The sequence below is a fragment of the Neomonachus schauinslandi genome, chromosome 5, assembly GCF_002201575.2.
Source record: "Neomonachus schauinslandi chromosome 5, ASM220157v2, whole genome shotgun sequence".
NCBI classification, from domain to species: Eukaryota; Metazoa; Chordata; class Mammalia; order Carnivora; family Phocidae; genus Neomonachus; species Neomonachus schauinslandi.
Genome location: NC_058407.1, coordinates 20,009,824 through 20,071,105, shown reverse-complemented (window position 1 = coordinate 20,071,105; position 61,282 = coordinate 20,009,824). Strand labels below are relative to the sequence as shown.

The following is a 61,282-nucleotide window of genomic DNA, read 5'->3' as shown; positions in this document are numbered from 1 at the left end:
GGGGGGGGGGGGGGGGGGGGGGGGGGGGGGGGGCATTTGGGTTTCAACCATTCAGTCCCCTTCTCAGCAAATGTTTCCAAGTCCTTGTTTTTCGTTTCAACACCTTGGTCTCTGAACCCTGAACCTTGAGCCCCCAGTGAGCGTTCTCTAGAGCTAATAAATGGCAGGGGCCCTGTCCTCAGCGTTGGAAGAATTGTTTTTGTTGTGTGTTTTCAAGGAGGACCTCTTTCTGGGCAGACAGATGGGGCCATTAGGCCAGTGACCCAAGACGTGCAAATTCATGTTCTCACAAAACCCCCTCCCCCTCCTCCCGGGCTCCGCAGGCAGCGTCGTCCTGCAGTGGTTAGCCAAAGGCCAGAGCACACCCACACTAGAACAGAGCTGTGCACAAGACCACACGTTAGAGGAACCAGCCTCTAACTGCCCAGCCTGGGAGGAGCCTTTAATCACGGGAGCGCTGCCAGACGTCCCTGGAGAAGAATCGAACCTTAGAGGCAAGTGCATCAGCCCCTTGGGGAAGTCAAGTCCCTGGCACGCCAACCAGAAAGTTACTGTCTGTGGGACCCTAGTGGTGACCTGGTGGCTTTGCGAGTGCCGGTCCAACCCTCCCTGACACCTCGCCATACTCTCCCCAACCCCTCCCCTAGGTCCCCTCCTCCGAGGCCCCGCCCTCACCCCCTCCCCCGGCTGTCGCACCCGCGGCCGGGCCGCTCTGGGGGCGGGGGCCCCGGGACCTGGGGCAGCCCGGCCTGACCTCGACCTCGCCCGAGCCGGCCCGACCGGCTAGTGCCACCCGGTCAGCGCAGGCCCTGGCCCGCGAGCCCCTCCCTCCACCTTCTCCCCGCCCTGGCGCCCGGCACGGGCCGCGCTCCCTCCCAGCGGCGGGGCCCGTAGGCGGCCATGGCGGCGGGCGCCGGGGGCAGGCCCGCGCCGCGCTGGCTGAAGGCGCTGACCGAGCCGCTGAGCGCGGCGCAGCTGCGGCGGCTGGAGGAGCACCGCTACAGCGCGGCGGGCGTCTCGCTGCTCGAGCCGCCGCTGCAGATCTACTGGACCTGGCTGCTCCAATGGATCCCGCTGTGGATGGCCCCCAACTCCATCACCCTCCTGGGCCTGGCCATCAACTTGCTCACCACGCTCGTGCTCATCTCCTACTGCCCCACGGCCACCGAGGAGGTAGGGCCCGCCGCCCGCCCGCGGCCCGCGCCTCGGCCCCCCAACCGCTGTCCCGGGATCCCCGCGTCCCTCCCACCCCAACCTCGCCCCAGTGCGCCGCTGTCCCGCCGCTGGAGGCGCCGGGGGAGCGGGGAGACCCCCGCGCGGCGACCGTCCTGGGGCGGGGGGGGCGGACACAGCCATTGCCCTGCGCCGCGTCCGCCCCGAGACTCCCCCGGCCGCCTGGAGGCTGACGCGCCGCTACCCCAGCCCCGCGTCCACACCGAGCCTCCCCGGGCGGCGGAGGGGTTGTCAAGGTCACTGCCTCAGCCCCGGGTCCACTCCAGCCAACCCCCGGGCCACTGAGAGCCGGGGGCCGCCTGCCCGGCCTCCACCCGGTCCGGCGCCAAGCTGTGAGATGGACAAGCCGTCGGTTACTTTGCACACTGGGGACTGAACGCCCCCAGTTTCCGCCCAGCCCGGCACCAGGGCTTGAGGTCGGGTTGGCCAAGCCCGAGTTATCCTTTGGACACTTATAATCGCGTGTTTCTCAAGGTTGTGCTGGTGATCCTGAAATTACTGGTAGCACTGATCAAAGAAAGTTACTTCCAAGAGGTAACTTCCTCTTTGCTTCATTGACATGCAAAAAACACTAAGGTATTAGCAAGGAGATAATCCTTATTATCATGACGCAGGGATCACAAAAGCCGACAGATTTTATTAGCAATGCGTATGTGTCCGAAATAAGAGTAAATAACGTGGGCTTTGGACAACTGTTCATCAGAAGCACCGCACCCCGTGGGCTCGGGACAGGATAGGAGGCCAAGGGGGTTCACTCGAATTTTTAGCTTTAATGTGGAGTACATGAGATAAATATCACATTGCACATTCTGTGACACTGCTTTCTTATCTTTGCCCTCCAAATAGTGAAATCCCTTTTATAATCATATTTGAGTATAGGTTCTGTGGGGAACTAATTCAAATTAAGGCTGAATAGCAGGAATACAATGGAAATATTTTATGCCTTCCATGCTGTGCATCCATTTAAAAAAATACTTAATGGAGCCGACGTTTTAAACCTATCTTGCCAATCGATGGTTGTATTTATTACATGAGTTCTTGGCAGATGTTTCCATTGTTATTCATTTCCATATTGTTTGCAAAAAGTAAGTTTCTTTAGTTTTTGGTTTTTGCAGCCTGTTTACAGAATTTCCTTGAGGCCTAGAGCTGTGTGCTAGAATGGAAGGAGCACTGGGTTTAGAAGTGGAAGGCTGGGGTTCTCCCTGCTGGTCAGTTTTCCCATGACTGAAATAGAAAATCATGCCTACCAAACCAATTTCACAAGGATATAGTGAGGATCAAATACTGTATTACCTGAAGAGAAATGTAGAAAATGGCAATTTGCCCAACAAATTTAAAATATTACTCAACACATTAAAAATACCACTGTTATTAAAAATGTCCTGACAATGTATAATAAAATTTAGTTTTTATTAGGCCTAAATTTGGCTAACAGCATTTGGGTGTTTCTGATACTTGGCAGTGGAACTGTGACCTTGTCGATATTATTAATTTAAGGACCATTTGTCGAGCACTTAAAAACCAGGACACACAACCAAGTCCAAGAGATTGTTTAGTTGTGTCAAGAGGGGCCTGATGGAAGAGGTAAAATTATGATTAATTTTTAGGCTCAGCCTCATTTAAAAAAAAAAAAAAGGTTGGGGAGGGCAGGAATCTCAGACACTTTAAAAAAAAAAAAAAGTGAAATCAGAAAATCAGAATGGCCCCAAAAGGAGGAATAAGAGTTAAAATAATAAGATGAAACTGAGAAGAGTTTCTGAAATGTATGTCATTAGATGCTCCTGCACATGCTTCTAAGTGGCTGAAGCAGTGAGGGGACAAGCCATTACAGGATTCACAGTGTCTGTTTGATAAAATCCCAGCAATCACAGGAAAGAAGTGTAGCAGTTCAAGCTACTTTGCTTTCAGGTCACAGAGCTAGTAAATGAGTGGACCTGACAGGATTCAGATCTAAGTCGATCTGACCCCAAAGCCTATGTGTGTATGTGTGTGTGTATACATATATATATATTTACAACACATCACCACCTTCTGGTCCAGTGTTCCTGCCTTTGTCTATGTTGTATGCAGGAAAAATTCCTTATGTTTTATATAAGATTTATCAGGTATGTAAAATGCTTTCACATCCGTTGTTGCCTTTGTGTTTTATCCACCCAAGGAGGTTGGCAAGTTTTTTCCGTTCCAGAATGCCCTTTCCACCATTTTAGTATTTCTTTTATCCATCCATCCTGAAGTAATAGTAGTATATACGTTTTTATTAAGAGGAAATTGAGACCCGTAGGGTTAAGTGATGTTAACCTGGATTGGAATGTGTTTTCTGATTCTTAGACTTAAGGATTCTTAGTGCCTTTTCAAACTTGACAGATTGCTTCCAGAAAGGGTTAGGAAAAATACGTAAGGTTTTGGATTTAGATGTTTAGGCTTATGTACCCATATGGGATGTAATCCTAATGCAATGCTGACTATATATCTATGTTAATAATAACACTTGATCTATTTTTTTTAAACTACTATGTTAACTTCTAGGACATAAATGGGGATGAAGGGAAGTTAATAGAAAAAATTAAATGATTTAAATTAAGTTCTACAATGGGTGTTCCTTTTTTTTTTCTTTTTTTTTTTTTCTACAATGGTGTTCTGAACTGCATGTCATGCTACCATTCTTTTAAGGAACTCTCCACTCCAGCCAAATTAACTACTTGCTATAGCAAGGATTTCTTTTTGTCCCTCTCTTTTCTCCTTCCCCTTCCTTCCCCCTGTCCTGCTTCCATCTCTCAATGCCCAGTTCTAACATGACTTCCTTATAAAATTTTTCTTCCTTCTCCAGAGTCAGTCCTCTAAAATCCAATAAAAATAACAATATCAACTAACATTTACTGGGTATTAACTATGTATCAGGCATTATTTTAAGGTGCTTTAGCCTATTGTCTCATTTAATTCTCTCAACAACTTTATGAAGGGTACTGTTATTATCCCCGTTTCATAGATTAGAAAACTGAAGAGAAATTAACCTCTTCCAGGGTTCATAGCTTTATTTTATTTTATTTTTTAAGATTTTATTTATTTATTAGAGAAAGTGAGAGACAGAGCAAGAGCAGAGGGGGAGGGACAAGCAGACTCCCTGTGGAGCATGGAGCTCTATGTGGGGCTCTATCCCAGGACCCTGAGATCATGACCTGAGCCAAAGGCAGACGCTTAACCGACTGAGCCACCCAGGAGTCCCAGGGTACATAGCTTTAAATGGAGACCAGGATTCCAAGCCAGAATGCTATGCTTCAGCCATGGGGCTTTGTAGGTCTCCTGTGGAACTTCTCCATTTCATTTTGGTTATGTGTGTCCTTACTGAGCAGGACAACCTTCCAGCTTTTAAGTTCAGACAGAGATTGCCCATTTGTACATTCTGCACTGCACAACGCCTTGCACAACACAGAGGCTTAGTAAATATTCACTAAATTATTGCTGGCATGAATGAAATGTCATCTTGGGAGATGATGTTTTTCCACCCTTATTCAGTTTAAGCTGGTCTTGGATTAAATACTTATCGGTTGTTTGTCCTGGGAATTTTAACAAGAGTAAGCAAGAGTTAGGGCTACTAGAGAAAAGAGGAACTGAATTGCCCCCTCCTCACCTGGATGAAGCATTTCTATCTGAATACTACTCTGCATGGAGTCGTTGGCCCCCATTCCTTCCTGCCTAATCCTAAAATAGAATCACAGCCGGGGCACCTGGGTGGCTCAGATGGTTAAGCATCTGCCTTCGGCTCAGGTCATAATCCCAGGGTCATGGGATCGAGCCCCGCGTCGGGCTCCCTGCTCGGCGGGGGGCCTGCTTCTCCCCCTCCCTCTATTTCTCCCCCTACTCATGTTCTCTCTCTCTCTCTGTATCTCTGTATCTGGAATGAATTAAAAAAAAAAATCTTTAAAAAAAAAAAAATAGAATCATAGCCTTCTACAGTTTGAAGGACTTCAGAGCTTATTTAATGCAATTCCTAAATCTGTATATAAGAAAACTCAGTGAGGGCGCCTGGGTGGCTCAGATGATTGAGCGTCTGCCTTCGGCTCAGGTCATGATCTCAGGGTCCTGGGATCGAGTCCCGCATCGGGCTCCCTGCTCCTTGGGAGCCTGTTTCTCCCTCTGCCTTTCTCTCTCGCTCTGTCTCTCATGAATAAAAAAAAAAAAAAAAAAATCTTTAAAGAAAACTCAGTGATTTGAATCTAGTTCTTTCTAGCCTAGTGACATCCTCAATGACACACCACTGTCATTGATTATAGCAAGTAAGTACCTAGCATAGGGTCAGGTCAGAGGGCATTAATATATTTATTTTGTTAATGATGATAGAAAGTTGAACCAAAAAGGAAGTTTTTCTAAGGAAGTCAGAAAGACCTTAAGAAATGGTTTGTTCCCTATTGAAATAATTCAGATTATAGTTGCCTTTGCACTGTAATTATTTGTTGGGGAATAATAAGAAAAGGCAATAATCTTTAGATTCCTACTCAGATTGTTTTCCTTGGGTTTGGTTTCTTCAAAATCTAGTATTTCCTTTTTACTTTTTATCTCCGTCTTTTTTTTCTTTTAACCAGCTCAGTAACTTATCAAGCATCATTTATTAAGGCAGGACTCTTGTAAGGGAGTGGCCTCTCTTAATAAAACAAAATATAAACTCCAACTCCTTTCCAGAGGTGAAAATTCTAGAAAGCCGGACAGGGAAGTCACTAAAATGAAGCAAGCAGGCACTCAGGCCTCAGGACTTAAAGAGGCAGATGCAGGACCCTGACCCTGAGGGTAAATGCAGCCTCAACTTCTGAAGCCTAGGTGGCTCACTGGCCTCACCACAGTCCCAGCTCTGGCTGGAAGGAGCTTCTGCAGGTAATTGCTTTGGGGCTTGTCCCTTTGATTCCTATGGTTTTCCTATACTTGATTATATAAGCTCTTCCTCCTTAGACTTGACCTGCGCCGAGGCTCTGACCACTTGGGTTTTGCAACTTAAAGAACAGAACAGATGTGAAAGCACCCAGTACAGTTGATGTTGATGATCCATCTGACCCAAGGATTCTCTTCATACCCCTCTCCCTTCTTGTTTCCCTGAGCACAGTGAGAGACTGGCCTTTTCAACAAGAACTCTAGTAAGTACTAAAGAAGGTTTACAAAAAAGAGGAAAAAAGGACTATTCCCCAAAATATAAAAAGAAAGTTACCTTTCCAAAGTAATTTCTAAAGTCAGGAGAGAGCCCTGTTGGTCCTGAATTGCTGGTCAAACTGCATTTGTATAAGCTGCCTACTTGTAACCTGCTTCATTTCCTGAAAATGGGTATGCTCTTCTCAAATGCTGGCTCCTAACCATAGCTGAAGCCTGAAGGTCTTAGTTGAAACCAGTAAGCCCCTAGGCCCCTTCCTGATTGGTGACTGAGAATTATCTTACCCTTCCTGACCACCAGCTGCTCTTGGAAACTTCTAGGCCTGGTGGGAACCCTCCCTCTGTAAACAAGGAAGTGCCCCATCAGCCACAGGCGCACAGTAAACAACCTCTTCATCATATCACAGGGCTAGAACGGTGTCAGATTCCTTGTCAACTAGAAACGCCGTGAATTTTCTTTTTAAAAAAATCCACTTTTTAACACCACATAGCAGTACATTTTTTCACATTTCATGACCCCTCTTCTAATTTTCTTTCTTCCTACCTCTTATAAATGCACTTTCTGTTTTTATGGAGAGAGAAGTCAATTGCTGTTTGGATAAATGAGATCTCCCTGTTAGCAGCTGACCCACTTGTTACTGGTTATATAATACCTTTTGCATATGTGTCAGCTCACACCCAAGGCCATTTAAAGCAAAGAGATAATTTTTTTAAGTATAAAAATTTATATAAATAGGCATTATATAGTTCCAGTATTTCCTAGATTTTAATTTGGGGAGATTTTTACTTTTGTGTATTACCTATATATACACTATTTTTTATTTACTATTTTTCTTTACATCAACTTTAAATATCTTCCTTTTTAAAGATGTGGACTCAGGGACACCTGGGTGGCTCAGTTGGTTAAGCGTCTGCCTTCGGCTCAGGTCATGATCCCAGGGTTCTGGGATTGAGTCCCACATCGGGTTCCCTGCTCAGCGGGCAGTCTGTTTCTCTCTCTCCCTCTGTTGCTCCCCCTGCTTGTGCTCTCTCTGACAAATAAATAAAAAAAAAAAAGACATGGACTATTTCTCAGCCTTAATATCTATAAAGTCATAGCTGTGATAGCTATGCTAGCTTTTTTTAATGCTAGTTCTTTTTTAAATATGTTAAAATATTTCCAAAATATATTAAAATAAAGACATAATTATTAAAATGAAAGTTGACCCATGAATCATCTAAAATTGTCTTTGTGGTATCAGTAATAACAACAACTAAAACTTACTGAGCTCCTTCCACATGCCGGGCACTTTTCTCAACACTTTCCCTGTAATACTTTGATTTTCAGATGAGACAGGAAGAGTGATTATTTTCATGTTTGATAAAGGGAGACTGAGGCATTGGAAGGTTAAGTAACTCATCCATACTCAGCTGGTGATGAAAGCAAGGATCTGGGTGCAGATAGAGTCCAGACTGCACACTTTATTTTTTTAAAGATTTTTTTTATTAATTCATGAGAGAGAGAAGCAGAGGGAAAAGCAGGGAGCCCAATGCAGGACTTGATCCCAGGACCCTGAGATCACAACCTGAGCTGAAGGCAGACCCTTAACCAACTGAGCCACCCAGGTGTCCCAGACTGCACACTTCTTTTTTTTTTTTTTTAAAGATTTTATTTATTTATTTGACAGAGACAGAGATAGCGAGAGCAGGAACACTAGCAGCGGGAGTGGGAGAGGGAGAAGCAGGCTTCCCCTTGAGCAGGGAGCCCGATGTGGGGCTCGATCTCAGGACCCTGGGATCATGACCTGAGCCGAAGGCAGACGCTTAACAACTGAGCCACCCAGGCACCCTAGACTGCACACTTCTAACCACTCCGCAGGAACAACCCAGGGCATGAATTCTTCTCTTTGGAAACCATTTTACCTGATAAGGAACAATTAGATCACCTAGTAATTTAGCTTCTGTGGTATGTACAGCAGATTTTAAAAACAAGATAGTATGCCTCATACCCTTGAGAGAATTATATTCTAATATGAAATATGGGACCTTGGAGACTATCTAGTCTAGCATTTTCATTTACAGAAGACCCAAGTATGTGTTCCAGAAAACTGAGTATTTTAAGGTCCACGCTTGTAAATGAAGTTTGTCCAGTGAGCAGAGATGTGCTCACTGATCACTTTCTAAGTCTTTTCTTCCTTTTCCTGATGCATGTGTGCTCATTCAGACCCACATATAAAAAAGAGGATAAATAATTGGTTTATATGTGAGTGTTCTCTCTGACCCAGAGTTATTTTTAATGAGAACAATTGCCATATGGTCTGGTTCAGAACTCTGGTTTCTCTAATTGTAAAATGAATAATAGCATCCTATAATTCAAGTAACCGAAAAAGTAAAATTTACCCAAAACTTACTTTTATACGGCTCTTTTTTAGTGGTGTAACTGAAAAGCAATTTAAATTTATTAGTGTTTTTTTTTTTAAACGACTAGGGGTTATGATTGATTCTTAGTAATAATTTTGTTTTCTAGAATAAACTTCCATAATAATTTTTCATGAAATAATGAAAGATTCATTATTAGTGAAGTTATTATGTGTGATATTACCACATAATTGAATACATGTCATCATTTAAAAGATTGATGTAGCTCTTGATGGTTGACCTGGAAAGCTTCCTATGACATATTCTTAAATTCTGATCCTAAAAGATACAGTAGATACTATGAACATTATATAATTTAAAACTTTAAATGTTAGGAATCTAATATTACCTGGAGAAGTTCTACTTTTTTGACTAGGTTCCTTCTATAGTAGTATTCTGATAAATTGCTTGTGACTTTATAATGCGTAATCTAAGCCTGACTGTTCATGCTTATGTTTAAATTTTTGAAAATAAGTCCACATGAAAAGATGAAATGAGTTGGGGTGGCTTTTGTAGATCCTCCTTCAACCTGGAGTCTGTTCTGTAATTACATCTGTTTTGAGCAGACTCCTGGAAGGAAGGGTCCTGTGGTTCCTGGCCAGTGGATCTCCAACCTGGAGATGGTTTTGCAGAGATAACAGGTTAGAAAAGAAGATGACAATTTTTTTTTTTTTTAGATTTTATTTATTTATTTGACAGAGAGAGAGACAGCAAGAGAGGAAACACAGCAGGGGGAGTGGGAGAGGGAGAAGCAGGCTTCCCGCCGAGCAGGGAGCCCAATGCGGGGCTCGATCCCAGGACCCCAGGATCACGACCTGAGCCGAAGGCAGATGCTTAACGAACTGAGCCACCTAGGTGCCCCAAGAAGATGACAATTTGCAGGCTTAATTTAATAGCTTTCAGGTGGGGGTGGAGGTGATGACATCAGGGAAAAGAAAAGATAGGTTTGGCCCCCGTGGCTCACAGCCATATTCTTAGGCTCACTACATTTGAAATTGGATTGTGTGAGCAGGAGAGTGCTTCTCAGCAGGTTTGAAGGAAAAGGTACTCTGTGAAGTAAGAATCCAGGTCTCTGCAGCCTGTGGCATGATGGATCCCTTATCGTAAGGCAGGGCAGGAGACCCGGGTCTGATTCCCAGGCCCAGTCTGGCCACTCGTCTCGATGGGATGTCATCACCCCTTCTTTAAGTTTTACTTTTGACTTTAATAAAAGGAACATAACTGTCCTGTCTCTGTGGATTGCCGTATCAAATAAAATAATGCTGAAAAATGCCCTTTGTTGTACTGTTTAAGATAATGTTACTACATTTCCAATCTGATTGCTGTGATTCTCTGTTGACCTTCTGATCCTGAAACAGGGATCTGGTCACTGACTCATGAGTAAACCTTGCATTTTCCAGGCCTCAACGTTCATTTGGGCTAAGAACTCCTCTCTCTTTTCCTTGTTCAAATTCCCCTGCACTCTTTACCTAATTAAGCTCTAAATCTTAACTCTTCCAGTATCCTAATAAAGTAGTTTTAAACTAGTGAACCAGTCTTCCTTTCCTTTTTCCAAATGAGGGGCAGAGTCCACCCTCAACTGTGGTGTCCAGGAGTGACCAAATTTATCTTAGTATGGATTTCCATTAACACCTTTTGATTTGCCTGCAGCCAGTCTCCCAAATCAGAGGTCAGAAATAAGGTTTTAACATGGACCTTGGCTCCAGTGTCTCAGTATAAGAAGGTTCTGTGCATAGAAGGGAGAAATGGAATACCTGTCAGGTAGATGATGTACTTTTAGAAGTCTGTCATGTAGGGGGAAGGTGCTTGGTGGAAATTAGATAAGTGACTTTAGTCATTCCAGAAATTTTAATAACTTCAATTTCCAATTTTACATAGATTTGAAATATAACTTTGCTCGCTTTTGGTTATCAGAATTAAAACAATATAATTTTTCATAGTAGGAAAAAATGGGTAAGAATTTACTAGTTTGAAAAGAGTCACTGGGATTGTTCTCTTCAAAACACTTTGGGATTCTTTCAAGAAAGATTCTAGGTGGTTTGTTTTGCTTTTTCCACTTTTATACTGTCATAATGATTTATCAATTCTGTTTTTTAGCTCCCTCTTAATTGTTTCATAGTTTGCAGATAAGCCTTTAAAAGCATGGTAATCAGAATTGAATGTGACATTTAAGTTTTTAATTTTTTATTAAGTTTTTAATTTTAATTCCAACATAGTTAACACACGGGGTTATATTAGTTTCAGGTATACAATATAATGGTTCAACAATTCTATACCTCACTCAGTACTCATCACAACAAGTGCACTCCTTCATCCCTGTCACCTATTTCACCCATCCCCCCAACCCCCTCCCCTCTGGTAACCCTCTGTTTGTTCTCCATAATTAAGAGTCCATTTTGGGGTTTATCTCTTTTTTTTCCCCCTTGTTCATTTATTTTGTTTCTTAAATTCCACATGAGTGAAATCATATGGTATTTGTTTTTCTCAGATTATTTCACTTAGCATTATACTCTGTAGCTCCATCCATGTTGTTGCAAATGGCAATTTCATTCTTTTTAGGGCTGAATAATATTCCCTTGTATATATGCCACAGCTTCTTTATTCATTCATCTACCAGTGGACACTTGGGCTGCTTCCATAATTTGGCTATTGTAAATAATGCTGCTATAAACATAGGGGTGCATATATACTTTAAAATTAGTGTTTTCATATTCTTTGGGTAAATACCCAGTAGTGTGATTACTGGGTCGTAGGGTAGTTCTATTTTTAATTTTCTGAGGAACCTCCAGACTGTTTTCCACAGTGGCTGCACCAGTTTGCATTCCTACCCACAGTGCACAACTGTTCCTTCTTCCCCACATCCTCACCAACACTTATGGTTTCTTTGACTGTGGTATTTTAATATGCATATTCATAACTCAGGTTGCTTCTATTCTTAAATTATTTCTTATACTGCTTGTCTTTTAACTGGAAGAGACTCAATAAGTCCTTTTAAGCAATTAGTAGCGTGGTCATTAATACTGGGCATCTAATGTTAACAAATGAAACTTTTATTAAAGTTAATTCAGAGTAAACTTCTATTTACTTAGAAAGATTGAGGAACGAGTTAGCAGGTTGATTGGATATTTGTAGAATTCCCCCATAAACCATACATAGATTGGTATTTTAAAAATTATATTTGCCACTGAAAGTATACAGAACGACTTAGTGAGAATAGCTAACCTTTACTGAGCACTTACTGTGTGTCGGGCTCTGTGTAAAAAACTAAGAATTTTTTCATCTGATAACAACTATAAGTATTCATATCTTACAGGTGAGTAACCACAGTTTAGAGAGGTTAAGTGATTTGCCCAGGCTCACTTGGCTATTAAATGACAGAGCCAAGGACTGAAACACAGATCTAACTTCAAAACCCTACTTCTTAATAATTTTGCTGTACTTCCTCTCTAAGACATAGAAATCTGGGTTGAGGGGCGCCTGGGTGGCTCAGTTGGTTGAGCGTCAGGTCATGATCCTGGAGTCTTGGGATCGAGTCCCGCATTGGGCTCCCTGCTCAGCAGGGAGTCTGCTTCTCCCTCTGACACTGCCCCCCCTCATGCTCTCTCTCTGTCTCATTCTTTCTCTCTCAAATAAATAAATAAAATCTTTAAAAAAAGAAAAGAAATCTGGGTTGACCATTCCTATCATCACATAGGTCCCTGAGGAAGAAGAGTATATTTACAAAGTGCTTAAAGAAAGAATGATCATTTTAAAATCTTTTTCTCTCTCGTTCAAATTGCATCATTTCTGTTCACCTGTCTTCAAGTTTACAGACTCTTTCCTCTGTCAGTATTATCCACACTTCTGTATATAATGTTTCAGTTTTCCTCTGGTTTCTGATTATGATGTGCCTTGGTGGGTTTTTTAAAAATATTTATTCTGTTTGGTGTTTGTTGAGCTTCTTGGATATGCGAGTGTATAAATTTCATCAAATTTGGAAATCTTTCAGCCATTATTTCTTACATTTTTCATGTCCAACCCTCTCTTCTCTCCCCTGAGACTCCAATAAAAATGTTAGACTGCTTCTGTTGTCCCACCCAGATCAATTATCGGTAGTCTTTTTTCTTTCTGTGCATCATTTTAGATAGTTTCCATCAGTAGTCTGCAAGTTCATTGATCTTTTTTGCGTTGTCCAATTTCATCTAGTATATTTTACATTTCAAATACTGTTTTTTAATATCTACGGGTTTCACCCGAGTCTTTTATGTTTTCCTTCACCTTATTGAACATATGAAGTGTATTTATAATAACTTTTAATGGCCTCATCTAATTCCATCTAATTCCATTTTTTCTGTCATTCCTGGGTCTGATTGTATTGATTGATTTTACTTCTAGTTGTTGATCATATTCTCCTGCCTCTTTGCATGACTGGTAATTTTTGATTAGATGCCAAACACTGTGAATTTTATATCTTTGGGTACTAGATTTTTTTTTTAATCCCTTTAAGATATTGTACTTTGTGTTGGTTATAGTTGAGTTAAATAGGATCAGTTGGGTTCTTTTTAGGCTGGACTTTATGTCTGTTAGGACTCTTCCAAGAGGCCTTTAGTCTCAGGCTAATTTCTCTCCACTGCTAAGGCAATACACTTGTGAGAACTCTACCCAATGTCCTAGGTATTACAAAGTCTTTCTGCTGTGCCTAGTGGGAACATGAAAAATTCCCAGCTTTGTGTGGCCTTCAAGAATTATGTGGCCTTTTGCTGTTCAGTGTTTCTTTCCCTGGCCTTGGTTAATAGTTTTATCTTATTCAGGCACAGGTCACTTCTCAGCCAAAGACTCAAAGGTACCCTTCTGTAGGTCTGTGTCCCTCTTTTCTCTGGTACTGTGCTCCACAAATCCCAGCTGCTTTGACCTTCCTGAATTCTGCTACGTTTCTCCTCAACAGAGCAAGATCATTGGGCTCTGTTCAGGCTCCACATTCCTATACTGTGGTCTGAAAACTGCCCGTAGGTACTAAGCTGGAGTAGTTACAGGGCTCACCTCATTTGTTTCCCCCTGTCAGGGATCACAGTGCTTCACTGCCTGCACTGTCTGAAAACTTGTTTCATTTATTTTACTGCTATGAGGGGGGGAAATAGATCCAGTCCCGATACTCCATCATGAATGGAAGAAGTCTGTGATTTGTCTTTAAGATCTTTTTTCATAGCAAAATCTTACTGAATAATTTCAAATCTAGTGCCATATTGTAAATAACATATTGAGAGAGCTGTGGATTAGGACTAAAATCAGGGTCCTAATCTTTGCTCATTTAATTTTGTGCTTCTCACAATATGGACTTCTTTGTCCCTCTACCCATAGGACTTAGAACAGTTCATTTGATTCTTCAATTTAGTTCTCATCTGCAAAAGGAGGGTTATGAATGTTTAATACGCGGAGGTGATATAAGGTGAGAACACAAGAAAATGTGTCAATTGGCTTAGGTTGAACTGTTTTCAAACGGAAGCTAGCTTGTTGTCATTTAATAGTATTATTTACATTTATTTTTAGGCACCATACTGGACATACCTTTTATGTGCACTGGGACTCTTTATCTACCAGTCACTGGATGCTATTGATGGGAAACAAGCCAGAAGAACAAATTCTTGTTCTCCTTTAGGGGAACTTTTTGACCATGGTTGTGACTCTCTTTCAACAGGTAAGTTAGTGAAGGTTTTTTCTCTCTCTCTTTTTTTATTTTTTATTTTTTGCTGATGGCTCAAAAACTAAAATGAACTGAGCTGTTTGAATGGTCAACTTTTTGGGTAGGTGTACATTTGGGAGCAAATTTGCACAGTGTATTTTGAAAGTATATTCAAAAATTAATTTTGTTTAGTGTACCTTATTGTAATGCCAAGATTACATACTTTAAAACTGTATTTCTAAACAATACATGGCAATTATTTCATTAATTATTTTTAATTCTTAATGGTTCTTAAACCTTGTTTCTTTCAGTATTTATGGCAGTTGGAGCTTCAGTTGCTGTGCGCTTAGGAACTCATCCTGACTGGTTGTTTTTCTGCTCTTTTATTGGGATGTTCATGTTTTATTGTGCTCATTGGCAGACTTATGTTTCAGGCGTGTTGAGGTTTGGAAAGTAAGTATGTTTTTTAAGTTGTACATTTTAAAATATAGTTCAGTTTATTTTCACAATCTTTTATATTTTATTTATCCATAAGAAAGACAAAGCTTCAATCAGGAATTTAAATTATCTTTTAAATTATTGGAGCATCCATAAATGCTACACCTTAATTTAAGTCTTATAGGTATTCTGCATGTTATAAATAGCTATGTATTTGATAATAATTTTATTTTTTCTCCCTTTCTCCACTTCAATAGCTTACTAACCCAAGCTTACATTATACAGGAGAAAGAAAAATAAGGGACCTGAATAATATAGAAAAAGAATATGCAGTACTTAAGTAAACAACATTTGACTTATATAATAAAATAATGAAATATGGAATCCTAAGGTCCTTTTTGGTCAAATCTTCATGTGCCCAAAAAGGGGCACCCATTACATCAGTCACCAACAACAGGTAATTTTGAGACTCTTCAGTTGTGGTAGGCAATTGGTGAGTGTAAAAGCACCTTGAAAATGTTAGAGCTAAACATTAGATGATATATATGCGTTTGATGCCTCTTAGACACCAGGAAACAGTGCATGAAGCAGGAGCTCAATATTCTTTCTGTTTCCCATTAGCTCCCTCTCTGCCTGATCCTTCAGGAACTATCTGCCATTGGTTCATTCTCAGCTCTGCCTTCCCACGTCTACTGATTCTTTTTGGCCCCTCTTTTATTGCTGCATAGGAGAAACAGCTCTGGAAAAAAAAACCAAAAATCCAAAACCTCTGATGATGATAAAAATGAGAGAAGCTCAAATCTGTGGATCATGTAACAGAGGGAAGGCCTTAGGCAACTCATCACATTGAAAATTATGGGTAATTGCAGCTACGTGCACTTGCATGTTTCAGGCACTATATTGAGTACTTTACATGCATTATCTCATTTATTCCTCACATTAATCTCCACTGTACAAATGAGGCAGAGATTCTGTAACTTTCTTACACTGCTAATAAGTATAGAGTGAGGGATAAAACTCAAATCTGTTTGATTCCAAACCCAATATTCTTAGTGACTGCTGTTTAGACCCATGAGATCAGCAATGTGTTAGATTCTGTAGGATACAAAATGCATTTTTTAAAAATCCCTGTTTTAGGGCGCCTGGGTGGCTCAGATGGTTAAGCGTCTGCCTTCGGCTCAGGTCATGATCCCAGGGTCCTGGGATCAAGTCCCGCATTGGGCTCCTTGCTCAGCAGGGAGCCTGCTTCTCCCTCTGCCTCTCTGTCTCTCTCTCTCTCTCTGTCTCTGATGAATAAATAAATAAAATCTTAAAAAAAAAAAATCCCTGTTTTAGGAGCTAGCTCCTATATAGTACACTGTATTAAAGGGATGAGATAATACTCCTGTGACATTGTTAATGCAGTCCATCACCAAGTGTAAAATGACTTGCTGTAGGTTTCCATAAGCACTGAAGAAATCCTAAGTAAGAAGGTAACTGTAGGCTGAATTAGTTTAAGAAAGCTTTTATGGAAAACGTGAGTCTTTAGCTGATTCCTTATCTACTGATCAAGAGCCCAAGGATCAAAAAGCCTGGCTAAAAATTCAAGGCAACTATGTGAAATTAAGAATCTGTATGTATTTATAAATTAAGATATGCTAAAATAGAAAAGTAGCTTTGCAAAATCTAATGCATTTTAATTGGCTGAACTTGCTATGGTAAACTAGAGTAGTATAATAATGCAGTGTTCTGCTTAATTATTAATGTTTTTACTATTTAATGACTAACATTTACCTTTTTGGCTTCTAACTTCATTAAAAATCTTTCTGAAATGAATTAGTTCACCCTGGCCTAGTTGTAAATTTTACACTCATTTGCTGTTGATTGAGAACCTAATGTGTGCCTAGAACTGGACATACAAAGATGAGTTACTTGTGGATGGACTATGCCAGACAAATTGGAGTAAAAGCACCCTAGGCAGAAGCATGAGGAAAGAAAGTTCTTAGAACATTAGGCAAATGACTATTGTGATTGAGTCCTCAGCATGTAGGGGCAGGAAGAGATCCTGAGTGCTGGGGGTGGGCAGCCATTTAAAATACTAACACTGTGGGGTGCTTGGGTGGCTCAGTCAGTTAGGCTTCCACGTCCAACTCTTGATTTCGGCTCAGGTCATGGTCTCGGGTTTGTGAGATTGAGCCCTGCATTGGCTCCATGCTGGCCGTGGAGCCTGCTTAAGATTCTCGCTCTCCCTCTGCCCCTCCCCCCCAAATTAATTAATTAATTAAATACTAACACTGGATGGCAGAGATCCTAAGTAGTATATTTTTTTCACTTTGTCAACAATATCATGGAGGTTGAGTAGGCTAGATTGATGGTTCAGCTTAACATTACAAGAAGGATCTACATGTAGGACATCAGCCACGCCTTTGGCAATGCTTACAAACTGTGTCAGTATCAATTATCTGTTGGCTTGGATGGATTTCCTGAAAATTTGTCACTTTTTGAGAGGCTAAATTTTTAAAAAAATTTTAATTCCAGTATGGTTAACATACAGTGTTATATTAGTTCAGGTATACAATATAGTGATTCAGCAGTTCTATACATTAGTCAGTGCTCATCATGATAAGTATACTTTTAATCCTCATCACCTATTTCACCCATCCCCCCACCCACCTTCCCTTTGGTAATCATCAGTTTATGCTCTTTAATTAAGAGTCTGTTTTTTTGTTTGTCTCTTTTTTACTTTGTTCGTTTGTTTTATGTCTTAAATTCCACAAAAGAGTGAAATTGTATGGTATCTTTCTCTGACTCATCTGTTTCACTTAGCAAAACCCTCTAGCTCTGTCCATGTTGTTGCAAATGGCAAGATTTTGTTCATTTTTATGGCTGAGTAATATTCCCGTGTTTGTGTGTGTGATATCTTCTTTGTTTATCTATTGAGAGGCTTAATTTTTATAGTATTTATATTATTGGAATACAGAAGAGAAATAGAAAAACTATTCTTTTTTACTTGTGGATGTTTTCATTGTAACATGTTTTATCTTTTGAAAATATGTGGATTTCAGTGCCAGTATGAATTTGTTACCTTGAATTAGATCATTTAAACTCTAAAACATTAATAAGTATTTTTAACTATAATTTCCTTTTTTTTTTTTTTTAATTTTTATTTATTTGACAGAGAGAGAGACAGCGAGAGAGGGAACACAAGCAGGGGGAGAGGGAGAGGGAGAAACAGGCTTCCCGCGGAGCAGGGAACCTGATGCGGGGCTCGATCCCAGGACCCTGGGATCATGACCTGAGCCAAAGGCAGACGCTTAACGACTGAGCCACCCAGGCACCCCTTAACTATAATTTTCAACTGTTAAAGATTTTTTTTAGTAAATCAGTGACACATTAATTAGTATTTTCCTTAGCATAATATAGGATTACAGTTAAAATCTATCTCTATATTAATGTTTGCCGCGTGAAATAAGGCATATCTTATTTATAGCATGTTTGCTCTCCTGTAGCAAGTACCTTGTGCAATTCTATAGAGCAATGTTTAAAGCTTAATTTTAAAACCTAAACCAAGTCCAATGTTTACTTGTATTATGTACTATTTTGTTACTTACATGTGGACATTTAGACTTGGTGATAATTTTCTTTTATTTCAAAAGCATGAAAATTTCCATATGGTATTAGGTTCATTTCTCAAAAAACTTTATGGTAAAGGACTAGTTTCTGCCCCTACCCTCAATCCATGGTGGACTAATAACATGTGGTTTAAAAATAAAAAACAAAAACCAACTTACAAAATACAGCCCTCAATATTTCATTTAATTCAACAAATACAAAATTACTCTGTCGAATTAGCATAAAAGTTTTGAAATGCTTACTCTCAATTTCTGAACCTATCTCATTGCAAACTGGTTACAAACCCTGGACCACACTTTGAATAACACTGTTGTAGATTGTCCTCCATGATAACAACTGGGGATTAAGGATATACTTGCACAATATCCCCAATATCCTTTAAAGGCTTTTTTTGGATCCAAAACTTGGACCCATTATTGAGTTCTCTAAGTTTTTGTAAATTGTTATACCGAATATTCTCTTATTTGTCTAATATATTTTTTAAGCTTCAACTGTTTCTTCACAGTTCAGATGTTTGAGTATTTGATAAGTGATTCTATTCTTTTTTATCTATCCTTTCAGCTTTTTTCTTCCAGACTCAAGAATTGTCATTTATTTAGTTTATCCTTAAAAGGCAGAGAGGGAGAATGAAGCTTTGAGTTTAATTTAAAATCTGTGGTATGAATTATGCATATGTGAAACCAAGGTTCCTAGCTCAATCCTCATTTGGGTCATTTAGTTCATTGAGAGAAAGCTTGTTCTGTTCCCTACCAGCTTTCCTAGTTGCTTCTGGTCACTAGTCATAACCTAGGAAAATTACAGATAATTTAATGTAATTCTACTCTTGTTACTGGAAAAAGAGCACAAAACTCTGATAATGACTTATAAGTGTAGTAGAAAGAGTGCTGGCTCTGAGTCATTTTCCTATGGCAATATTCAGCTGTTCCAGTATAGGCATGGAAAAATCATTTCAATTTCCCTCTCCAAAAAATAATTTATTGGAATAATTTATAGCTGATAAGACTCAGATGCTCAGTAAATATTAGTACTTTTCTTCCTTTTTTCTCTACAAAGTACTACATGTTATATTATTATGTTTACTTTTTTCAACTGACTTGCAGCCTGGAGGCCTTGGTTTGCCTGCAACTGATGTTATAAATACTGGTTATCATTTTTTATATTTTCCTTTTATTTGTGGGTTAATGTTCAGTTCACCTTCTCCTACTAACTGCCCCCAAAGTAACTTAGTCTGGAAGTATTTTCTTACCTGTCTGGTTTTATTTTGTCATGTAATTGCTACATATCTTATATTTGCAGAGCAGTAAGTATTCCTCTAGCATCTAAAGAGTCCAGGGCATCCAAGCAGAGATTTCAAGTAGATAGACAGATATAAAAATCTGGAGCTCAGCAGAAAAAAAAAAAAATGTGGATTTGGAGATAGGGATTTTGAGGTTCTTAGCCTATAAATGGTAGTCTAAGTATAGATATAATTGTTAAGAAAATCTAAAAGGAGAAAAGATAGAATTCTGGAAATAGTAGCATTTAAGACGTGGAAGAAGCAGCAGTCTAGGAACGAGCCTGAGAAGAGCTTCCAGCAAGGTAGGAGAATCAGGAGAGAGCATGGAATAAATAAGAACATAGCAAAACATTTTAAGAAAGAGGGAATGATCAGCATTTTAAGTATTGCAGAGAAGTTACCAAGGTACTAACTGAAATGTATCCCTTAGATTTGATAAATTGAAAGTTATGGTTTACCTTAAACAATTTTAGTAGAATGGGGCCGAAGACCAGAATACAGTGGATTAAGCAGCAAATATGAAGAGGAAGAAATTACAAATATGGACTACTTTTCAGTTAGCCTCTTTATGGAGCAAAGGAGAAGAGGAATCGATAGCTTCAGGGAATGTGGACTAGAGACTGATGTTGGTTGGTTTAGTTGGTTTTTTTAAAAAAGAAACTTAAGTATGTTCATATATTAGAGGAAAAATGTCTGTGGAAACCAAAAAACTGTATTGACTGTTAGTAACCTAATAAGGAAAGCTGTTTGAATTTTCCCTACTTTTTAAGCGAAATTCACTTGGGAGTATTTAAGAATTGTCTTAAGTCATCTGGTTGTTTTTATATTATTATCTTTCCTAATTACAAGAGTAATACATGATTGTTATTTAAAAATTCAAACTTTACAGAAGTACATAAAGTAGAAACTAAAATCCTTCTGTAATCTCAATGATAACTGCTCTCAGCAATTTTATACATGCTGTACAAGCTTTTTTCCCCTTGTGCATATCCTAATGTTTACCTATATGCGAGCACATGTTGTTCAGAGGGCTTTTCACTTAACGTGTAGATGGATAATTCAGTGATGGAACTAAAGGTATAAATAAGCTAAGCCTATAAAGACTCTTACATCTTTGATGTGTAACCTATAGTTAACTGACTTTCATATTCAGGAATTTTATTTACAAATACCTTTTCTATTCTTTGTCCTTTCTCTTTAGAGTGGATGTAACTGAAATTCAGTTAGCTTTAGTGATGATCTTTGTGTTGTCTACATTTGAAGGAGCAACAATGTGGGACTATACGGTAAATCTGAATATTTAAATTTATATTTAAGTACTTTACAAATATTTAGGAAAAAATGCATTGTTAATTTTCTTCAGAAATTCTTGGCATTACATTTAATGGTCATACCACTTCTTAATCTTTTTTCTTCATTTTATAATTTTACTATCCTATATACCTTATTTTGGCACTTTCCCTATGCATGAATATATTACCACATAGAAGAAAATGACCCCATTACCCTAATACAAAATTTTAACACACTAGTTGAACTACCTTTTCCAGGCTAAAATTTATCTCATAAAATAGATACATAAAAAAAGTAAATTCAGTAAAATATTTTATGTTTGAAACTTGTTCCTCAATATTAGGAAAGAAAAGTTAATAGTTTGCATTTTTTATAATCTATGAGGTAAAGTTGCCCATATTAAGGAGTGTTTTTATTTTCTGCTTGGTTGGCCTCAGTATTCTGATAAAAGTTAACTCTCAGGAGGCCAGTGTTACAAATCCATGCTTTGCATAGAAAGAGAATTTAGGAAGAAATAAATTATTCTGACTCTACAACCCAAGTCCATAACACCGGCTGACTCACAACCTCATGCCCATAGAATTAAGAATAATAAGGATAATATCAACAGCCAACAACTAACATTTACTGAACACCTTATGTTCCCACAATTTACCATCACGGTTTTATCCGACCCTCAGAACGATACTATGAAATAGATACTATCATTATTGTTCTATAAGTAAGTCTTAGAATAATTAAGTAATTTGTCCAAGGACACATAGCTAGTAAGTACTGGAATTAAGAAGACTGATTCCAGACTCTATGTTTTTAATCACTCAGATATATACCTCCAGTAAAAATAGTAAGAGATACAAAACTAAACATACTCTTACCATAGGATCCAGCGACTGTGCTCCTTGATATTTACCCAAATAAGCGGAAAACTTATGTCCACACAAAAACCTGAACTCGGATGTTTACAGCGGCTTTATTCATAATTGCCAAAACTTGGAAGCAACCAAGATGTCCTTCAGTAGGTGAATGGATAAATTATGGTACATTCAGGCAATGGAATATTACTCAGTGTTAAAAAGGAAGCACTATCAAGACATGAAAAGACATGGAGGGACCTTAAATGCATATTATGTAGTGAAAGAAACCAATCTGAAAAGGTGGCTATATATTGTATGATTCCAACTATATGACATTCTGGAAAAGGCAAAATAATGGAGGCAGTGAAAAGATCAGAAGTTTCCAGAGGTTATGGGGGAAGGAAGGATAATAGACAAAGCCCAGGAAATTTTTAGGGCAGTGAAATTATTCTGTATGATACTATAATGGTGGATACTTGTCATTATGCATTTGTCCAAACTCATAGAATGTAGATATCACCAAGAGTAAACTGTAATATAAACTATGGCTTTTGGGTGATAATGATGTATTGGTGTGGGTTCATATATTATAACAAATTTAACACTCTGGTGGGAAATGTTGATAGTGGGGGAGACATTGGGGATGGAAGTAGGGAGTATATGGGGACTCTGTATTTTCCATACCATTTTGTCATGAATCTAAAGTTGCTCTAAAGATTAAGTCTATTAAAAAATAGTAAAATTTCTCTGTGGCATTAGTTTCAGAATTGCCAATTATAGTTCATATCACTGGCTCAGACTTGGAGCAAATTTTTAAGTAGTGGTACATTTCCTGAGCCATTCATATTCCTTCTCATCCTGGAAGAATAATAGAATCAAAGATATGCTACTGTAGGCCTCTAAAATACACTAGAGGGATGTGATGTATGCTCAGCTGGTTCCTTTAAAAAGGTGAATGTTGACCTAGAGGCAGTTAGGTTATTAAGTCAGATGTGGTTGTCTTAAATTTAATTGAATTAATTATAATGGGGAAGAATTTAATTTAATCTTAAAATCATTTCATTCAGTGTTTTGGCAATACCATAGGAAGAAAGCACACCTGCGTATTCTTACCAAAAATAATACTTATTTAGATGTAGATTTTCTCTATTTGTTAATCTGTAGTTTCCACAAATGTTGGTACAATATTTCAAAGTCTGTTTTCAAAACACATTAGCCTATAGCTTTTGGCAATTTATTGTTACTGTTTTTTAAATCCTTTGCTGCCTTTGGAGGTTTTCTTGAACAGCAAATTGACCAACAGGTAAATATACTGCTAGAGATTTAATCCTGGATATTAACTGCACAAAATTCTTGCATGCACACACATTGTGATATTTGTCACATTCATGATGCAGATCATGGTGTCTAACTTTTCCTGTGATGCTGCCTTTTAGAGGTACTAAATTCAAGTGAACTATCCTTTTTCATGTTTAAGTCAGATGAGGGCTTGTGAGATTAAATATTTCATCACAGTTATGTAAGTAGACTTCCCTGAATTTGGTGGATTCATTTTTCACTTAATGAATAAAACCATTAAAAGAAAATTTACCGCTATAGGCTACATCCAGGAGTTAAGGTTTGATTATAAGAATAGCTTATCATACAGGGCCATATCATAATGTTTCTTTACTATTTAATAGGAAAAGAAATTCTATTTTCTTAATGATTTGTTTCTTTCCTCTACCCCTAAAGATACCCATTCTAGAAATAAAATTGAAGATCTTTCCAGTTCTTGGAGTAGTAGGTGGAGCAATATTTTCCTGTTCAAATTATTTCCATGTCATCCTCCATGGTGGTGTTGGCAAGAATGGATCCACAATAGCAGTAAGATACTAATTTCATCATCATTTAGTATTAATTTTATTACAAGTTTTATTATTATCAGATACAGAGATACTAAAAATATGCCAATGTTCCAAGAATGGGGAAGGGAACCAAATATCTTTCTTTTTAGGCACATAATACAAAAAGTATTTTAAAAAGTTTTTACTGGGGGTGCCTGGGTGGCTCAGTTGTTGGAGCATCCCAGCTGAGGTCTTGATCTCAGGGTGGTGAGTTCAAACCCCATGTTGGGCTCCACGCCCCAGAGCCTACTTAAAAGGAAAAAAAAAATTTTTTAAAACATTGTTGGAATGTCTTTTTAGAATCATTTGGGCTATAGCTTACTCTCTTGATTTCTTTGGTGCTGTGGTTCAAAATTTCTGTCCTTTAAGAGTAGATTTGAGAAAAAGCCAAAGTCATATGGAGCCAGGCTGAATAAAAGTAATAAACATGAAATATGGCATTTTTGGTAAAAAAAGCCTCGTTCTCTTAAATGACATTTTTTTTTTTTTTTTTAAGATTTTATTCATCCATTTGACAGAGAGACAGCGAGAGAGGGAACACAAGCAGGGGGAGTGGGAGAGGGAGAAGCAGGCTTCCCGCTGAGCAGGGAGCCCAACGTGGGGCTCGATCCCAGGACCCTGGGATCATGACCTGAGCCGAAGGCAGACGCTTAACGACTGAGCCACCCAGGCACCCCTCGTTCTCTTAAATGACATAAATTGGCTCTCAAGACAGTTTCAAAGGAATCCACGTAATTCATAAATTATCAGTCTTTCTGAATACATTTTATATACATAATTCTAAAACAAAGTGTAAAACTTATTTAGATACAGAAGCCCTGATATAGGTGGAAAAATTAGTCATTTTCTGAGGTGTTTTGTCAGTTGACCTCAGTACAGTACTATGCATGAGGTACTTAGGAACACTTGTTGCTTGACCATGGATGATAAACTAGAGTGCTACCTGGAACATGAATTTTAATAAAGAAATGAAGATTTAGTGAGGATCAGTGTCCACTTTAAAGAATATTTTATTAAGAAATAATTGATAATTGGGCGCCTGGGTGGCTCAGATGGTTAAGCGTCTGCCTTCGGCTCAGGTCATGATCCCAGGGTCCTGGGATCGAGTCCCACATCGGGCTCCCGGCTCAGCGGGGAGCCTGCTTCTCCCTCTGACCCTCTCCCCTCTCATGCTGTTTCTCTCTCGCTCGCTCTCTAAAAAATAAATAAAATCTTAAAAAAAAAAAAAATAATTGATAATTGTTTGAAGGAAGACAAAAAAATCAAACACTATGGCTAAGAAGTGATTGATTTTTAACTCTTAAACTGGTGATTTTCCAATGTTTTTAGCAGATTTTTTATTTAAGATTTTATTTACTTGAGAGAGAGAGAGCGAGCGAGAAAGAACACAAGCAGGGGAGAGAGGCAGAGAGAGGGAGAACCAGACTCCCTGCTGAGCAGGGAGCCTGATGTGGGGCTCCATTCCAGAACCCCGGGACCATGACCTGAGCCAAAGGCAGACGATAAACCGACTGAGCCACCCAGGAGCCCCAGAAGCAGATTTTCTTGAATAAAATCTACAAAACCATAATATAAATAAGAGCACATTAGTCTAAATTTTTATAACTTATTAACATACATATTTTATTATATACATATGTATATTTTATTATGTATATTATATACATATGTATACTATATATGTAGTATACATACTTTATTATGCAATTTGAATAATAGTATTTATAGTATTTATAATATTACTGTAATTTTTTAGTAAATTCTAACTTATGTAAACAATAAACAAGAATAATGCTGTTTTAATGAATATATTTAAATTGGTAGTTACAGATTTACTAAACCTTAATACCAAATTTATTTCAATATTTTGTTTAGGATGAGCAGTAGTGAGAAAATCCTGATTCACATTGATAAAAATGTAATGGGTTGGATTTACAGTGTTACACAAGAGAGCTTTTGCAGTCTAAACACAAAAAAAGGCAAAGGTGGGGGGTGTTGGTATATAGAGAGACTGGGGCATAATTAAACTTTTCCTATCAGGGGTTATTTTGTAAGATTGGCAGGTTGGGGTGCCTGGCTGGGTCAGTCGATAGAGCATGTGACTCTTGATCTCGGGGTATAAGTTCAAGTCCCACATTAGGTGTAGAGATTAGTTAAAAATAAAATTTTAAAAAATAAGTAAAAAATAAAATAAAATTGGCAGGTTAAGCTTTACTTCAGTATTTGCACAAAATATGTTAACTTGGCAATCAAATGTTGATGGCCTTCAGCACAGTAAAATTTGGTGTAGAATAAATCATATTTTTTAGTGGTAGTTTAAAATGTGTGTATATATAAAATTGAAATCACACATCTGTGACACTGTATTACCTCTGTGTAACCCTAGGGTTTTGTGGAAGTTTGAAGACAGTTAAGGTCTACATACTCCTTTAGTCCATATACTCCATTATATTCTTCTTTAGGTGTCTAGTTCCTAACAAAATAGATGTTCAGAAAATGTTTGCACTGTGATAAATGCAATGTTAAAATATGATGCTGATTTTCTGATTTATCCCTTAGGGCACTAGTGTCTTGTCACCTGGACTCCACATAGGAATAATTATTATATTGGCAATAATGATCTGTAAAAAGTCAGCAACTAATGTGTTTGAAAAGCATCCTTGTCTTTATACCCTTATGTTTGGATGTGTCTTTGCTAAAGTTTCACAAAAATTGGTGGTAAGAAATTCTTTTATTTATATTTCATGGTATAAATGATGTACTTGGTCCTCAAATACAAGTCTGGAAACTATTTCATACAATGGGTAGGTTTTTAATGGTGTTATCATTATAATAGTTAGCTATTTCTGCTCCAAGTAAAACTGTGAATGGGTTAATGTTATATCCAGGGAGATAGTTTCCTTTCGGTATGCTAAGTTCTTTTAATTATCTGTTTAGTTACAATTATCAACTAGAACTTTCTGATATCAAGGAATTGAAATAATCAGGAACTTTAATGAGCTACCCAGTCATGAATTTGAGAAGTTTTAGAATTAGTATTTCCATATTAAATCCAGATAAATGGTCTCTTTATCTTTGTCTTAATAGTGAATTAAAGTTATAATTCTTTCCTGAAAAATAAAAGCTAAAATATTTAAAATTTAATAGTGAAATTATTTTGTTTACTTTTTTATAGATAGCTCACATGACCAAAAGTGAACTGTATCTTCAAGACACTGTCTTTTTTGGCCCAGGTCTTTTATTTTTAGACCAGTACTTTGATAATTTTATAGACGAATATGTTGTTCTTTGGATAGCAATGGTAAGTTCTTTCCTGCTAAGATTTTTATTTATTTTTAATAGATGTCAGATAACCCTATGCTTAAGAGTCATTTCAGTGAGAAGGCAGATAGTCTTACTATCTAGTCTATACTGTAAATGTTTCTGAATATTTAAAATTAACTCCTTTTAAGCCCTGAATTGTGTGTGTGTGTGTGTGTGTGTGTGTATAGAAATGGCCCAGATTATCTGGGCATCAGGCTTCCAACAACTTAAATCCTTAAAAACCCAATTGTGTACCTTAAAAATATATCTTTCTCCCTCACCGAAAACAATGCAAAGATGTCAAAAATCACTTCACTCTGCCCAGAGAACTGCAAATACTTATTAGGTGTCTGACTTTTACTTAATCAAGCTTGTTAGAATTATTCCGAGCTTATAGCAGGGAACAGGTATATTAGATGGAATTAGTGTTAGAACATGTGGGCATTTATTGCATCAAGAACTGTCAGCTAATATTGAAGAAACGAAACAGAAAAGACAATACTACCAAGTATAGGATTCTGGGACCATTTTGTGTTAGAAGTAAGCAACCTGATATATCTTTTTGGCTCTTGAGGACAGTGTATAACTTACATCAATAATGGTGACTCATCAAGCAAAGGTTAAATTCTCATTGACAATGTCCTGCTTAAGAAAGTGGTACAGATAATACATATATTAGTTTCTATTCAAAATTATTATAAAACACAAAATTATGTGCTTAAGAGAGCCCTAGCCATCTGAGGAAAAGAAAATCACTGTTGGTAACACCTTAATTACAAACATGGATAAAGGGAGCATTATTCAGTTTTTTATTTTATTGAGACATTATTATGGTCTTCAATTAATGGTGGTTCTGAACAACTTTGCTGTTTTCCCTTACCTTTGGACCTCAGTGGCTTTCACCTAATTGTTAGTGATACATAAACACCTATTAAAGTGTGCTAAAAGAAATCCTTCAGTGAATCTCTTGATAATTTGAATAATCTACCCTATTTGTAGGCACTAAATATAGACTTAGGCACTAAAATATACCTGTTCTGTGCACAGACCAGGAGTACATCTGATGATTCTTTATACTAGGTTCTAAAGAATTTTTTTCTCTGGAGTAAATAGCTTAATATCCATCCATGGCCTATTCAAAAGTCTTCCATTCTTCAAATGGTGGTGAGATGTAAATCTTAATCCTTGGAAGTTTTTCAGGCAATAGTCTAAAAAGTGTTTGGGGGCACCTGGGTGGCTCAGTCAGTTAAGCGGCTGCCTTCGGCTCAGGTCATGATCCCAGGGTCCTGGGATCAAGCCCCGCATCGGGCTCCCTGCTCCCTCTGCCTGTCTCTCTGCCTACTTGTTCTCTCTCTCTGTCAAATAAATAAATTTAAAAATCTTAAAAAAAAAAAAAAGTGTTTGAAAATCAGAATAATTTCCTATCCAGTATACATATTTTTAGGGCTCCAAAACAACCTAAATTTAAGAAATAGGGGGTGATTATTCAAAATGTCCGAAAATTCAATGTAGGGTTTCTTTTACTAAGCTTGCATATGTATTACCAAATGGAATTAACATAATTTAAAAACCAGGTGTTAAAAATTCAAGCACCTATTTTGTAGTGAGTGAGTTGGCCTGGTTTATGCCAGTGGTAGAGATTATGGTGAGGAAAGTGAATTGCATTTTTCTCTAAAACAGTATGTGGACCACAATTTAAAACAATATAAAACACTTATGTGGACCAAACAAAACATAATGTGCCATTTAGCATCCTTACAGAAGAGCTTCTTACTTCAGAGAGAAAAGGGTCAGATAGAGCTTTTCGAGTAAATGATATGGGGGAGATTTTCCCCTAATGGGTGAGAATTCCCTCTCCACTGACAGAGCTGTGAGCCTCCCTCTCTGAAAGGAAGCATTTGCTCCTGGTCTTTGGTAAACTTTTTAGAGTGTGCTTTCCTCCTTAATTTTGTATTCAACACAATTTTGTATATGCCTCCCCTCAACTAAGGTGTCTTTTCCAGGCCTTCACTTTCTTACAACTATCTCAAAGGAAAAAGAAATGTATATGATGGAATGATTTTATTAATAGTGACTGGTAGCTCTTCTAATAGAAAATTTATGGCTTTGTTGCATAGCAGAAAATTTAAAGAATGTGGAGTCAGAAGACCAATTATGTTACCTTCCAGCTTTTGTATTTTTGTCCAGGACTTTTACCACTCTGAGCCTCAGATCATATCTGTGAAATACCTTTCATGTTCCAGAGGATTTTAGTGAGGTCCAAATATGAAATATATGAAAGTACTCTAAAATGTAATATTTTCGTTGAAGAATTTTAGGTTAAGGTTTGAGATCTGAGGGGGTGGGAAGGGTGGGAACAGAAAAATATCTGCTGCTTCAGAAAAGATAGACCGTAATACATTTTATATTATTTTTTTTGCTTCCAAAGGTCATTTCTTCATTTGATATGATGATGTACTTTAGTGCTTTGTGCCTGCAAATTTCAAGACACCTTCATCTAAATATCTTCAAGACTTCATATCATGAAGCACCTGAACAGGTTCACAAGCATATTGACTAATAGCCCAAGGAAAAGAGGAGAAGCAGTTAGGGGAACCTATGAGTGAAGGAAATTCCCCTTTGCAGGAGGCTAGTATACAATATATAAGGTTATATTTGAATATAAAACATTAAGTCCTATAGATTCCATTATGTTTATTTCAGTTGTGAAGCCCTCATTGCATATCAAAATTTTGGTCACAGGTATTATCAGAGTATTACAGTCTATAAATTAGTTAAAAACAAAATCAAAGGAAGAAATTTCAATTTTCTGAGGACAAGAAAGTAAACCTCTATAGTTGTAAAGATCAGTCTCTTTGTCTCAAAAATCTTTATCAGATACTCGGGGTTTTCATTGTTAAAGGATTACATAAAAATTCAGGGCTTTAAAGGATTTTAGCCATCTTAAGGGTGAGGCTTACTTCAATTGCAAAAAATTGACAAGTGAGTTCATAATACTGCGTAAGTGCATGGATTGTAATACTGTAATTACTGTGTCAAATGATGTTATAAGAAATGGTGTTTTTTAATTAGCCATTTTTCAAGTTATATTATTATCATATAAAAGGAAATACTTGTTTGCAACTAGAATTTTAAAGGGCTATTGGAATTTTCTATAATTTATGTTTAGTAAAAGGAATTTGTCTTACCAGTTCAGAAAAACAAATGAATCTTTATACATCATTCCTTGATATTCTAAGTTAAAGTTTCATTGTCACAAAAAAAGACATTAAAGATCCCCTTTTATGAAACATAAAAAAGTAGCTAAAGCAAAGTTGTTGTAAGAAAATTAGTAATTTATGGGGTGCCTGGGTGGCTCAGTGAGTTAAGTGTCTGCTTCCACTCAGGTCATGATCCCAGAGTCCTGCGATCAGCCCAGGTTTTCAGGCTCCCTGCTCAGCGGGTAGCCTGCCTCTCCCTCTCCACCTATTCTTTCTCCCCCTACCCCCACCACCTTGTGCTCTCTCGCTCACTCACTCTCTCAAATATCTTTAAAAAGAAAATTAGTAATTTAATGACAACATGGAAAAAATATCTTCCCTTTAGACTATCAGCTAAAGTTACCTCAAAAAGACGATTCATGAGGAAAGGGGGATAATATAAATGTCAGTCATTCCATCACCAAATACATTATGTACTGATTCTTATCTTTCCACTCACTTAAAAGTATTTAGGTTGCTCATTATGAATATTGGAACTATTATAGGGATCTTTGTGACTCAGACTCCCCATCTTACCTTATTTTTAATTTTGTCTAACAGTTCTGTAGGCCATAAGCCATATGATGAAATAATCAAAAAAAAAAAAGTAATGAACACATACTATATCTTAAGCAATAAAAAGGCATATTGAAAAAATAGTGGAAGTTGATATTCCTTGAAAGGAAAAAATATGTGAATTAAGTACACAGAAACCACTCTGGAGTACTTATTTTGCTTCTAACTTTAACTCACACTCAGATAGGAATTTTTCAAGTGTTTGAATGGTACTTAAGATTTATATTCCAACATAAACTTTGGCTTTAAAGAAGTCCTTTACAAAATTTAGGAACTGGCTCCTGAATGTCAGATAATCGTTAATTTCTTCCTATATAAGTTGTCATATTTAAAAAAAAGAGAATCAGTATGGACTTGCTTTTTAAAACTTGGAAAATCTGGGCGCCTGGGTGGCTCAGTCATTAAGCGTCTGCCTTCGGCTCAGGTCATGATCCCACGGTCCCTGCTCAGTGGGAAGCCTGCTTCTCCCTCTCCCACTGCCCCTGCTTGTGTTCTGTCTCTTGCTGTCTCTCTCTCTGTCAAATAAATAAATAAAATCTTAAAAATAAATAAATAAAAAATAAAACTTGGAAAACCTTAAAACTAAGGTAAAGGTGGGTTATAGGGGCAAAAATTAGAATTTAAAACATGAAAAAACAGGAGAAAACCAATCCTCTCCTCCTAATGGGGATATTTTTGTTTTGAATGATTCAACGAAAGCAATTTCAGCAAAAAATAATAAGTTTAGCTGACATATTTCAAACAAATGCTGAAACGATTTAATATTTATTAAATCTAGTGTTTCATATGTTATTCTATGTTTAAAAAATGCAGATTTTTAGTGACAAGGTATAAAGTTAACTTCAAGTTTGGAAATGAATGTAATCAAACTTGCATATATTTACTGAATATTAAAACTGAAAAACAAAATATTTTCTAGGTAATTTAAAGACAGATGTCAAGTATTTAAACCATAAGTAATTAGGTATGTTAATGATATGCTTTTAATCATTACTAAGGGCATGTGTCATTTAATTGTGGACCAAGCCCAATTAAACGGCATTCTGAGGTCTTTGTGGAAATGACCTAGTCACAAATCCATGTCTTAAAACTGATACTTATATATCTTGTTTGGTTTTCTTAATGGTTTTTAGTAGTTTAATTTATTTCAGAACACAAACTTGGGTTTTTAATAAGTTATATAAGTCAATAGAATAAATTTTCTTTTGAAATCGTACTTTCGTTAGAATTGGCTGTGTAACTTAAGTATATACAGTAGAATGTACATATAACATATATTTTGTATATTTTTTCTCAAAGAAGAACAATGTAACCTTCTATAGTCCCTTTGGGACTAATACAAATATACTAAAGAAGCCAAAACCTGTAATTAAATCACCTTTATTGCTAAAAGTTAATTGACAAGTAATTAAAGAGAAAAATTCACTATTAACTATTAAAGAGCTGGAAGCTTGGTATATATAATTTAGGAATTGCTACTACTCACATAACTGTTCAGCTTTACGTGAAGGTTAAAAGAAGGAGGGTTCTTGCACTTAAGCTAACAATTAACACGATGTATTATTTTAAACTAGAAATTTTAAACCACTCTAAAAGAATTACATGCCTCATAGCTAATGTTATAATTGTATCATATTACTTAGGTTCAAGTTCTTCCTTCAAAGAGTCATCAGAATAACATGGATTGAAGAGACTTTCGAACACTTGCCATCTCTTGCTGCTGCTGTTACATGAAAGGAAATATTAAACATTTGTTTAATTTTTAGATAAGTGTTATACATATTTCAGCAAATAAAATATTTCAATGCTTGCATTACTCATTTTTTTCAATTTAAAATATAATGACTTACAGTTTCCATCATAATTTTTTTTTGCAACATAGCCATTTCTTTTCTAAGTTCATTTTGTGCACCAGTAAGTAGATTATCATGATTCTTCTCCAAGTCCTCCATACTCTAAAACACAAAAGGCTAGTTCAGTTACAAACTACCACTTTTTATCTCAGATTCTAAACTTGCAGAATTATTTTTCAGAAGTAGGAACTTTTTAATATTCAAATAATGTACATTTTTTATTCCAAATTAAAATATTTTAAGTAATAGTGGAAACCAAAATACCCATTCAAGGAATAAAAGCATCAGACATGGATCAAATATTATAGGAGGTATAAGAGTAGTGTATTTTGCTCAAAATAATGGGTTAATGAGCTGCTAAGGTCAAAATAGAACAAAAAAAAAATACTGTAATTTTAAAAATTTCTAATAAGCTTTCTAAATATCAGGTAGTTATTATGACTAATCGTCAATGTGATGTGAATTCATAAGAAGGAATAAAATGATCTGTAATATAACTTTTTTCAATTTATGAAAAATTAGGTTATAAATATTATTCATCTAACAAATAGTGATCCTACTATATAAAAAGTATTATATTAAGTGTTGTGGAGAAATTTAAAAATATTAATACATGATCACTCCCTTATTCCAGTAAGAAATATGTAAACAGAAATAATGCAAAATTTTATAGTAGGAATGGAAATGCAACTTGTGACTACATAGTAGAGAATAGGGATTGATTCCAATTTAGTTGGCAAAAGAGTAAGATTTCAATAGAGAAAGAAAAAAAAAGTATTTTAGAGCAAGAGCATAAGTAAAAGCATGGAAGTACACAATCAGTGAGTTTAGAGATTTAGAGAAGGCAATTATCTGGAGGGGTGGGAGTTACAGGACAAATGTCAATAATTGAAGCATAGAGAGAGAAAGAATCACATTATGGGAGGGTACCTGAATACCTAAGAACTGAAAATGAGTAACTATTGATTTTTTCAGGAGTTAAGATAATATGACCAACCTATGAAGGGTAGTTTAGAGAATAGAAAAAAATCAGTTGAGGTTTAATAGGACAAGCAAAGAATGATGCGGCTGTAAACTAGGATAATAGCTCTGGGAATTAAAAAAAGGAACCACTGCAGAAGTAAAAATTACAGGACCTACTAATAACTGAAGAATAAGGGAGATGTAGAAGTCAAATATAATACTAAAGTTCCTAGCCTAAGTGGTAACATTTAGTGATAAGATTTAGAAGAAATCTTTTTTAGTACTTTATCAATCTTCACACCAATTAAATGGTTTTTAGGGAGCATTAGAGCAAGCTGATTGGAAACACTTAAAGTAACTCTGGTATACATACATATTAAGGTTCTTTAAAAATAATTGGTTTAAAACTACTAGTTTACTCAGAGCATCCCGATTCCTTTAAAAGGGTGACATTTTAACATTTGAACAAGATTATCTAAAAGAATCCCCACATCAAAAAAAAAAAAAAAGTATGTGCAGGATTCCAATGAACTCCTATAAACAGTTACTAAAAAATAAATATATATCTGTATGAGTAAGACGTCAATGCCAAAAACCACAATTCACTAATATGCATATGTTTCAGATAATTCTCAATCCACAACTTTTTAATCCTCTGGCTTTTTCATTCTATTATAAGTCTGGGCCATCTCTTATTATAAGATGGCATATAAAGCCATTTTTAGTCACTGTAATAATCCTAAAAGGAAATATGCCATAAAATACATATATATTGCATTAGAAACTAAAAAATATTCCTCATTTTCAATTGGGTATTTTCTATTTAGCAAACACTGGAGATACAAAGACAAGTAAAAGACTACCTAGAAATGACTCACAGACTTTCTATTTTCAGTTAAGACAGAACTATTAAAGTATGAATTTTATGCACATTATATACATTTAAATAAAATTCCCAATTTACCATTTCCTGTTTTGGAAGAATCCCCACAAAAACATTAGAATCATAAAGTAAAAATATATTTAACACTTAAATCAAAATGGAAAGTAGTTAAGAATTTAAAATATATAATAAGCAAAATGTTTTTTCCCTTAAACTTAGAAGGAAAAAATTTTCTTCTACTTCCAAATACAATGTTATATAAGAATGTATTACATAACCAAATACAACAGACCTTTATGAACTGCTCATATAACTGTCTAATTGTTTTCAGTCTCTGGCTCTGAACAATTCTAGATTGTTGAAAAACCTTTTGTTGCTGTCGAAACATGTTCTACAAATGTAAAAGAAGAAAATTTAACAATTTGGGTAAAATTTAAAATTTAGTAAAAAATAATTCTACATTGAACTTAAAAAGGAATGGTTTTTAAATCAACAGTTTTAACTATTATGACCAAGTTCATCACTAATATACAACAATAATAATCCTACCAGTCATTTAGTACGAACACTTAACAATACTCAAAATAGTTTTGTTTTTGTTTTTTAATGTAGGCTCCATGCCCAATGTGGAGCCCAACACAGGGCTTAAACTCACAACCCTGAAATCAAGAGTCAGATACTTAGGGACCCCTGGGTGGCTCAGTTGGTTAAGCATCTGCCTTCAGCTCAGGTCATGATCCCAGGGTCCTGAGATCAAGTCCCACATCGACTCCAGCAGCGGGCTCCTTGCTCAGCAGGGAGCCTGCTTCTCCCTCTGCCTGCATCTTTCCCTGCTCATGCTTGCTCACTCACTCTCTGACAAATAAATAAAAACTTAAAAAAAAAAAAAGAGTTGGACGCTTACCTGAGCCACCGAGGCACCCCAACAATACTCGAAATATGTTTTAATTCTTGGTGCTTTCCGTATCAACATGTATGATCCTTCCAATGATGCTGATCTTTCAGTTTCTTGGCCTACTTTCCACCAATGGTTTTGTCCCCCACCCTACTTTAGCCATTCACAAACATGCTCATATCCTAGATTTTGTCATTGCCAATAACTACAACTTCTACATAGTATTAACAATAGAAAATGTCATATTAACTCTGTGTTAGACACCACTCTGAATTTTTTAAATTTATTTTTAAGATTTTATTTATTTGACAGAGACAAAGCGAGAGAAGGAACACAAGCAGGGGGAGTGGGAGAGGGAGAAGCAGGCTTCCCACGGAGCAGGGAGCCCGATGTGGGGCTCGATCCCAGGACTCTGGGATCATGACCTGAGCCGAAGGCAGACGCTTAACGACTAAGCCACCCAGGCGCCCCTGAATTCTTTTTAAATAAACATTTTATGTATGAACGCATTTAATCCCCAGAACGCATTTAATCCTCAACTCTATGAGACAGGTATTATTACTCCCCTTTCATAGATAAGGAAACTGAGACATAAAGATAATTTTTCCAGTTTCACATCTAGCATTTGGGCATACCAGGATGTGATTGCAAAGAGTATGTTTCCAGAATCCAGGTCTAACCACTCATTATTCATGCTGTTTCTCCAAACAGCCCACTATTCAACCACTACCTGCCTACCATTCTGACTCGCTCTTAGTATTACAACTCAATAATCTCTATCAATACCTAAAATCTACTCATCCTATACCTAGTTTTCACTGTCCCCTATCCCTATTCCCATGTCCTCACTTTCTTCCCAGCTTAAATTCTATGGTCAATCATAATTACTCCTTTCATATATATATCCTGCCCTATTCTTACTCTGTCACACTTGTTTGGCTAAACCCCAATCCTGGAAAATTCAACTCCAGCTACTCTGCCTACATCCCTGCAGCTGATCATGACTGGAGAAAAGCCCACAATTACGCTGCTATGTCTCACTCTAAATTGTAATCACTGTGATCACAAGCCTAACTTCGATCCTTAATGCTGCTTGGAAATTATATTTCCTCTAGTCCATTCACTGATCCACTCAAGAAAGTTTTACACCTTCTCATTTGACCTCAAAAGGCAACATGTTTTTTCTATCATCCAAGGACCTTAATTATTTCACTAAAGAAACACAAGTAATCCAAAGAGAACGTTGAATCTTCATCACCATTTCTACCTACGTACCTACATCTGTGCTCACATACTCTACCTTCTTCCCTGTTTTTAAGGATGAACTATCCTTGTTCTCTGCTACCACCAATTTCTTCATATGTTCCAACCATTCTAAGAATTCAACAACTGTCCTCCTCTTTCCATTACTTTTCATTTTTCCCTCAAAATTATTCTTGTTAGCACACAAACATGTTGTTCTTTCTACATTCCTAAACAAAAACCACACACTATTCCTGTTCTACTCAGGCCACCACCCTATTTCTTTCTTTCCTATTCTCTCTTATACTCATTCTAATCAAGTTTTTGCACTCCCTTTTCTACCAAAATCATTCTGATCAAGAACGCCAACAACCTTGACATTGCCAAATCCACCCTATTTCACCCATTGCAGCATATAACAAAGTTAATCCTCTCTCCCTCTTAAAAGGCTTTCTTGACTTCACTTGGAGTCATTTTTTTCCTATTAGGTCACTCATTCTCAGTCTCTTTTACTGGTTCTCTCTTATCTTCTTGAACTCTAAACACTGAAGTACTTATTCCAGAACTCAGTTCTTAGACCTCCCTTTTACATTTACAATCACTCCCTTGGTGATCTCATCCAATCTCACGGCTTAAATGCTGTCTTTATGTTGAGAATTTCCAACTTTGTATGTTCAACTCATCTCTTTTCAGAACTCTATAGACTCCTATACCAATGGCCTACTCAACACATTCTCTTGGATGTTTCATATTAACATTTCCAAAACTGAGCTGCCCAACCAAGCCCTAAAATTATTTAATATGAATAGTACCTGAGATCTTAAATAAGAAATGTGTGATAATTTTATAAATGAAAGAATGAAATAAAAGGATAGTTAAAATGTAGTTACATAATATATGGGTGGTGCTCACTCCCATCTCCCATAGAAATGGGCATGTAACACAAGTCTGGCCATTAAGAGTAAACCATGCTTTGCCATAATGACTGGTTCAGGAATGGGCAAATGATCCAAACTAGATCAGTGATATTCCTCCACAGGACTTTTCTTTCTCCCAGTTATCGAGCAAAACTATCTTTCTGCTAGTTATTGAGAAAAACCCAGTCGACTGGGGTTACTAAACTTGTAGTAAGTTTAAATTGCAAGAAGCTGTCTTGCTTACCACACTGAAAGAGCCTATTAAGAATTGGAGACAGAGGGACACCTGGGTGGCTCAGTTGGTTAAGCATCTGCCTTCAGCTCGGGTCATGATTCCAGGGTCCTGGGATCAAGTCTTGCCTGCTTCTTCCTCTGCCTGCTGCTCTCTTTGCCTGCTGTTTCCCCCGCTTGTGCACTCTCTCTCTCTGACAAATAAATAAATCTTCAAAAAATTAAATAAAATCTTTAAAAAAAAAAAAACTGGAGACAGTGCCCAAATGACACTATATAAGCAATTCTTTCTTATACCCATCCAGCTATGCCTGAAGCTAAACTACCCTTGGACTTCTTTTATATAAACTAATAACCCTTCTTTTGTACTTTGACAATTTCTGTCACTTGGAACTGCAAGAATCACAACCAACATAGGAAGCAAAGGCCAACAGCTTTTGTAAGTACGGTATGTGCTTGTAATTCTCTGGTTTACCATTCAGCAGGACCAAAACACATAGCCAGCATGGGAAATGGAACCTAGCTGAGTGTCACAGATCTACTACACAGCTAGGCTCTCCATTCCTACTTGACACTTGGTTATAACTGATTATAAAATTAAGTGTGATACTAACAGCTAGTTTTTCTTCTTGTTCCTCAGCTTTCTGCATATCTATATCCCATTGCTGAAACAAAGTCAGAAACTGCTGAGAATATTCTTGGTTAAGCTTCTGCCTGTAAAACGCAAAAATGAATATTTTCATATTGTATACCAAAACATTCAAAACAAAATTTATTTGACATACTTTATAAATACTAAAGAAGGAAATAATGACATCTTAAATTTTCAAATATGAAACCAAAATGTAAAATTATGATTTATGCTGATTTGGGAAGTATTTCTTTTCCTAACCAGCTAACAGGAAAGCCCTCTCACATGCTTTAGTTCCTAAAAACTATGGACGTTTTATTATATATGTAATTTTTCCAGCAAAGTCCATTTCATCTCCAAGCAGTTTTTTATTTTTTCCAACCAAATATAGGTTCCGATATGATAAATAGATTCAATGAAGTTATTATGTTTATCATGTAAGATTTCCAAACAAATATTCCACTTAATTTTTCCCCACTTTGGTACAACGATTTTGTAAAAAAGAACAATTAAGTCAATTCAGCTAAAACACACAGATGTAATATTTACAATAAGACTGATCTTTCTACATTGTTAAGCAGGTAACTATCACAAGGCTAATAATTTATATGACATTTAATTTTTATTCAGTTGGTGCATTTCTAGAATGAATATGAATAACCTTTAGAGTAAAAAACTCAGTTGTTATTTAAATGGAGAAAAAGACAATCTGCATTGATTTCTAAGAAATATATCTCAAGTCTATGAAGAAGGTTATAGAACAAAAAGACTTAAAGAAAAATCAAGCCAAATATATATTTTTACTAGAGACCCCAATAAATAGAAGGGATAGTATTTTTCATAATTTACAGCAATGAATACTAAGAAATGATACAAATGTCATGGCTGTGAAAAAAACCAACGACCTTACCTTTGCTCTTGTTGGGTTTTCCAAACATGTTCAATTTTCTGGTTACTAGTTTTGAGAGAAGCCTTTGTATACAATTCTAGTCTTTTTCTCTTGGCAAGAAGAGCCTTGTTAATGTCAGCTTTATCGAAAATAAATATTCATTAAAACTTGTTGAAAATTATTTTGTTCCCACACATTCAAATTAAATAGGGATACAGTTGGTTCGACTGTTTTGGAAAGACATTTAAAAATAAATCTTAGGGATGCCTGGGTGGTTCAGTAGGTTAAACCTCTGCCTTCTGTTCAGGTCATGATCCTGGGATCAAGTCCCGCATTGGGCTCCTTGCTCATCAGGAAGTCTGCTTCTCCCTCTGCCTGCTGCTCCCCCTGCTTGTACTCTCTCTCTCTCTTTTTCAATCTCTCTCTTTCTCTGACAAATAAATAAATAAAATTTTGAAAAAATTTAAATTAAATCTTAAAGTAGGTATAATATTAAAAAGCAAGATTATTTGTTTTTTTTTCCTAAGAAAACTTTCAGCTATTAGTATCCCTATTTTGATTTTCCTAACTGAAATTTTTAATTTAGAGATGATTAAAAAAAGCTAACCATGAAAAAAGAAAAGGGAGTCTCAAAGACAGACCTTTAACTTCCTCATGAGAAAACACTAATAAAGGCTAAATTTTTCTAAATTTGTAAAATACTCTCCAAATGAAAGAACTCATGTAGATGAGTTATTGCTAGAACCCATCATATGAAACACACAAAATTATTTTTAAAAAGAATCCAAAAAGGGGTGGCTCAATTGATTAAGTGTCCACTGTGGGCTCAGGTCATGATCCCAGGGTCCTGGGATGGAGTCCTGCATCAGAGCTCCCTGCTCAGCGGAGAGTCTACCTCTCCCTCTGCCTGCCACCCTCTCCTCCCCTCGTGCTCTCTCTCTCACAAAAGTAAATAAAAAATCTAAAAAGAATCCAAAAAGGATAAAAACAGTTAAATACGAAAATTATTTTTAAAAAATACACTCCGTGATACTTTTAAATATAATTTTTACCAAAAGAGATAGAAACGAAGCGTAGGAACATCTTAAGTAAATATCTTGATAAATTCATTCGAGAACCTTTTTAAATACTTTTATGGAACTTTTTTTTCCTGGACTAACTAAAAGAAAATTTTTTTATTACTGAAGTATAGTTGACACACAATGTTATACATTAGTATCAGGTGTATAACAATGATTTCAGGAGCTTTTTTTTATAGGACATTTTTACCCATAAGTACTGTATTTCATAAAATTTTTAATACCTCAAAAAATGCTTTGCTAAACACATGCCTATGAATCTACCATCAATAATTATTTTTCAGTAATCATGATGGATTTGTATTACTAATATCCACCTATGATAAATTTAGAAGATTATAAAACAAACACTTTTCTGCCACCAAATAGAGCAAAGCTTTCAAAAAAGACTTGACTGAATAAATAATCCATATAGAGGAGCCAAATTATTAACTCTTTTTTAAGAATACTATCCCCTGGGGCACCTGGGTGCTCAGTCAGTTTAGTGTCCCTGTTTCGCTCAGGTCAAAATCTCCAGGTCCTGGAGATCACATTGTGTTGGGCCCCCTGCTTGGCAGGGAGTCTGCTTCTCTCCCTCTCCCTCTGCCCCTCCCCTGGCTCATGTGTGCTCTCTCTCTCTCAAATAAATAAATAAAATCTTTAAAAAAAAGAATACTATCCCCTAACACAGTTAATGTAACTAATATCAAATATACCATTTAAGGTTCAACTTTTTTTTTTTTTAAGATTTTATTTATTTATTTGACAGAGAGGACACAGTGAGAGAGGGAACACAAGCAGCAGGAGTGGGAGAGAGAGAAGCAGGCTTCCCGCGGAGCAGGGAGCCTGATGCGGGGCTCGATCCCAGGACCCTGGGATCATGACCTGAGCCGAAGGCAGACGCTTAACGACTGAGCCACTCAGGCACCTCGGTTTATTAACTTTTTATCTGATTATGTACTTCTTACTAGCTAGCAGGGTTACCTTTCTAAACTACATAGTTTAATAATGTAAAAAATAACAATAAAGAGGTATTTTAAAGGGTTCGATTTATACTGCCCCCCAAGAAAAGAACGCAGGTGGGGCACCTCGTTAAGTGTCTGCCTTCCGCTCAGGTCATGATCCGAGGGGCCTGGGATCGAACCCCGCATCAGGCTCCCTGCTCCGCGGGAAGCCTGCTTCTCCCTCCCCCACTCCCCCTGCCTGTGTTCCCTCACTCGCTGTCTCTCTCTGTCAAATAAATAAATAAAATTAAAAAAAAAAAGAAAAAAGAACACAGGAATGTCATAGAAAATAACTAAATTGAGAAAATGAAAAACTGACATATATAAAGATATGTGTGTTTTTAACACTTAGTCCATGAGTTTGTGAAAGTTCATACAAATAGGGATAGAGACATTCCCCTTCCATTTTTGTTGTAAAATTGCACAGTTCTCTAAATTCACACATATATAAAATAAAAACACCATTCTTACCTCACCATTGTTAATACCATTCTTACTCTTCACATTGACAACTGGAGATTAAGGAAATCTATGTAGCTGAATCACACATACTTAGGCAAAATTTTATATATGAGGACAAAGCATTAGGTAACAGACTTATAGTCCACTGATTAACATTTCCTATTACACAGATTATGTCTTATATGGTATAAAATAATTATCTTAAAAAACAAATATCTCCTAAAACATACCTCCAAATCTTTCCAGCATATTTTGTACTTCACCCCTATGAAATTACATTAAAAAAATTTTAATTAAAGATTGAAATATCACACATACAATGTATTTTACAACAACAATACTCATTGGACAACCAAAGTAGACTTTTCTTAAAGGACTTTATGTAACAGAAAAAATTATTTTGAGCACATCACCCCATATCTTCAAATATTGCTGCAGAAGTCCTTTTCTTCCCATGCTTATCAATTACTGGAGTCTTCCCTGCATTGACAATAAAAAAGAAAATATTTTTGAAACTAAATATTCCATTTTAGTAATTTTTAATGGTATAATATCTTAATTTTGAGGACTTTTAGGCTTCTGTGCCAACATAACTTTTTAAAGCAGATATAAATACAGTACTTGCTCTGCAGTTTAGATGGAATTAAATCAGGATCCAGGACCATTTTATAGAAACAATTTTGCAAGCCTTCCTGTGTTAATGTCATAGTAAGCCAGGTTTTTATTTATTTTTACATATTATATATATTTATGCTATAGTTAGGTTTATTTACTTATTTATTTATGAAACAGACATCTGGAGAATAATGACTATAAAGGTAAGAGATGCTGTGTAAACTTTTCAAACTCCAAATGAGAAACATGAAGTACATGAAAATGCTTTACAAATAAAGTTTTATTATAGTCTAAAATGTAGTGCATCCCAGACGAATGAACTACAGGACATGGTGACTGCCCAACAATATTAGATATACTGTACCTTCAGTAACATCCTCCTCTGAACCACTCAGATCTTTTTTATCTTCTTTCTCAAAGTCATAGGCTCTTATAACCTGATCCTCCATTGATGGCTTCCCAGATTTCCCTGTATGTTTTCTTCCAGAGGGCACCATATTTAGATGTTTTCTGACTTTTAAAAAATAAATCTGTCAGACCTTCTGAATCCAAAGACACCATGTAAGTAAATTGGTAAATTTCAAAATTAGCGATATCAAAGTTTGTCTTAGTTGAATAACATTTTAGGAGTCTCCTCACTTATTTTGTTGGCCCAAAATTAACAAAGAAGATAATGACAGCATCGACCCTGATTCCAGGTGTGCGGCGATGGAGAGTTGGCATCTGAGGGCTATGAGATCTGAATTTTAATCCGGCCTCTGTCAGATTCTGGCTAAATTCGGGCTAGATTCTAGTCTGTGCATTTCCGTCACAAAGTGAAATTGTAGTTGTTGACAGGTTCGATCCTGTGAGCATGCCCCAAAATAAGTTCAGAGCAAAATAAATATAAAATAAAAATGTTCTGCAATCTGTGCTTTGAGAAATAACGATTACGCCTAAGATTTTCACAACACAGACATCGAGGACAAAGGAAGAGAAGCCCTGTTCATTCTGTTTCTGACAGGTTTGGGGCGGGCACGAGGGAGAGACGCGCAGAGGGACGAAGGCCCACACTGCTCCCCGGAGGATATAAACTTGCCCAGGGTGTCGTGACCAGTCAGACTCCGTTCAGCCCTCGGCTTTCCACCCGCCCATCGCCTGCTCAAGGCCCTGCTCTCAGTGAAGTTCACTGACTTCATTTTCCTGTCAGAGGCCCCAGGTAGAGCCAATAGGAAAGATTTACCTCACAGATCGAGAGTAGCCTCTGGCTCAGACTCTCGCGCTAGACAAAGTCCTCCCCTTCTTACGCCTAAAAAAAAAACCCAATGGCCAAAGACCACCCACAGGTATAGGTCTCCAGACAGGTGTCCCTGCCACTCCAGCCCCCACCCCCCCACCTCCTCACCTGAGGCTCACGCTTGGCTAGCGCGACGCTCCTCTGAAGCAACTCAGAATTCACGCGGGAGAAAAGCCAGGGTCAGCTTGCCTGAGGGCGTCGCTGATTGGCTGGTAGCTGCGCGCGTGCGTATAGAAGGCCACAGGCTCCGCCCCCACGGGCAACTGAGCACGAGACTACTGACCTAGAGCGTCTTGCGGCGGGCCGCTGCGTACGCCGGCAAGCGCTCTTGAGGTATGTTCCTGTCTAGTTTTTTTTTTTAACTCAAGTTTTTTAAATTTTTATATTTGAAAGTTGCAGAATATATAAGTTACGAAACATGATGAACATATGACCTAATTTGTGAAGTAGAATTGTACCAGAACCCTTGGCATTTTCTCAGGAAATCCTTTCCATCCTATCCCCGCCCCCAATTCCCCTTTCAGAAATACTGTTTCAGTTATCCTGAAAAAGTGTAAATCGTCGTCCCTCCCATTTTCTACGTTTTGTTACCACACATAAGTGTCCTTAACTTTGCTTGGTTTTGTGTCTGGGTGATACCAAAAAATAATAATAATAATACCATATTCTTTGTAATATTCTGCCACTCACTTTTTACTTCACACGTCACTAAGCATCTATTATTAGGTGTAGCCATATTTCTTTAGTTTTCACTGCTGTATGACATTTTATTGTGCCTCACTTCCACAGTTTATTCATTGATTTTCTTGACCGTGCACATGTGGGTTGCTTTCAGAGCATAGCCTGTATAAACAGTGCCACTACGAAATTTTGATCTTATGCATATATGCTAAAGTTTTTGCAGAGAATCTAGGTGTAAAGTTGCTAGGTCATAAAATGGATGATATTTAGTAATGCTGAACTGGTTTCCAATTTATGTCCCCACCAACAGAGTAGAGTGAGTTCCCATTGTTTAGTATACTCACCACTTGGTATAGTCAGATTTCTTTCTTTTTTAAAGATATTATTTATTTATTTGACAGATAGAGACACAGCGAGAGGGAACACAAGCAGGGTGAGTGGGAGAGGGAGAAGCAGGCTTCCCGCGGAGCAGGGAGCCCAATGTGGGGCTCGATCCCAGGACCCTGGGACAATGACCTGAGCTGAAGGCAGATGCTTAACAACTGAGCCATCCAGGCTCCCCGGTATAGTCAGATTTCTTAATTTTGCCATTCTAGCAGGTATAAAATGATACTGCTTTGGGGTCTGCTTTATATTTCTCCAATCACGCATAAAATTAAACTGTTGTTATACTTATTTGCTATTTGCATTTCCTTTTCCTCAAAATACCTATTTGAGTTTTTTTTGTTGATTTATAAGTCTTTATATATGCTGGATATTAATCTTTATTACTTTGTATCTTTTCAAAGAAACATCTTTATCCTAAAGTCATAAAAATATAAAGGTTTTAAGTTTTATTTTTTATTTTTTAAGTCTTTGTTCATTTCGAATCGATTTTTGTGCCTGGTGTCAAAGTAGGATCCAATTACTTTTTTTTGCCCCATGTGGAACCCAATTTATTGAATAGTGCATGCTTTCCCTATAACAGCTATGTTCCTTCATATAAGTTTCTACATGTTTTTTTGAGTTTGCGGCTTTAACCTGTTCCACTGGTGAGTTGTGCCTATCCCTGTGCCAAAACCACAGTTTTCATCATTCCAGCTTTATTATATCTTTGGTATCTTTTTTTTTTTTTTTGGTGGGCAGCAAAGCAAGGTTTTTTGAGGTATAGCAAAGTGATAGTACAAAGCTCCCAAGAAGGGAGGCGACCCCAAGGGGTTGCCCTATCTTTGGTATCTAATAGGGCAAGTCTCATACCTTATTGTCTTTGGGAGTATTCTGTGTATTCTTGAACTTTTGTTTTTCATGTAAATTTTAGAATCTGTTTTCCAAGTTCCATGAAAAACAAACAAACAAACAAACCTGTTGGATTTTGATTGGAATTGCACTGAATCTAGAGCTCAGTTTGAGGAAATGAGTCTTCCTATTCTTGAATATAGCATATTTTCCATTTATTTAGAACTTGTTTAATATTAATAAAGTTAGTCCTTTTTTCTCTGTACAGGGTTTGCACTGTTATTAGATTTATTTATAGATTATATTGTTATTGCTGGTATATAAAAATCCAATTGATTTCTGATATTGATCTTATTCTTATATCCAGCTGGATATAATTTGTAGAGGCTGACAGTGTATAATCATACCATCTGTGAATAATGACAGTTCTGTTTCTAATTCTTAGGCTTTTTTTTCTTTCTTTTCTGACTGTACTTGCTAGAATGTTTAGTATAAAGATGAATAGAAGCATCAGTACTGAACATTCTTCTCTATTTTAAAGGTCATGTTTCTAAGGTTTCTACTAACAATGATGATGCTGTATGTAGGTAGTTGCTCTTTTAGCAAATGTAGCTTCTATTTGTAGTTCGGTAAGTTTTTTGTTTGCTTGTTTGTTTTGTCATTCTGTTTTAAATCATGAATGAGTGCTGCATTTTATTTAATTATCTTTATATCTATTGAAATGATCTTTTCTCTTTATTTTGTTAATGTGGTAAATGAGATTCATATGTTTTTCTAATGTTAAACCAAACCTACATTCCTGTGATATACCCAAGTTGATCATGATATATTAGCTTTTTAAGCATGTTGCTATGTTTGGTTTATACAGCATTTTGTGTCCATTTTCATGACTGAGATTGGCTTGTAATTTTCTGCTTTTACCTAGTTTGGAATGAAGTCTATGTACATGACTTGCTCTGTGTTATCAAGTCTTTGTTCAAATGCTAGTATTCATATCAGTGAGGCCTTTTCTGCCCCTACTTTTAGATACTGTAAATGCAAACTCTGCACCTTACTTCTCTTTCCCTATTCCCCTTCCCCGTATACCTTTCTCCTAGCACTTACCATTTTTTATTATAAATGTAATTTATTTGCTTTATTGTCTTCCCCAACCCCCTTAGAATGTAAACTCTGAAGGGCAGACAGAATTGTATATAGTGTGAGGAACAGATCTAATTTCATCTTTTCCCAAATATCTATCCAATTATCCCAACATCATTTACTAAAACGTCAGCCTTTGCCCCCTGCTTGATTTCAAAATACTATCTTTATTATACACTAGATTTCCATAAGGAGTTGGGTTAACATCTGGATTTTGTTACATTCCACTGACCTATCATTCATGTACCAGTACCACACTGAATTATAGATACTTGTGAGTGTGTATATATATATATTAAACATTTACTTATTATAGAAAGCGCTAGTGCACAGAGTGGGAGGGGCAAGAGAGGGGGAGAGAGAGAATCTCAAGCTGACTCCCCACTTAGTGGGGATCCCCATCCCCACTCAGGGCTCAACCTCACCATGGTGAGATCACAACCTGAGCCAAAACTAAGATCGGAAACTTAACCAACTGCACCACGTAGGTGCCCCATGAGCATATTTTCATATTTGATAGGCCCCTTGCCCCTCATAGCTATTTTTTTCAGGGTTTCCTAGCTATTCTTGCATTTTTAAAAATATTTTATTTATTTATTTGAGAGAGCGAGCATGGAGGGGCAGAGAGAGAGAGGGAGAAGCAGGCTCCCCGCTGAGCAGGGAACCCAGTGCAGGACTCAATCCCAGGACCCTGGGAGCATGACCTGAGCTGGAGGCAGACACTTAACTGACTGAGCCACCCAGGCACCCTTTTGCATTTTTAAAAATGTGACTTTTAGCATCATCTTGTGTCTAAGAAGAAAAACCTTGACTTTTTTTAAAGTTTTTATTTAAATTCCAGTTAGTGTACATACAGTGTAATATTAGTTTCAGGTATACAATATAGTGATTCAACCTTTCTATAAAACATCAGATGCTCATCACAGCAAGTGCACTCCTTAATCCCCATCACCTGTTTTACCCATCCCCGCCACCAGCCTCCCCTCTCGTAACCAGCAGTTTGTTCTCTCTAGTTAAGAGTCTGTTTCTTGGTTTGCCTCCCTATCTTTTTTTTTTCCCCCTTTGCTCATTTGTTTTGTTTCTTAAATCCTACATATGAGTGAAATCATATGGTATTTGTCTTTCTGTGACTGACTTACTTTTCTTAGCATAATACTCTCTAGCTCCATCCATGTCATTGCAAATGGCAGGATTTCATTCTAAAAAGAATAAAAATGGTGGAATAATATAATCCATTCTCTATATACCACATCTTCTTTATCCATTCATCAGTTGATGGACAGTTGGGCTATTTCCATAATTTGGCTATTGTATACAATGCTACTGTAAACATCAGGGTGCACATATCCCTTTGAATTAGTGTTTTTTTATTCTTTAGGTACATACCTAGTAGTGCAATTGCTGGATTGTGGGAGGTCGGTAGTTCTGTGTTAACTTTTCGAGGAACCTCCATACTGTTTTCCAGAGTGTCTGCACAAGTTTGCATTCCCACCAACAGTGCAAAAGGTTCCCCCTTTCTCCACATCATTGCCAGCATCTGCTGTTTCTTGTGTTGTTTATTTTAGCCATTCTGACAGGTGTGAGGTGATATCTCATTGTAGAGGTTTTGTTTTTTAATATTTTATTTATTTGCGAGAGAGCATGAGCTGGAGGGGGGACGACACAGATCTTCTAACCCATGAGCGTGGAATGTTTTTCTATTTCTTTGTGTTGTCTTCAATTTCTTTCATCAGTGTTTTATAGTTTTCAGAGTGTACAGGTCTTTCATCTCTTTGATTAGGTTTATTCCTAGGTATTTTACTGTTTTGATGCAATTGTAAATGGGACTGGTTCCTTAATTTCTCTTTATGCTGCTTCATTATTGGTGTATAGAAGTGCAACAGATTCCTTTTTTTAATTTTTTTTAAGATTTTTATTTATTTTGAGAGAGAGCGCACGCATGAGGAGCACAAGCAGGGTTAGGGGCAGAGGAAGAGGAAGAGGGAGAAGCAGACTGGCGGCTGAGCAGGGAGCCTGATAGAGGGCTCAATCCTAGGACCCTGGGATCATGTCCTGAGCCACCCAGGCGCCACTGGAAATGCAACAGATTTCTGTATACTGATTTTGTATGCTACAACTTTACTAAATTCGTGTATCAGTTCTGGCAGTTTTTTGGTGGAGTATCTCAGGTTTTTTATATAGAGGATCATGTCATTTACAGGTAGTGAAAGTTTTACTTCTTCCTTGCTGATTTGGATGCCTTTTATTTTTTTTTTGTTATCTGATTGCTATGGCTAGGACTTCCAGGATTGTGTTCAGTAACAGTGGTGAGAGTAGACATCCCTGTCCTGTTCCTAACCATAGAGGAAAACCTCTCAGTTTTTCCCCATTGAGGATGATATTAGCTGTGGGTGTTTCATATATGGCCTTTATTATGTTGAGATATCTTCCCTCTAAACTTACTTTTTTGAGGGTTTTTATCACGAATGGATGTTATACTTAGTCATATGCTTTTTTGGCATCTATTGACTGATCATATGGTTCTTATCCTTTTATTAATATGGTGTATCACATTGATTGATTTGTGAATATTGAACCACCCTTGCAACCCATGAATAAATCGCACTTGATCAATGGTGAGTGATTCTTTTAATGTATTGTTGGATTCAGTTTGCTAGTATTTTATTGAGAATTTTTGCATGTTCATCAGGGATTTGGCCTGTAGTTTTTTTTTAGTGGAGTTTTTATCTGGTTTTGGTATAGGGTAATGCTGGCCTCATAGAATGAATTTGGAAGTTTTCCTCCCTTTTCTTTTCTTTTTTTTTTTTTTTTTAAAGATTTTATTTATTTATTTGACAGAGGGAACACAAGCCGGGCGAGTGGGAGAGGGAGAAGCAGGCTTCCCGCGGAGCAGGGAGCCCAATACAGGGCTCCATCCCAGGACCCTGGGATCATGACCTGAGCCGAAGGCAGACGCTTGACGGCTGAGCCACCCAGGCGTCCCCCCCCTTTTCTATTTTTTGAAATAGTTTGAGAAAAATTGGTATTTACCCTTCTTTAAATGTTTGGTAGAATTCACCTGTGAAGCCATCTGGCCCTGGGCTTTTGTTTGTTGGGAATTTTTTGATGGCTGATTCAATTTCTTTGCTTGTTATTGGTCTGTTCAAGTTTTCTATTTCTTCCTGTTTCAGAAAAACCTTGACTTTTTACTGGGATCTCATTAAATTTATAAATTTACTTAGGAAAAGATGACATCTTAATGATGTTAAAATGTTCTAACAAAGAGCAAGGGGTATTTTTCCACTAGTTCCAGTATGCTTTTGTATCTTTTTTTTTTTTTAATTAGAGCGCAAGAGCCAGCACGAGCAGGGGGAGGGGCAGGGGGAGAGGGAGAAGCAGACTCCCTGCTGAGCAGGGAACCTGACTCAGGGCTTGATCGCAGGACCTGGAGATCATGAACTAGGCCAAAGGCAGCCGCTTAACCGACTGAGCCACCAAGGTGCCCCTAAAATGCTTCTTAACGACACAAAAGTGGGGCACCTGGGTGCTGCGAGCCTGTGGGTGCAGCAATGGCACAAGCTCTGTTGGAATTTGTTGTTTTCTCTTAGAAAGTTCATTGTATTCTCTGTTCCTGGTAATGCTAAAGGCATGGGTTATGTATGATTTTATTTTTGCTTTTGCTATTTTATGGTTCTTAGAGAAGATGTGTGGAGAGATGGAGATTCAGGGGGGTCACCATTAACCTCCATATGCCAGATTCTCCCCCAAGTCTTTCCTTGTTTTTTAAACATTACCAGAGGTGTATCTTTGCTATTAGACTTTTTTATTTACCGATCTTTTCTAGTAAATCTTAGTTTTCTCTTTCATTAATTTTTGCTATTTATTATTTCCTTCTGTTCTCTTTTGTTGTTCTTTTTCTGACTTTTTATGTTGGATCATTAACTTGTTTATTTTCAGTCTTTTTTCTTTTCCAAGATACTCATTTCAGTTGATAAATTTCTATGTACCCTTTAACTGAATCCCACAAGTTGTGATATGCAATATTTTCATTACCATCAAGTTCTAAGTATTTTTAAATTTCCATTATGAGTTCTTTGACTCCTGAGTTATTTAATATGTTTTTAGACTTTCAAACAAATGTAGTTCTTCAATTTTATCTTTTTGATTAAAATATTCTAACTCGAGGGGCGCCTGGGTGGCTCAGTCATTAAGCGTCTGACTTTGGCTCAGGTCATGATCCCGGGGTCCTGGGATCGAGCCCCACATCGGGTTCCCTGCTCCGCGGGAATCCTGCTTCTCCCTACCCGCCCCCGCCCCCAGCTTGTGTTCCCTCTCTCACTGTGTCTCTCTGTCAAAAAAAAAAAACTTTAAAATATTCTAACTCGATACCCTATAATCTGAATCATACCTGTGATATTAAATGTGTTACCACTTGCTTTATTTAGCACAAGGGTCATTTAAAAAATTATTCTATGTGTGCTTGATAAGAATGGGTAAGCTCTAATTTGGAGGTGCTCAGCTCTAGATATGTCCATCTAATTAAGTTTACTAATTGTATCATTCATATCTTTTAAGACTTTGTTGATATCTTTGTCTCCTTGGCCTAGGAATAATTGAGGGGTTATTGGTTATGTGTAAAAGTCTTCTACTCTGATAGTGGATTTGTAAATGTTCCCTTACAGTGCTATCAATTTTTGATTTTTGTATTTTGAAACTAGTTAGATACATAAAAGTTTAGAATATATTCATCTTTCTGTAAGTTGAAACTCTAATCATTATGTAGTGACCTTAATAATGCTTTTTGTCTTAAATTCTGTTTTTTCTTATATTAATAAAACTTCCCTGTGCTGCTTTTGTTTAGTATTTATCTAGTATATCTTTTCTCATCTGTTTACTTTTAAACGTCCTACATCCTTTTATATCTTGTGTGTATCCTGTGGTGTATATCCAGTTTTGCTTTATGCTATAATATTTGGGGGCATGAAGGCTGTTGGCTGGGGTGTTTCAGTTTTCCTCAAAGTGGATTCTCCAGGAAGCTACTTCAAGCCCATCCACATCATGGTTTCTGGGTTCCAACTGAAGCCAAAAGAGGGGAAGCCTCAAAGCACAATCGTTTTAAAACCTCTGCATTTGTCCCATGTGCCAAAGTTATTCAAATGGCCGAGCCCATCTTCAGAGAGTGAAGAAATAAGTTCTACCTCTTTTTTTTTTAAGATTGTATTTATTTGAGAGAGCGAGAGAGAGCGAGAGAGAAAGCACGAGCAGGGGGAGGGGCAGAGGAAGAAGCAGGGAGCCCAGTGTGGGACTTGATCCCAGGACCCCAGGATCATGACCTGACCAAAGGCAGACGCTTAACAGACTGAGCCACCCAGGTGCCCCAAATTCTACCTCTTGATGGGCAGAGCAGCGTAAGTCTGTACATACAGAGACAGGGGAATTATTGTAGCCATCTCTGCAAATAAGTTATTACAAACCTCTTTTATATTTTGCACCTCCCTGTATCTCGGGTACAGTGTGGGCAATTATATTTGGTTAAGTCACTATGTGAAATGCAACCAAATGCAACTGTGAATGATAAAGAAGTGCGTAACTGAAATTTTTCTTACCCAGTTTGCATTAGCTAGGGTAGACTATTACTGCAACAAATAAAACCAAGCATGTATAATGACTTAAAAAAAAAAAAAAGAGTTTATTTCTCCTATAACAGTACTGGGAAAGTAAACAGGTCCTCAGGGAACTTTCGGTGTGCATTTAGGGACCTAGGCTGATGGAAACTCTGCCATCTTCAACTTAGGGGTTCCAAAGTTGCCAAAAAGTGGTCTCTGTCCCTGCCAGCTAGATGGAAAAAGAATATGGAGGAGCATCAGGTAGGAGGTTTAATGGGCTAGATCTGGAAGTGACACACATTATTTCTGCTCACATTTTATCACCTAGAAACTCAGTCATGTGTTGACACCTCTAACACCAAGTACAATGTTATTCAAGGAGAAACTCATAAAAATGTTTTAAAACATGACATGAAAATTTAGAACAAAATTAAATTAGGCTCTGCCACTTATTAACTGTGAGACCTTGGGTAAATTACTTGACCTCTCTAAGCCTCTGTTTCTTTCTTCACTAATGTAAGGGGCATAATGGTATTTATCTCATAGACACTTGGATTTTAAAAAGTGAAATAAGCCATAAAAACTCTTAGTAGGCACTCACAAGCATATAGCAAGTACTCAGTAAACCTGTTACCAACATTACTAATATTATAATGGGTATTTGTTGAGACACTGGTATACCATTTCCTGAATATCAAACATATAAATGCTACCAGTGCCAGACATATTAAATAATATATAAATTTAAAATTTTAATAATAAAAATTAGAGTTTAAATATTTTATTAACAAATGCAAATTTAGGGATGGAAAATATGTTTTTTCAATTTTCAAACATAAGAGTTACTCAGAAGATATAAAATGTCACAAGGCATTTTTGAGTCTTTAAGGAAGTATTTCTCAAAAAAGATCTAAGAAGTCCACAGCTATTTAATCAAAAGGAAGACTGCTTGCACAGACTGGTTTAGAAGGACCCTGTGGTAGTCACTGATCTCACAGTCTTGAGGCCAGTCTCTCACATGTTGTCCCATCCAATTCTGCCTGTAATAGGCAAATGATATTTTATTAAGTTTAGTGAGGTGACACACTTTTCACATCAAACAGAACAACTTCGTAGACATCCCTGTAACCAGGGAGCTCTTTCCTTCCAAGTGCCCTCAAGAGAGCCTCATGGCAGCTGCCAGTTCTCTCCCACTACCTCTCTTGCTTGCTTCCCTAATACACCTCTTCCCTATTTTTCCTTTTCCTGTTGCCCTGGATCTTCCCCTTTAGGTCACTCTATTACTTTCCTTTGTAAACAACATAACTTTCTCATGCTTCTGTTGTATCCACCCTATAATTCCACTCACCAAAACATAGGAGCTTCCTTAGAAGGTTTGAAAGGGACAAGATTATACATAAGTAGTTGATATTTTTGCAATCACAGGGGGAAAAAAAAGCATAACTTATTTTTTTTGGTAGATGTCCCAAGTATCCTTAATATCTCCTTCTTGGTCTCCCCTGTTCATTTACTGAATACAGTGGCATTTGGCACAGTCTTCTCACCCCAACTCTTGCCCACATCTTTTGACCTCTCAGTTTCTTAAGATCCTCATCTAAAATGACCTGCCCCTGCACTCCATTTAAAGTCCCTCAGCTCTTATGGCTACACCTGAAGCTGCTCCACCTTCACAATTCCCCTGTCAGATATCCTACTCTCAAACCAATACGTCCCACCTTTCCAGATCACTTAGTCTCATCTGTTCACACTATAACTACATGCCAGTCTCATCCAGACTTTGAATCCATTACCATTTTACTTTTCCTTTCTCCATGAGCCCCGCCTCCTGTCTTTGATTCAAATTCTGTCATTTCAGTCAGTCTCATGCAAATAACAACCTGTACTTTCACTGCATTTGTCTGGCAAAATGTTATTTCTGCAAACACTCAACTATCTTCCTCTGTGCTACCCACCGTCATTCTGGTGCCTCTGGAGAAATCTACCCAAAGGAACAAATTTGTAGCACTTTTTTTTTTTTTTTTAAAGATTTTATTTATTTGACAGAGAGAGGGAACACAAGCCAGGGGAGTGGGAGAAGGAGAAGCAGGCTTCCCGTGGAGCAGGGAGCCCGATGCGGGGCTCGATGCGGGGCTCGATGCGGGGCTCGATCCCAGGACCCTGGGGTCATGACCTGAGCCGAAGGCAGACGCTTAACGACTGAGCCACCCAGGCGCCCCTGTAGCACTTTTATTTATGAGTTCCAGCCACAGTTGGGCCCTCAACTTTGCCCTAAATTCTTCCATTTCCCTATGGCAACTCATTGTCCCCAGCCTTTTCTACTCTATTCAGCCTTGAATAGTAACACTTCCCCTTCACACTTAGTATTTAACAGTCATATTTTTTTTTTTCCCTGAGGGAGTAGTTCACGCTGTAACCCCCAGAACTTCTGCCATCAGAGCTATAGCCTACCTGGATCTGAGTCCATTCTTTCCTCCTCTTAGACTAGGGGAGATGTCCCTCCTCCTGTGTTCTGAGTTCCACAGCCTCTTGTCTGCTAAGAATCTTATATTTTCCATTCTTTCTCTCCCTTTCTCTGCTCTAGCCCTCCCATTAACATTTACAAATATTCTGATATCTCACAACTTAAAAAATTCCTGGGCCTTAATTCCAAACAGTTACTCCCCTATGTCTTCCTCTTAGCCATCAAAATTCTAGAAAGAATTATCTAAGCCTGTTGCCTCAAATTCCTTTCCTTCCATATACCCTTTAAACCTAAACCACCTTTGGTCCTTTCTACTTTAAAATGGTGCTCCCTCTAAAGTGACCAGTGACCTCCATGTTGCTAAATCAAATGCATGTTCTCTGGTCCTCATCTAAGTCAAAACCGTTAACCATTTTTTCCCCTCCCTCATTCTGTCTTCATTTGGCTTCTATAGCTATACATTCTCTTGCTATCCTCTTATTCTGGCAGCCTCTCAGTATGGACCATCAGATGTTGGAGTTTCCCAGGACTTGGTTTTACTTAGTTCTCAGTTTGTACTCTTTCTCTAAATGTTTTCATATATACACGGCTTCAAATACAAAAGTTTCTCTAAGTGTGGTTCATGGGCCAGCCTGTGTCAGGATCACTAGCAGAAGATGAAGTGGGGAAATTTGGTGGTTGGGGGTGGAGGGAAAGAGGTGTTAAAATGCAGATTCCTAGGCCCCATGTTAGGCCTACCAAATTAACTTTGGGTGAGGACTGGGAATCTGCATTTAATTTATTTTATTTAAACAGAAGCTTATTTCTCTCTTTTTAAGATTTTATTTATTTATTTGTCAGAGAGAAAAAGAACACAAGCAGGGGGAGTGGCAGACAGAGCAGGCAGAGGGAGAACAAGCTCCCTGCTGAGCAAGGAGCCTGATGCGGAACTCGATCCCAGGACCCTGGGATCATGACCTGAACCGAAGGCAGATGCCCAACTGACTGAGCCACCCAGGCATCCCGGGAATCTGCATTTTATTTTATTTTAAAGATTTTATTTATTTGACAGAGACACAGCGAGAGAGGGAACACAAGCAGGGGGAGTGGGAGAGGGAGAAGCAGGCTTCCCGCAAAGCAGGGAGCCTGATGCAGTGCTCCATCCCAGAACCCCGGGATCATGACCTGAGGCAAAGGCAGACGCTTAACGACTGAGCCACCCAGGTGCCCTGGGAATCTGCATTTTAAATAATTCTCCACGTCATGCTCATATTGACTAAAGTTTGGAACCCCTGACTTGATTTGCTACATTAACAAGAACAGCTCAACATCTCCATCTGGTGACATATGAACACCAATGCCTTATTTTCTCAAATGTTAGGAAACTTAAAAAACTGTGAAAACCACAAAGGAAATAAGAAACAAGATATGAATGAATTATCTGCCCCATGAATAATTAAGATTAGATTATGTCATCTTTTGGCTTTTCTAGCTCCAAATGAGAACTTATCTTTATTCATAAGTTTCAAATTTTAATCCTTATCCAACTAAATAAAAACACAAGAATTGAAATGACTATTTCATCACACGGAGTCTCTTAAAATGGAACCAAGGACATTTTATGGATTTTCAAAGTTAGCTTTCCCTTGGTTAGCTAATAAAACATTCTACTTTCCACTAAAAATTTAATATGGGTCATTATAATTTTACCTAAAATTTATTGTTGTTATCTTAAAGAAATAAATATTCATTGTAAAACAACTTGTAGAAGATAAATAATTTATGAAAGAAATGAAATTCACTCATAATCTCACTACCAAGAGATAATACAGTTAAATTTGGGGTATTATTTCATTTTTTCTGTGCATGAATCAATTTCCACTGGATAATTTGAAAATATTTTTTGACTTTGTACCTGCCTTAATTTGCTACCAGCTCTGCAATTCTTTTCCTCTTTTTAAGAGCAAGAACAGGTGAGGGGAGGGGGATGTGCCAGAGGGGACAGAGGGAGAGAGGAGTCTTAAGCAGGCTCTATGCCCAGGATGGACTCCCGACGCAGGGCTTGATCTCATGACCCTGAGATCATGACCTGAGTCAAAATCAAGAGTCAGAGGCTTAACCCACTCAGCTACCCAGGTGCCCCAATTTTTTTCCTATTTTTAATCCTATGTTTTACTACTTATATCTAAGGCTTAGCAAAGAAAGGCCTCAGTGTTTTATTGACTTTGATCACACTTTGATTGCTTAAAGTCTCAGATAAAATTGGTATATTAGTTTCAGATGTATAACATAATTTGATATTTACATATACTACAAAGTGATCAACACAATAAGTCTAGTTACTGTCACCATATAATTGAGTCCCTTCACCCTCTTCACACACCCAAACCACTTCCCCTCTGATAACCACCAGTCTGTTCCCTGTACCTAAGAGGGCTTTTTTTCCCCACATTCAGCATATAAGTAACATCATATGGTATTTGTCTTTCTCTGACTTAATCTCACTTAGCCTAATACTTGTAAGGTCCATCCATGCTCTCACAAATGCCAAGATTTCCTTCTTTTTATGGCTGAGTAGTATTCTATTGTAATAATATACCACATAATCAAAACATTATGGAGGTTCCTCAAAAAGTTAAAAATAGAAATACCCCATGACGCAGCAGTTGCACTAAGTATTTACCCAAAGGATACAAAAATACAGATTCGAAGGAATACATGCACCCCAATGTTTAAAGCAGCATTATCAACAATAGCCAAACTATGGGAAGAGCCCAAGTGTCCACTGACTAATAAATGGATAAAGGTGTGTGTGTGTACATATATAATGGAATTTTATTTAGCCATCAAAAAGAATGAAATCTTGTCATTTGCAACGACATGGATAGAACTAGAGTGTATTATGCTAAGCGAAATAAGTCAGAGAAAGACAAATACCATATGATTTCTGTCATGTGGAATCTAAGAAACAAAACAGATGAACATAGGGGAAGGGAAGGAAAAATAAGATGAAAACAGAGAGGAAGGCAAACGATAAGAGTTGCTTACCTATAGAGAACAAACTGAGGGTTGCTGAAGGGGAGGTGGGTGGGAGGATGGGCTAAATGGGTGATGGGCATTCAGGAGGGCACTTGTGATGAGCACTGGGTGTTACATGTAAGTGATGAATCACTAAATTATACTCCTGAAACCAACATACTATATGTTAACTAACTTGAATTTAAATAAAAACTTGGAAGAAAAAAAATAATTACAAAATATATATATGCCACATCATCTTTATCCATCCATCCATCAGTGGACAGTTAGGTTTCCATATCTCGGCTATTATAAATAATGCTGGAATGAACTCAGTGCTAATTCTTAGAAGACCACATTAATACTCCTCCGTATTTGCCCATTTACTCTAAGTACCTGGATTTCTGACATAATGTCCTCTCATTTTCTTTAGTAACCAGTGGTGTAGAATCTTGTCAAAGTCATTTGAAAGCCTAAATATTACATTCCTTGTTTCCTTATTCATTGTTTCAAAGAACTAAGGTGATACAGTTAGTCTCTTAGAAAACTTCCTGGTAGATGAACTATAATGATGGACTCCTACCTTGAGGTATGAGTAGGAGTTTAATGGATAGGTAAGTAAGGAAAAGACAGGTCAACCAATAAGAATAGCATCTGCAAGGATACAGAGGGATAAAAATGTATAACATGTTTGGGAAAATGCAATGTGGCTGGCACAGTGTGTGGCCATGGGTGAGACAGGGGAGGCAGGGGAGGAAAAGCAGAAGGAAGATCAGAGAGACAACTTGGGATCAACTGTGAACCATAGTAACTGTAATTGTGAACCATTTATGGAGCACTTACTATGTGACAGGTACTGTACTGATACTTTGCAAACATTTCTTTGAATCTTTTCAATAATGAAAAATTTGTAAGATTCACTGTGTTCTAATCAACAAATTTGATTTTTCTAATTTTTTTCAAGTATGGCAGCTTGCCTTCAACTTAAGTATTTAACCCAGGAACTTGGTCTTTCACATTAACCCAAACTTTATTCTGTGAAGCTAGTGTTTTTGTTAGGCCAGCACCCCTCACCTCCTCCATTTGGTAAAAGTCTCCATCTCCGTGGCTATAGAAGTGGGCACAAATCATATTAACTCATCTCCACCAGGGTTTTCTACATTGGAGCCAGAGAAGAAGCTTCCTGCCTCTCTGAGAGATGTGTGCCAGGAACTGCCACAACCCCACTGTGGGGAGAAAAGCTGACATACGGAGGCAGGGATGGGCTGTGTTGAGCAACAGTCTTGACAGGGTATCTGTCTCTTCCACCCTTTATTTTCTTTTTGTCCCTTGCAATCCAAGTGTGTCTTAGGGGCTAAGAGTTAATTTTGGAGACACACAAAAGCTGACATTGCCACTTAATAGTTAGAGATCTTGGGCAAGCCGCTAAAACTAGTTAGGCCCCAGTGGTAAAATGGGACTATGGTGAAGATGAAATGGGATTATGAGCATAAGTCATTTAGCACACACAATGTGTTCACTAAGCTGTAGCTGTTATTAGGGCAAGTTGAAGAAGGAGCACCACAGTTAGACTGACAAGAAGCCCGTTTACTTTCCCTTAACAACTGAAACTTTGTACTCCTATCTCCATGAAATTGGGATTTACTTTAAAATACATCAACAAAGAGAAAGAATAGAGCAAACAAATGTGCCAAAATTTGATAACTGTTGAACAGATGGAAGTCATTGTGCTAGACTCTACTTTTAAATTTTTTATAATCTTTTTTGAAGAAAGGTTCATTGCGATTATCATGGAGTTCCTCTTTTCAGTCCTGCTGATATAAACTGCATTGGTTTTCAAATATTGGGTCAACCTTGCATTCCTGGAGTAGACTCAGTTTGATCAAGGAAGAGTTGTTTCTTTGAAGGATATCGGAATCTGGCTTGTTAGTTTTCATATGGGATTCTTGAGATAGATGGCCTGTCGTTTTCCTCTCTTATGGTAATTGTGCCAGCCTTTGGTGTGGGGCTGTGTTCACCTCAATGGATGAGTTAGATGGTATGTTCCTTTGTTTTCTACTCTCTGGAGGAATTTTTGTGGGATTGGTGCTGTTTCTTCCTTAAGTGATTTGACCTCAGTTATAATTACACTTCCCTTTTAAATCCTTGAGCTGTTATTCATTAGACTTTGTATACTTTTTTGTATATGTAGAAATAATTTTAAAAATACTTCAAAGAAGTAAAGTAGGCAAAAAACCACTTAAAAAAAAATGAGAATATGTGTAACTTTCTTAGCTAAGGGCAATGTAATCATTTCATCCTAATGACTACACTAAAAACCTCACCCCTGGTCTGGATAGCAATCCTTTACATACAAACTTTTATCACTACCATCATCACCACTGACATTACCAGGCAGGATTAATTTCCCAGGCACTGTGCTAGATGTATTACATATGTCCTTTCCTTTAATCATCACCATAAGCCTATTAGGTAGACACCAGTTATTGCCTCCCACGTTTTAGGAGAAAGCCAAATTGTAGCAAACAATGTGCAGGATCTTGGACTCAAACCCCAGAAGTCTGACTTCAGAGAGTATGCTCTTCGCCCGCTTGTGCCTGTATGTCATGGAGAGGCAGCACGGCCTGGTTGGGGATGGGAAGAGAGACATAATCAGGGCTCCAACCTACCTCTGCCTCTAACTGGCTGTGAGACCTTGGGCAAATCACATAATCTTCCTGGCCCTGGTGTCCTTGATAAAATGCAGGGTGTAGTCCAGGGAGTTATTTTGAAACTCTGCCTGTCAGGCCTGGGATTTGGAGGCATCACCTGGGGTCAAGCAGGACAAGGAGCTTTCCTTCTTCTGTGTTACATACTGGCCTTTGATAGGATTTCATTTGAACTAATGGTTCTGAGGCTTTAAAAATTTTGAAACCATCCAACTACTCATCAACTTCTGAGATTCTTCTGTTCCAATGATTCTACAGAGTCACTATAGAATCATTTAGAGGAATGATTCTATGAATATTCTATGATTCTATTTTCTATCTTATTACCTATTAAGCTCTAAATTAGATATGGACTATATTCATCTAACCATAGAAATGTCCAGCACACCCAAATGTTAATTTCTCTATAACTTTTCTATAATAAATTCTTCACATTTAGAATGATACCCAGAAACCTCAACTTTTACCATATGATAAATCCCATTTAGAACTTATTTTCCCCCTATAACATGACATTCGCCAGTATGTTATAGTACTACTCTCTCCTTACATTACTTTCCATTTATGTTCAGTTGTGTTCAGCACAGACGCTGCTACACTGTACAAACCCTCAAGTGATTGTGGAACCTGGATAACAATAAACTCATTCCTCAAAGATTTAAAAATCAAAGCATCAG

General features: G+C 37.5%; 2 protein-coding genes across 3 annotated transcripts; one reads left to right on the top strand and one right to left on the bottom strand.

The window, feature by feature from the left end:
* Positions 1-729: 729 nt before the first annotated feature.
* Positions 730-32,712, top strand: CHPT1 (choline phosphotransferase 1). Of its 2 annotated transcripts, XM_021687559.1 has the most exons (9): positions 730-1,173; positions 14,290-14,437; positions 14,734-14,875; positions 20,950-21,034; positions 23,630-23,761; positions 26,341-26,499; positions 26,957-27,082; positions 29,513-29,623; positions 32,543-32,712. In XM_021687559.1, the coding sequence occupies exons 1-9, from the start codon at positions 901-903 to the stop codon at positions 32,585-32,587; spliced, it is 1,221 nt and encodes a 406-aa protein (XP_021543234.1). In that variant the 5' UTR covers positions 730-900; the 3' UTR covers positions 32,588-32,712. The 2 variants fall into 2 exon arrangements, with proteins under 2 accessions (XP_021543234.1, XP_021543235.1); XM_021687560.2 differs by lacking the exon at positions 26,957-27,082.
* On the bottom strand, positions 32,569-43,039 carry SYCP3 (synaptonemal complex protein 3). The gene is made up of 8 exons (XM_021687561.1): positions 42,907-43,039; positions 42,341-42,407; positions 42,158-42,192; positions 39,425-39,542; positions 38,498-38,597; positions 34,891-34,989; positions 32,750-32,854; positions 32,569-32,622 (listed from the first exon to the last, which is right to left on the bottom strand). Exons 1-8 carry the CDS (start codon positions 43,037-43,039, stop codon positions 32,569-32,571), a joined length of 711 nt encoding a protein of 236 aa, XP_021543236.1.
* Positions 43,040-61,282: the final 18,243 nt, after the last annotated feature.

What these genes read in the sequence shown, in the direction of transcription:
- SYCP3 (XM_021687561.1), bottom strand. Translation starts at nt 43,039, where the DNA reads ATGGTGCCCTCTGGAAGAAAACATACAGGGAAATCTGGGAAGCCATCA. An exon ending in AGAGGAGGATGTTACTGAAG is followed by an intron (nt 42,408 to 42,906) that starts GTACAGTATATC and finishes TTGTCAATGCAG; the next exon opens with GGAAGACTCCAGTAATTGAT. An exon ending in TATGCTGGAAAGATTTGGAG is followed by an intron (nt 39,543 to 42,157) that starts GTATGTTTTAGG and finishes TTTTCGATAAAG; the next exon opens with CTGACATTAACAAGGCTCTT.
- CHPT1 (XM_021687559.1), top strand. Translation starts at nt 901, where the DNA reads ATGGCGGCGGGCGCCGGGGGCAGGCCCGCGCCGCGCTGGCTGAAGGCG. An exon ending in CAACAATGTGGGACTATACG is followed by an intron (nt 21,035 to 23,629) that starts GTAAATCTGAAT and finishes CTACCCCTAAAG; the next exon opens with ATACCCATTCTAGAAATAAA. An exon ending in ATCATGAAGCACCTGAACAG is followed by an intron (nt 29,624 to 32,542) that starts GTTCACAAGCAT and finishes CATATTACTTAG; the next exon opens with GTTCAAGTTCTTCCTTCAAA.